The sequence below is a fragment of the Mytilus galloprovincialis genome, chromosome 13, assembly GCF_965363235.1.
Source record: "Mytilus galloprovincialis chromosome 13, xbMytGall1.hap1.1, whole genome shotgun sequence".
NCBI classification, from domain to species: domain Eukaryota; kingdom Metazoa; phylum Mollusca; class Bivalvia; order Mytilida; family Mytilidae; genus Mytilus; species Mytilus galloprovincialis.
In genome coordinates, this window is record NC_134850.1 from 47,531,743 (window position 1) to 47,603,831 (window position 72,089).

Here is a 72,089-nt window from a genome sequence, read left to right on the forward strand (position 1 = left end):
CTTCAACATTATCTTGATATACATTTAATTGTTCCTAAACTAAACAGCATGTTTACAATGAATTGACATGTGGTTATTAAATATAAATAATGGTCTTAAAATTTCTTTTATTGTTATCAATAACTAATTTGCTGATTTGGATCGGATATTTCTATTACAAATTAGACAGATGTGGATAAGTAAAAGTAAATATGAATATAAATAGTTGTGGTATGATTGCCAATGAGGCATCTCTCTACCACAGACGTTTTCCATACAAGTTCACAACTATATGTGACCATAAAACTTTCGACAATGAGAAGAACCAATTCCGCATAGTCAGCTATAAAGGACACCAAATTGACAATTGTAAAACAATTCAGACGGGAATACTATCAGCCAGATTTATGTACAAAATAATGAGATCACCCCCAGTTTTTGGTGGGGTCCCTGATGCTTAGTCTTTGGTTTTTCCATTTTGTGTCTAATGTACTATTATAAAACTGTTTGTCGTGTCAGTTTATTTTCGATCTATGAGTTTGACTGTACCTTCAGTATTTTTCGCTCCTCTTTTATGAACTGTATCAACAAACAACAACTACTGAACATCAGATTACTAGCTTAGGACTGGTACAACCAAATGCAACGGGTTTAAACGTTTCAATAGGTACCAACCTTCGTCCTTGTCTGAAACAAAAGTGTAACATCACAACATAGAAAGGCACACTATAAAATATCAATTGAAATGACTAAGCTCAATCAAAAGACACATTAACACAAGTGAACATACACTGAACAAAAAACATTGATCTATGATACAATATAAATACAAAATCAATTAAATAAGGGATGCATAAGTAAAGGCAGCAGTAGTATACCGCTGTGAGATTTTCTTTATGAAAATAAGAAAATGTTGCCTATAAGAGGAGACAATATATCAACAAAAGTTCTACTAAAATGGATGTAAGCAGTCATAGGCAGTTATTTATCATAAGCCTGGTATCTTTGGTGGTTTCACTATAGAAAATATTCATCAAAAAGTTTAACCAAGGAAACTTGTACACAAAACTTTGATAGTCAGAACGTTCTATTTACTAATCGGGTTACAAAACAACTATTTTACGGTGTGCTTTTGTCGGACATTGTTACAAACATTACTTTTACTTTTCTATGGGTTTTATCAACATCATTATCATATGAATTGAAATCATTCCATGTAATGTAACGATTCTTCTTTATTTTTTTCTTGGAAAATTTGAACATCAATAATTGTTCCTGGAACAGTGTCATTAACCTCTTGAATTATATTGAAAGCACCAGAGGATTGTCTTTATCCTTTATTGAAAATAATAATACCCTTTTTGTCTTGCTTCAACTTCGTATTTACTTTGGTGTGAAACTGTTTCATTCAAGCGCCACTATTGAGTCTTATGTAGACGAATCAGGGCTCTATCAAATTAAAAGCCTGTATTTGACGACTTTTATGCATACCATTATCTTAACGCTAGACTTATAATTTAGTACGCCATGTTTGCACTTCTTTTAGAGAACACTCATATATACATACGAGATAAATACACGCTAAAAAGCAAAACACTACAAACGATCTTTCTGGATAAAATATGAAAATAAGAAACTGCAGTATGATTGCCAATGAGACCGCTTTCCACAATAGACCAAATGACATAGAAATTAACAACTTTATATCATTGTACGGATTCAACAATGAGTAAAACTCATACCGCATAGTCTGCTTTTTGATAAGGAAATTTAATAGCAATGTTTTTAAAAATCTTCTGTGTATACTTAAATCAAAAGAAAACATGTTTCCAAGTTGTGCGCTTGTCATGTTTTAGAATTTTTGTTAGATTTTCGGAATCCTCTGGTTTAATCCATTTGAATGCCTGAAACATTTTTGCCCACTGACCTTATTTGTCTTTTTATAAATCTTTTACAGGTATAATTATAAGCCATCTGTCAAAGTTTTATCAATTTTGTATTATTTTTTAATAGTTTTTGCGAACTTATACTTGCCAATGATAAAGCTATGAAAATTCAAGAGAGAACATTTTCCTGCCAAAATGTCAATGGCGAAACACGCACATTGACCTATATATGTTTTTTTCCCTCTTTGGTTCCTTTAATAATCCCCTATCAATATATACTAGTGTTATGAAAAGCTAATTATTTTGAAACTGAGTAGCGAACTTCCTTGAATATTTCATGTAGTTGCTACTAAGTAAATCTAGATTAAAATTATAAAACTACATGTGGTACCTTACTTTCTTCAGATTTGGTTTATTAATATATATCTTAACTGTAAAATTCATTCTATGGACGAAAGTTATAGGGGTTCATGGTTGGAATAAAAAATAGAATATAATATTGCGATAAGGTTTCCTGTTAAATATTTATGGTGGTTGAGAGATTTGATTGCAAACAATTCCAAGATAATCTTTATAATTCAAAGCTTTTGGTAGAAATTAATATTTTGAAATGACATATATCATTTTCATGTCGTCAGTGTGTCCTTCGCATGAGAAATTCAAAGAAAATGTAAAACCTTAGTTCCAATGTAATATCGGCCATATGTATTTAGTTAAATGGTTCACTGATTGGAATGATTAACGCATTGTTTAGTTCACGCATCATTGTAAATATAACGGAATGTGATGCGACTGTCGTACAAAGTGAGAGGTTTAGCGCTATAAAACCAGGTTTAATCCACCATTTTCTACATTTAAAAAATTCTGTACCAAGTCAGGAATATGACAGTTGTCCATTCGTTTTTGATGTGTTTTGTAATTTGAATTTTGGGAGGATTAGGGACTTTCCAATTCGATTTTCCTCTGAGTTCAGTATTTTTGTGGTTTTACTTTTTTCTTATATTGATTACAGAATAGTTAAGGTTTGACTCTTATTTTTCTCATATTAACTATAATGGCATCACAAGTATTAGGGCATTTTATAGGGATATCATGTTATTATTCCACCATGCCTGACAACTTTAAATTTATGTTTGTTAAATGCGTTGGATAGTCTTGCAGAAACGAACCATTGCATTTGATATGCATTTGACTATTTAATATTTTAATTTTATCACTTGCAAAACAAAATGCAGAGCACTGCTGGTGTTATAAACTGTTCACTATTTCAATTGAAAAGTAATATAAATATAAATGCATTACGAAAAACGGACGTCAGTGAGATCAGGTTGGCCAATTTTGAGGTGTTCGTCATAATTGAAATGCGTGGGTAAAAAAAATAACTTACATACTAGCTATATAGTGTTCATAACATAATTGTATTATCCCCATATTTATGGCTGTAATCTTGTTAAAAGATTGTAAGTTAATTGGAATTCAAATATGACTATGAACAATATTAATATAACAAACATGAAAAAGAGGGACGAAAGATACCAGATGGACCGTCAAACTCATAAATCGAAAATAAACTGACAACGCGATGGCTAAAAATTAAAAAAAGACAAACAGACAAACAAAAGTACACATGACACAACATAAAAAACTAAAGAATAAGCAACACGAACCCCACCAAAACCTAGGGTGATCTCAGTTGCTCCGGAAGGGTAAGCAGATCCTGCTCCATAAATGAAGGGTCTGACATCGGAGGATTATAACATTTTTCGTATTCGTGAGGTTCAATTATTGCCTTATAATATTGATTGAACATTATGGCAATATAGGGTCATCTCGCATCTGATTCGTAACCTCTTCTGTATCCAAAATACAAAACACCATTTATACAAGGAATATAAATTACGGATATTTTTGTTTTACATAAAAGACATAAATAGGGTATTCAACTCAAGAACATGGACTGGCCAAGTTACTTCAAAATTTATTGGCATTATTTACTTTTCTTGGATTCAAGCGTCACTTATGAGTTTTTTGTAGACGAAGTGCGCGTCTGGCGTTAATACAAAATGTAATCCTGGTATCTACGATTAGTTTATTTACAACCACTGGGTCGATGCCACTGCTGGTAGAGTTAAAATTCCCCGAGGGTATCACCAGCCCAGTAGTCAGCACCTCTGAATTATCATTGATATGGTCATACTTATAAATCAACTGTTTGAATTTTTGAAATACTAAGGCTTTTCTACCTCAGGAATAGATTACCTTAGCTGTTTTGGGTATAACTTTTAGGAAATTTGGTCCTCAATGCTCTTCAACGTTGTAGTCAGTTGTCTGGCCTTTATAACTTTTTTTTTGGATTCGAGCGTCACTGATGAGTCTTTTCTAGACGAAACGCGCGTGGCCTTTATAACTTTTTTTTTGGATTCGAGCGTCACTGATGAGTCTTTTCTAGACGAAACGCGCGTCTGGCGTAAATACAAAATTTAAGCCTATAATGAGTTTATTTGGAATGGTGCAAGTATATTTAAAGGCGGCTGTGGTTTATATCTATGTTAAATTTGTTTAAATCTATTTAGGAAGAAACACAAGTTTACACGCCAAAAGTTAATGAATTGCATAAACTTCAGTCTGGTGCGTCAAGAGGATAAGTGTTAGTCTCATGTTCCCTTCCTTCAAAATGTCACAATCGGTAATAGGAAATAATCGTTAAAATTACAAAACAGACGACTCTACTGATATCTGAAGAATTAAGACCGAGGAAAAAATGTTGCTGGTGAATTAAGACACCGACACATTGAATCTGTCATCCAATTTGTGATTGTAAATCACCCCTAGTTTTTGGTAGGGTTCGTGTTGCCTTATTCTTTAGTTTTCTGTTTTGTCATGTGAACTATTATTTGTCTGTTTGTCTTTTTCATTTTTAGCCATGGCGTTGTCAGTTTATTTTCGATTTATGACTTTGACTGTCTCTATGGTATCTTTCGTCACTCTTTTAAACTTAAGTAGTGTCGATTTAGTCGTTCTTCCTTATAACTCTGTTAGAGCAGTTTATTTGTAATAAGCATACCGAGTCCTCTGTTAATGAAATCTGTATACATTTTGTATTTTCATTATTAATTTGTAGATATGCAATCGTTAGCGATAAGGCAGAGGGTATATTACCACTGGGAAATGGGAAGTTTACAATTGGATATTAAAAGTCATCCCATCTGTCATTTAATAATCTACATATCAACGAGTGCTCACATACCATAAATCCCAAACGAACTTAAAATTAGGGATACTACCGAAAAAAGTACGTACGTCTGCTTCATATATAATTATTATTGAAATCTAATTTTCTCGATATTGACATACACTGGTCGACTTATTCAAGCTGCAGTGTGCTGGCTGTATCTATTTAATGTTATCTGTCTGTGACTTTTTTTATAATAGTTTACATAGTTGTGATATTTGAAATAATTGAGGGTTTTTTTTACAATTTTCACAAATTTTAGACTTCTATAGTAGACCCCTATGTTCCATTTTACTCATGGCGGCAATTTCGGTTCACTGGCAGGGTCATCATGATATATATTTCTAAAGCAAGATACTCAATTGGTGCTAAGTTTAATTCTTTTTCAGCCAAAAGATTATGCAGATAACATTTTTGTAAAAGTTAAAACAAATTACGGAAAGTTGTACAAAAGTGACCTTAAAGGGCCATAACTCCTGAAAGGGCCAATTGTCAATTTTCATCAGTTGACTTATCTGAATAACTTACTTTGCTGAACATTTTTACTATTTTCAATTTCCTTAAAATTACCATTTTTTAAACTAGATACCCTAAGGATAATATAGGACAATTAGATTTAGAGGAGGAGATATTCGTAAAAGTTTACGGATGACGACGGACGTTAAGTGATGAGAAAAAATGACTTGGCCCTTTTTGGCAAGTTAAGCTAAAAAGGGAATTAGAAACCTCGCAATATAAGATCCGAGCAGGATGTCATGTATTCCGGCGTGGTCATGCTATATCCGTGTTGGTCTTTTCGTGAGAATATATTAATCTCCTCTAACGGCATGTGTAATTTGTACTACAGAAGTTTAAACCCAATCGGCCACCTCAGCAATTTGTGGTAAGAGAGAGCCATATCCCTTGCATGTAAAAGACACCCTTGTAGATTTCAAAAGAGCGGGCAAGTAATGCCGCTACAAGGCAGGGATCGCACTCGCAAAGTGAAAAGAGGTTAATATAAGTTATAATAACTTGTTTCCCAATCCACTCTTCAGCAAATATGTTTAAACTAAGTACAATTTTGTTCGATCTGCCTATTTTTCTATACATTTAGTTGCTTTAGTTCTCGCAGTTAGAATTTCTTGTTCATTTGATCACTAAAAACACCAAACAGATGTTCCACAACCTTCTTCACCATAAAATGAACTGTGGGTATATACAATTAGAACATGCATGTGAATTTGACGCTCAGTCTGGCTTTTGACAACCAATACAAATTAAATTATCGCTATCAAGGGAATGTTGATAATATTAATTTCGATGTCTTAAACGTTATCACATACTGAACCGTGAATAATTGGTTATATCTTTGAGGTCATCCTCTATGTTTAAAAGTGGAAAAAAAAACAAATAAAGATTGCATTTGTTTTATTGAAAATCCCTAAAATCATATTAGGCAATCATGTAGAATAATTATCAAAATGTTCAGTGATTATGTAAAATCACTGCATGGTCATTTTCAGGGATCATCTATAACTGCTAATGATTTACGGGATTCTACATAATCCCTGATTATATTTCTTTTTCTTTCTGAAAATATTTATTCTCAATCAAATCCTAAAAATTTCTACAAAAATTTGAATGTAAAAAAATGTTCAATATAAAAATTGCGGAGTTCACTTCACGGGACATTTCCGTCATTAATTTATCAGAATATGAGTTCAGTGCTGGTTTTCTGTATTCTTTTGAAATTTTTCTTTCTTTCTGAAAAACACGTATATTCAAATCATACAATCAAACCTTCTGCAAAAACTTGTATACTTTAAAAACTTTCAGTTTAAAAATTGTAGTTGTTTCCGGATTGTATTTCCGGACCATTTCCGTCAATATTAGAATATTAGTTTAGTACTGGTTTTCGGTCGCAAGTAATCCTTTCTCCCTTGAAGAATCAAATATTGACCGTTAACTTAGTACCAGATTCAACATCAAACGACATGATGAATTAAACTGAAAGAAGCAACTTTTGGCATCAAAAACAGATACAATTTGTCATGGTTTCAAATTTCATAAATGGAGAAAAATTGCCTGATTAATATTTCAATTGTGTCATAACTGTTTAGACCCAAATAAGATATGAATACTGAGGAATCTGATCTTGTTGGAGACGTTCTCGATAGTTGGGAAGAACTGGAAGATAACACGGTATGATGGTAATCATGAGCAATCCGATCTTGTAGTATACAGTGATCCAGATAGGCAGTTTTCACAGGTGGTCCACCTCCCTTTCCAGAGTGCAACCTGTGCCCTTTTCACAGTTTCCAGGGCGCCCTGCCTTTTTGAAGATCAATTTCATTTAGATCCGCCAATTACGAAATTTAACATGGCGACAAGTTTATTACTTTGTTTACGATCCCAAACTAATCAACAGTTACAACAGGTGTCATATTCTGTTGTTACAACTAATCCGTTAATTGGATGGGTCATTATATATAATGATCATCAACATTAATTCATTCAAATATAATCGATCAGTCGGCATTTGTCTTTGAAGAATATTTTATGTTCATACATCAATTTGGCCACAATTTGCAATGTTTACTGTACATGCTGTAGTGACTCCGTAGTTTCATGGAGAAAACGTAATTGACAAGAAAGTCGAAAATCATAATCAACTTGTTAAACAGTCAGGGGACTTACTTAAATGAGTGATTTTCTAAATCACTGATTCAAGTAACATTATTTCCATAAAGGTTGGGAGTAAAAGTTGTCTTTCTTTGATAATCACCTATTCAAGTAGTACAAAATAATCACTAGAAGAAGTGATTTAATTTAACTGTAGCTTTAAATATAGAATACTAATGATCCAGGGACTAATTACAAAATGTATGTTTCTAAACTCATCAGAACCAACATCTGTGTTGTCTAGGATGACCAGGTCAATTCAGGTGATGACCTATAGTGTACTGAATCTAGGATAATGACATAAAAATCACTTGTTTAAGTATCATACCTCAATTTTCTTTCCAAAAATCACTTCTTTAAGTATTATTATTTTAATAACTCCCACTAATTTTAACACCCCGAACAGTGAAATTTTTATCGCGAACAGTAGAATTTTATTACATAATCTGAAAGATGAAACCTTGAACTTTACAGGAAAAATACTCCCACTGCTGGGAAAAATCTGTTAAGAAAGTATCAGTTCATTATGTAAAGCCATTATTATAGCATTATTTCAACTAAAATAGAATTTGCAGCTAAATGATAGCATCAAAGGCATAAACCTTGATACTTAAATGAAGCAAAAAATTCATTTTTTTCAATTTTACTAATGAAAAGATATTTTTTAAACCTATGTGTTTAAAATTTTGGTAAAGCTACAAAATCACAATTTGTGACAAAACTTCAAATTTGCTACTCAAATAAGTGATTTAAAAATCACTTATTTCAGTAATTCCCCTGACTGATGCAGTAACCTAAATCTACTGAACTGAATATGACCTTTTTCAACATGTTAAATACATTTTGTATTTACAGGTTTTGGACAAAAAGCTGAAGGAGATAAAGACATCAGCAGAAGAGAAGTATGTATAACTTCAAACATTTCACAAATTAGGGTATATACTTCAATTAGAGAAGAAATCCTGTAGTAACACATGTACACATCTCCTTTTTAATTAACCATAATGGTGTAATATATATGCACATGTACATGTATGATATGCATGATGTGTGCTCTGAGTATAATATAGATAAGGTCAGCAGTCCTTAGTGGATGAATCATAGTCAGACACCCTACACCATAGTCGGATATACAGACACAATTCCAAATCAACAACAACAGATTTACTATAAGATAGAAAGCATTTAGTGATTAAGTTAAGACCTGCTCTAAGGTGGGTCATGACCATTCGACTGGGCATAATTTCACGCATAGATTACAATGCACACAAAACTTATGTGTTGAAAATTCGATATTATTTTTTTAAATATTTTGATTGATTAGAAATGTTAATTCATTGTAGTTATGTCACTAAAAGAATATTATCGTTATTACGTGTATCTGTATAAAGCTCAAAATGACAATTCGCCCATTTTTACCATTTTACCGCCATAATTTGGGTTTGAAGGCAAAATAATTTTTATTCCTTATTGGTGACCTATGTTTTTTATTTGCTCATTCTTTGAAGCAAGCTATATTTCAGCTTTTTATATTTCAGTTTTGGAACAAGTGTCATAGGAGGTTTTTTTGATATTCCGATAAAAATATGTCAAAACCTCTATTTTCCCTATCATTTCATTGAAAAATGGTCCCTTTAATATACCTGCTTAAAAGTAAAATTTTGAGCTTAAATGGTCTGTAACCCCCTATTTTTTTCCGACCAATTTGATTAACTTTCTGTAAAGAATGAAATAACAAAAAAATTACCTTAAAAGTTATGATGAAAGATAACTCATCTTTATATTAAAAAAAAAACCTGGAATGCCTGATACACATGATACATGTACAATGTATGCAAATCTATACCATGTATATAGCAACTATTTATTATTGTTCTTTAAAATTACCACCTTGTCTTTGAAACTCCATGCTTACATCGCAGTGGTTCTGTTATTCATGAAAGTTGAAAGAACTGTCTATTGTTATGCCCATGCTGTGGCGGGAGGTGCATTAAGTTTGTACCTCTGTCCATATGTCCCAAAATCGGTTTCAGTTCTCTAACTGAGGTATGCCTCAAACAAATGTTAAGAAACTTATACAGAATGCTTATTACCACAAAACAAAGATCAAATTTGAGTTTTGGTGTCGTAACTTTTACCATTCTAGAGTTATACCCCATTACAAATGGAAAATATGCTGAAATATTAGTTACTGTTCTCTAAATAACTTAAGTTTGCCTCAATCAGATGTTATGAAACATATGAACAATGCTAATTACCACCAAACACAGATCAAGTTTGAATTTTGGTGGTGTCACTTTTACCTTTCTAGAGTTATTCCCCTTTACAAATGGAATTTTCTGTTCTTTAACTTCAGTTTACCACAACTACAAGAGGGACAAAAGATAAGACGTGTAAGAGAGACATTCAAACTCATAATTTGAAAGAAAATCTTTTTTTAGGGTCACTGTTACAGTTCTTGGGATATATATCCCTTTATAACGTTATACATGTAAGTGGGGCTTCATCTGTGTTCAATGGCAATGCACACATTCCCGATTAATAAGTACAACAAATACAAAATCTACAACATGGATCTTGTCTCTATATCTAGCATACATGTACAATGTACCAGATGTAAAACTTTCTAATTTTAAATGCAAGTTCATCTTCTATTTCAGAAAGAGTTTTCCTGCACAAGGAATGGTGACAGATAGTAGTGATAGAACCCAATACCAACCACAAGTTAAAATAATGAAAAGACCAACTGATACACCATCTACAAATAATGATAAAAGGTTTTATATTTTACATTGATAGCTTACTGATGAAACAAAATCATGTCTCTATGGCCAAGATTTTTAATTTGTTAGATTACAGATTTTTGGTGCAAGGGATTTTGATCTGTTGGTCTGGAAAAAAATCATTTTAAATTTTAGATTTTTAGAACCGCTGTTGTCATTCCTTACATGTACATGTAATTTGTGCTAAACATTTTTCTCATACAATGTACAATGCATGTCTTATTCATATTTCTTGTATTACAGACTTCATATCCATGTTTAAATATATAATTATTTATTAATGGTTTATTTTAGAAGTGTAATGTCAATTTCAGATCAAATATACCAACAAAAACTTTAGAACAAAGGGAAGCTGAATATGCCGAAGCAAGACTACGTATTTTAGGACCAGCTTATGGTAATGAGGATGGAAATGAGGAGGAGCCTCAGGAAAAAAGTCCAGAGGAAAGGTATACAGTTCAATTAGATTTCAAGTCCGTTAGAATTTTGGAATACCATCAATGAGCTCAGAGAAATTTATATTAACATTGATTTAGCAGGTCAGATGAAAGGCCAACATATTTTCAAGTTTCTTCAGCATTAATATTGACCTTAGGGTCAGAAATAAGACTTAAAGATATCCTGAACAAACATTTAGAAAAAAATGAAGAGCCTATTTCTTTTGTTAAGTTCATTTTTGTGGAGCCTTTGACTTTTGTGGAAAAGCAAGACATAGCAATCCTACAATCTGTTGTTGTTGGCAGAGGCTTCCACAAATATTCACTCTGTAGTTAAAGGTTTAGAAATTTCAATAACTCTCTTAAACAATCCTTGATTTCTACCAAACTTAGACAGAAGCTTGTTTGTGATCATACGAGATGAAATCCAGAATTAAATTTTGTGAAAAAAATCCTGTTTATTTGTATTTTACTTATAAATGGACTAAGTTTTTCTACCAGTTAACATAACATTCAATCTGTGATTCAAGTTTTTAGAATTTTAATAACTTTCTAAAATTATCCTGGATTTCTACCAAACTTCATCTTCGCTAGCCAAGGGTTACGATCCACTCCCGCTCTCTTCACCCTTGGCAGATTGAGCCAACATTTGTGATATAAATGTCGCGCCATCTATCGCAAGATTAAAGTCACGCCCATTCCGAATACATTATTCTTGACCAATGGTAGCACTTGAACTCTTCAATTTGGAGGTAAAAACACGGTAGTGTCTAGATTCTACCCACTTGGTAAAGCCGGAAACGAAAATATACGTCAACATCCATGCATTTGTGCATGAAACATACACAGGAACTTCTATTTGTTGATTAAAAACATTCAAGTTGTCACTAAATATAGTCGTATGTTTAGTGATGTAAAGACTTGTTGCACAATAAACACGTGGCAATTGTTTACAAACACTTTCTATATTTACATGTGATCATGTTATAGGCGCTTTTTGATTGGATGCAGCGAGTTTCTACTGCAACCAATAAAAATCCTTACCTTGTGTCTCCGAAATATTATCTCAATCCGCCAAGGGTGAAGAGAGCGGGAGTGGATCGTAACCCTTGGCTAGCGAAGATGACCAAACTTGGACAGAATCTTGTTTATGATCAAAAGCTAGTGTTAGAAAGAAATTTTGTAAAAATTTATTTCCTGTTTTTCTGTATGCTACTTAATTATGTATGTAGTTTTCTTCCGATTAACTTTACATACAATATGCAGTTAAAGTTCCTAAAACACTTATTAGCTTCATAAAGTAGGAGAGACACTGGGTTTAGCGTAACACTTACAAATTTTTTGTACTCCAGAAATCTAAGAATGAAAGTATTCTTTTGAAATGTCCAGTTTCAATGGAAAATATATCACCACAATTATAAAAGTTCCTGAATTCATATTCAGCAAATCATGTATTGGTGATTGTCAATAAAATCACTTCATATTCCTGACAAAATCGTAAGCAGACAAACAGTGTTCATATTGCTATTCATCATCTGGAAGTCATTGTGAGGTTTTGATAACAGATCATGTTCAGTAAGACTTTTGCAAAAGAAAATCTTTGCTAGGTGTTGATAGCACAGATGCAGGGTATTACTACATGTATCAACTAATAACTGACTATTAATTGCAATAATATAAAACAAATATGTCAAACTTTTACCATCAATTTCATTAAAAAGACACAGAAAAATATATACATTAGGACCATGTAGACAACCTTAAAGCACATCATGAAACAAGTCTTATAATTACTTTGAAACACACAAGATAGATTATGCTGTTTTTGTAAAACATACTAGATATTTGTAGCTTTTTGAGCAGATCCAAAAAAAAAAAGGTAGAGATATAATATTGTTAATTCAATTTATCAAATTGTATATTTAATGAAATTTATTTCTCAATGCAGAGTTACACAGCTGTTCAAAGAGTTAAACACCAATAACAATTGTGTTGAGGTATTACGTCAACCTAAAGGCCCAGATGGAACTCCAGGATTTGATTTCCAGAGATAATGAAGCATGAACAAAGGGACAAGAGATAGAAGTGCCAAAATCAGTCAAAACACAAACCTCTTTGTTATATTTCATGTTTTTGAAACTTTTTTTTAAGTGTTCAAATATAATACACTTATAGCCTTGATTTTTGTAAAATGATTGAAAATTTATTTTTTGACAGCAGTACATGTTTGTACGAACATTTGCTGCATATTATAAAAAAAAGGAATGTTATTTTTTCATGTGTTGAATATGTAATTGCTGCAAATCCTAAACTTTAAAAATTCACGATGATTTAGGGAATTCAAATTGCCAGACAAAATTAAGGATTACAAAGATTGACTGATATGAGATTAACAGGGCCAAGGTTTGACATTAAGCTGAGGTCCATAAATAACATAAGGACTAACAGGGCCAAGGTTTGACATTGAGCTGAGGTCCATAATAACATATTAAGCTCAACAAAGGTTAAAAAAGAAGAAAAGAGAGAGAAAATCAATCCAGCCGTGCTGGTTCATTGATATGCACACATCAGATGTTGTACAAATATATAAATATACAATGTAGTACATTTATATCAATGAAAAACCACCCCTAATGACATTTCAATGGTAAGAGGTAGTTTTTTAAAAACAACATTTGAACATTTGACATGTCATAAATTTCCTATGTACAAAATTTGAGTGTGAAAATGCAAGGTCTATGTGTGCTAATGATACACACATTGTGCTAAGAAATGTGGGCATTGGTTCTCCAGGAAATTGTCACATGAAGTTTGTACTTAATTTTGTAAAGAGAATTTAGGCCATTCATATGTATTTTTTAGTTATCTGCCATATAGATTCTTCATTTTATTGTACTTTTAGTTGCATCAATCTGATACCAAGGATAAAAAATGAAATTCTAGATGACATAGATTGGTTGTTCATAAAGATTTAGTGTTGCCTGCAACACTGAACAACATTTGTGAAGTTATTTTGACAGCTTCTGTGTTGTCGACATTTAGATTTAGTCTGTTAATTTTTTTTACATCAATTACTTTGCCAAACATTCACAGTATTTTATGAAACTTGGACAAAAGCTTCTTTATGATCAAGAGATAATTTCTGGATGAAGATTTCAATATCGTAGATACATTAATTTGAACTTTTATAACCTCTTTGAATCTCAAGTATCCTCCAATCAGGGACTTGCTACTTTCCTTTCATCATTAAGTTCCTATAAATAGCAATGATTCTTTGTGACATAAAGCTGGAATACCTGCATTATGATGGTATATGAATAAAATACTGCTAAGTTAGTCACAGAGAAGGAAATGAAATTTATAAATCAAACCAAGTTTGCATTAAGTTAATCATGGAGGTATACTTCCCTTTGCATAGTTTTAGAATGATATCAAAATTTAACCATTGTCAAAATTTCAATGTAAAATCTGTTAGATATCTACTGTACTGTATAACCTTAATGGGTGTTTAGAACATATCAGGGGAGATAACTACTACAGTATCACGAAAGTTCAGCATTACATTGGCATGCTGGGTACTCGGTTTGCTTACAACAACATCCTAAAAATGGAATCTTTTCACAATAGATCAAATCTGATATTTGATAATTGTGCAATTTTCCCCATGGAATCAATTACTAAAAGCTTTTGTTGCTTGTTTTTTTTATTATTAAAACAGGAGTCAAATATTTGCTTTTTTATCTATACACTTTTTGTTTAACATTTAGAATTTGGCTGGAGGTGTCAATTATCCTTTCCAATTATTTGAAAGATATTTCTCTGCTTAACATGAGGGGTATTAAGTGAAAGACTAAAAGAAGTTTCTATAAAATAAGCATGGTTTTATATGAGGGAGAGTAAGCAAAACATTTTAGAAATTTCCCATAATATATACATGGTAATCTTACTTTTAATGTATTTATTTGAAAATTCAGAACAAAAGATGTAGTGTAAAAAAATACTAAAAACACTGAGAATTTCTTTGTAGTGTAAACTTGGGTTTCAAATGTACAGTGTAATTTTCTCCACTATTGGTGAGACTGTTTTAACCATGTTAACTGACCTTTCAAATTGAATATTCCTTATACATTGTGAAATTCAAAGAGGTTTTTAAAGTTTAAATATAGTAGCTTTTATCATTGTATATATGTATATTTATCATTGCAGACATGTAGATAATTTTAGCTTTGAAAACATTTATTGTAAATTCACATCAGCTTATAAGTATAATCTTAGGGTAAAAACTGGACATGAAATGAATGATCTGTATCAGGTCAAGTGTTTTAAGTGCCTTGTATTTTTATAGTAAGTTTTTGTAAGAATCATGGCAGTTTCATTTTAAAACTAAGTCACATGTAACAAAGGGCCATCAATTTAACCATGCAGTAACGATATTTCTGTAATACTAATTTGCCTTTTCAGAAACTAAAGGACTATGGGTTATTTCAATGTTGATACCCTAAAATGTATTGCCAATCACAAGGTTCTGGTGTATTCTTTAGAAAAATTACCAAAAAATGCATTAGATTCTGAAACTGTATTGTTAAAAAATAAAAAATGTTCATTTTACAAGTGCTTTGTGATAACAGACTTGTCCACTTGAGAATAACAAGTGTTTAAATTTAAGAGACAACATTAAAAAAATTTTTGTGTTGGAATCAGTTTCGTAAATATCTTTTAGAAGACATCATAAGAACTGAGAATAAGGGCATCACATATTTATTCTCAAAGAGTAAACAACTGACTTGGGAAAAGGTTTTATTTTGTCATTTTATTTAGTATGGTCAGTTTGAGATTTTTGAGTCTTTACAATTTAAAGGGAGATAATTGTTGGTGTTATGATTGACATTTAATATCCCAATCATACCACACCTATTTACAAAGATACCCTGCATCTTAAATGTCAATACAATGTGCAATTTTAGAACCTTCTAAATGTCTAGATACTAGCATCATTAAATTTGTGCTTTTAGTTAAGATAAGGAAACAAGACTGACTTTGTTCATATTTTAATTATGTCTTTCATAGCTGCTCTAAAGATTGAAAATAGTGCTAGATGATGCCTACGAGCATTAAGCTTTGGTAATGTTAAGTTCATAAACAATATTCTTTGCATAAGACAAGTTAAGCTTTCTAACAAAACATTTATTGTGTAAGAATTTAGAATTTTGTAAAAAAATAAGAAATGATAAAATATAGGTATGCCACAACGAATATTGAATTTGAAAGTAAATAAAAGGACAGGGTAAGATAAGGGCAATATTTGGATTGATTTTTCATTGAAATTTTAACACTTGATTTAAAACTAAATTGATGTTTACATTTATAACATGTATAAGTTAAAAAAAAAAAACCGAAAAAACAAGTGAGTTAGCATCCATCATGTCTTATTAAATACAGTCGTAATGTTATCTAGAATAGGCCTTTGTACGTGTTATGATGAAAAATATACAGCTATTGTCCAGTTTAAAAATTGTGGACCACCAAGAGCACAAGCAAGTATCTATTAGATAATTCACATTGTTTTTTTTTTTTTGTCTACATGATCTGCTTTCTCACATGTAGATATCTATTTGTTACTAGGTACATTTTGTACATAACACTTTTTATACATACATACATACATACATACATACATACATACATACATACATACATACATATATATATATATATACATACATACATACATACATACATATCAAATATTTTTTAAGGGAATGAAAATCACTGGATTTTTTATTACATTGTACTTAAAATTCATTAACCCAAATTGGGGCCTTTGCACACCTGCTATATTACTGAACTGTGAAAGAAATTATACACCCCTCCCCCTAAGGGAAAAAAAAGAAAGAATTTTTTTTTTTTTATTGCACAATATACTGCTAACACTGTGGAAATATAATTTATGTTAAGTAAATTTTTGAAAAGCTGTTGACATCTCTCGAATTAAATGTTGATGAGGGAACCCTTTTCATAAGTCGTATGCCAGTCATTCAAAGTTATGTTGGCTGATTTGCCTAGAATGTGTAATTCATTTGATATTGAATTATTCATTACTTTTACAAGGAGTAAATAAGCTTCTTTTTTTTATAAGGTAGTACATAACACTACAGGGAGATAACTCTGTAAAATCAGTTGAACGTTTCATTTCATTCTGTTGTTCAATCATCAAAATTTGTGTTTGTCATATCCAATGAAAATTTTCGATATAGTTTGGCTTCAAATTTGAATTTATTATATTTTTATCGAAGGGTCAAAGTAAATATTTTGTCAAAATTTAATGAAAATTAAACTAGCCAAATTAATTTTAGTCGAGGTGTTTCATACCACCTTAACATTTTAACATGTTGGGGCCTTTTATAGATGACTTTACAATATGAGTTTTGTTCATTGTTGAAGTGGGAATAGTTGCTAAATTAGTGGACTCTTGTTGATAGTTGTCTAATTAAATATCAGACCTTATTTTTACATTATTCCTTAAAAATTGAAAAATAAAATAAACTACTGTATATTGTGGATTCATTTATTTTATGTGAATTAATTATTGTGGATTGCTGAAACCTTGCATTTTCATGGATTTTTGATTTCGTAGTTTTGCCAATCCATGCATGAAAAGCTTGTTGAAAATTAATTATTCATTGAACATAAGAATTTGAGGTTCATCTGTACCAACGAAACCCAAGAAAATTGGTATCCAACAATAACAGTGAATCCACAATATATTCTTAATATTTTCTTCTGACTCATTTTCCATATGGGGAGTGGGGTTAACATGTTGAGAGGGGGGAACAAAGTTGTCTCAAAAACTGTTTTTGAGATGAGAAAATGACAGGTTGTGGTTTTTTTCCAGGTTTTCTTGCCTTTTATTATCATCAATGATCTGGGTAATAACTATTGCATTATTGGTGCACAGTAAGGTTGTTCTGTAATCATATATTTTGTGTTATGTTTTTGTACTAAATTATCCATGTTCACCTAGTTTAGAAGTTGAGCTACTGATTTGTTTCCTGTAATTGCAATATGTTACAATGGCTTGTACTTAGTGACGTTAGCGTCCACTAAATATGATTGTTAACCTCAGAATAATTTGTGTTATCAAATAAATTGTTATTGAGCCAGAAGTTTTATAGTTTGTTTATTTTTTCAGGCAGCTCATATGAGATATCAATACTTATAGATATATAAGAAGATGTAGTATGACTATGAGTGCCAATGAGACAAATCTCCATCCAATTAACAATTTATAAAAGTAGTAAACCATTATAGGTCAAAGTACGGTCTTTAACACAGAGTCTTAGCTCGCACAGAACAGCAAGATATAAAGGACCCTAAAAATGACAAGTATTAAACCATTCAAACAGGAAAACCAACGATCTAAAACAGGACATTGCATGTATGTTTTCTTCTCTGTGTTTCTGTTTGACTGTTTACAATGAAGTTTCGGTCACATCAATTTCCCAAAAAAGGTTACATACCATATTCACTACGATATAAACTTTTATAAATACATGTCAAACTGGAAATATGTAGAGCTTATTATATACTTGTACCCCAAAGTCGTACAAAAAAATAAACCGACAACACCATGGCTTAAAAAGAAAAAAACAAACAGACAAACAAACAAGCAAAAGTACAGAAAACACACATAAGACTATAGCCTAACAACACGAAACCCTACTCATGGTTTTTGGGTGCACCAGAAGGGTAAGCAGAACCTGCTCCACAGGTGGCACCCTTCGTGGTTCACATTTAGTGAAAATCCGGTAATAAGTCTAATTCAGTTGGTCACATTCATCATAAGTAAACAGGATTGTAGTTTTCTTTTCTTTCTTCCTAAGAAATTCGTGTATGAAGTCAGCTTCATAAGAATAAAGAAAAAAGTCGCAAAGAACATGCGTCCTCCACACTACACAAATATGACGCTGAACACCATTACTTAATAATAAAAAGTTGGAGATAAGGGATATTTATAACTTGCCCTTGTCTATACAGATTTAGTCTGGTTCTTGTCTTGTCTGCAATCAAAGTTCCATTACAGGAATCATTAGGACGCTAAACGTTATGTTTTTATATAAAGTTTTGTATTTCAGAACATAAAAACCTGAATGCTTTATACCTTGTTTTATTTACAGATAGCTTATGTTACTAAGTTTCTGTATTTCGTATGTGAAACTTCACTATCATAATTTTCAGAGACCTCTTTAAATAAGTACTTTTTGAAGCATGTTTTTTACCATTGAGTAATAATGATAATATATTTGGTCGGAAAGGGATCCTGGCAAGTTCTACTTCTCTTTCAGACATGGTTAACCTGCATTTGCTTCGTTTCACAGATACAACAGATCAGCTATTATTGGCGGATGGACTTATTCCAAGGTATACATGTCCGCCTGGCAGGCTTCATTTGACATTGAGCTTCATTTATTTTGTTCATTGGTCAAAGCAAAGTATTCTGTGTTTTACAATTGGCCCGTTACTCAGAAACTATAAGCAATAGATCTAGATCAGCTATAATTGTTGCAAGGAATGATTACAAGATGACTTGTATTATATATATGATCATATAGGTAATCTTATTATCATATCATATAATAAAAAGATAAGCTAAATAAAAATAAGATGTTTTACAAAGTTAATTTTACTTAACAGTCAATTTTATAGTAAACACATTTTATATACGTACCGATGGTCATTACCGATTTGTTATTACGAGTGAATGGCAATATGTCGACTAAAAAACATAAATTCCAAAATTGTTTTAATGAACTGTTACACAAGAAGTCACTGGAAAGTAACATAGTTTATATAAGTTGTCTTGAGAATATGGTGTATTGCAGTCATTTTACGATATTTGAGATCTAAAGCTTCTTAAAAACACCGTATACATCAGAATGGCAAAATACCTCGGTACCACTGTACACAGCTGCAAAAGCTAGCTTTTCACTCACAAACAAAAGGTGTAAATGATGAGGATCAAGCACAAAAAAAGCCATGATACCGTGTGGAAGTAAATGTCACCCCAAGCCTACATGTAAGAATGTAACTAGCGATGAAAACTAACTATGTCATCAATATTTTTTTGATTTAATTTTGGATTATTAAATTAATAAATTGTCATATAACCATCACTGTTCGATAAAGTTTCTGTATTATTGAAACGTTAAAAATGGAATTTGAAAAAAAAATATACCTATATGGTCCAAATACTCATATGGTCCGGCCCGTTAATAACCAAACGAGTATTATACTCATACGGTCGGACCATACGCGTATGGTCGGACCATATGAGTATACGCATATGGTCATGACCATACGCGTAAGGTCCAAATACTCATATGGTCCGGAACAGATACATTGTATAGTAGGCTATTATATAGTATCTATGGTTATAAGAATCTCAGAGTGAACACTTCTGTGAGGCAGGATTCGTCATACCTTGGTCCAACATTCATTGTTCTTTGGATATTGTACAGTATTCGCAGTTTTCGTGGTTTGCTTCGTCTCACAGATACTGTAAGCAATTATAGGCCAGATATGGTAGTTAGTATATGGAACGATTGCAAGGTGAACCTGAGAATATGTAGCAGAAAAGATCAAATAATTTATGACAAAAGGAATGCAAACGGTGGCGGATCCAGATTTTTTTTCATATGATCGGAGGAGACACCGACTGTCTAAGAGGGGTCCCGCTCCAGTCATGCTTCAGTAATTCCCTATAGTCAACCATTTAATTTCCTCAAAAAAGGGAAAAACTGTCATACTCGACCTCCCGTCTAAAATGACCTTTGACAATTGAACTTTGATTGACATGCTATGCAGACATCACTTCTAATATATCAGAAGATAAAAAACAAATAACATACAAAATAAAAATGCATCATTATTTCTTTATCCATTAGATTAAGGCCACTTTTCTCTACTCCTTATGTTTTTTACCTACTGTTCTCTTTTCTTTCAATCTTAGCACCCAACTATTCTCTAGTGTTTTTTTTTCTTTTGTGCCTAATTTTACTCTACTCTTTAATAGTTTGCCCTCCCCCTCTCCAACAGACAAAAACTAATTATGAATCTACCAAATAATGAACTTTGCAAGACCGGTGATAATTGTTTGAGCTATGATAAGGAACCTCTTGTTTTCCCTTGCCTCGCATCAGTTCACAACTACTTATACCATTGGACCTATGTATTTCTCAGACATATATATGCGTAATCGACTTAAATATAAAAGAAAAATAAATGGACCATATGAAGTTTATGAACGTAGCATAGGTTCTCCATGGGACCCTCCCATATTTGAATCGAAGTTGTTTACATATTTTATTATTTTTATATAATCTGATGTAATTTATGTTTGAAGTAAAAGCAACATAAATACTATTGTGATATATACAGTGCAAATACGTTGCTATTGGATTTTTGAAAACTTTCTATGACAAAATCGATAGATTTGATATGAATAAGAACCTTTCAAATAGAATGTGAGCATTATTTATATAAACAATGATATTGATTTTAAAATCGATCTGCAGCCACACAGGTTAACTGGTTGTAGAAATGGAAAACGCAATGAAAACGTTGGCGATATTAAGTCTGACCATATATACAGTGTCTGCTTTCGGTATTTCAAGCAATACCAGACAGGACAGTAACACATTCTTAAGTATTGCTAACATACAATCGCCTTTCGTTTGTGGAATGCTTTGTTTGCAGGCGGTAAGGTAAGGCAAATATACAGTCGCCTTTTATTTGTGGATAATGTAAGGTAAACATAGTCGCATTTCGTTTGTGAAATGCTTTGGTTACAGTCAGTAACTAAGGTAAGGCAAACATACTATCGCCTTTTGTTTGTGGGATGCTTTGGTTACAGTCAGTAATTATATATAAGGTAAGGCAAACATACGGTCCAGTGGCGGATCCAGAACTTTTCATAAAGGGGGGGGGGCATCTGACCTAAGAGGGGCCCCGCACTGGTCATGCTTCAGTGATTCCCTATATAATCAACCAAATTTTTTCCACGAAAGGGGGGGCCCAGGCCCCCCTGGATCCGCCTATGCGGTCGCCTTTTGTTTGTGGAATGTTTTGTTTACAAGCAGTAAAGGTAAGGCAAACATACAGTCGCCTTTTGTTTGTGGAATGCTTTGTTTACAGGCAGCAAGGTAAGGCAAACATACAGTCGCCTTTTGTTTGTGGAGTGTTTTGTTTACAGGCAGTATGGTAAGGCAAACATACAGTCGCCTTGTGTTTGTGGAATGATTTGTTTACAGGCAGTTAGGTAATGCAAACATACAGTCGCCTTTTGTTTGTGAAGTGCTTTGTTTACAGACAGTGAGGCAAGGCAAACATACAATTGCCTTTTGTTTGTGGAATACTTTGTTTACAGGCAGTTAGGTAAGGCAAACATACAGTCGCCTTGTGTTTGTGGAATGATTTGTTTACAGGCAGTAAGGTAAGGCAAACATATATACAGTCGCCTTTTGTTTGTGGAATGCTTTATTTACAGCCTCAGGGTGTAAAAAAAGGCAAACATACAGTCGCCTTTTGTTTGTGGAATGTTTTGTTTACAGGCAGTAAGGTTAGGCTAACATACAGTCGCCTTTTGTTTTTGAAATGCTTTGTTAATAGGCAGTTATGTAAGACAAACATACAGTCGCCTTTTTTTGAGGGATGCTTTGGTTACAGTCAGTAAGGTAAGGCAAACATACGATCGCCTTTTGTTTGTGGAATGTTTTGTTTACAAGCAGTAAGGTAAGGCAAACATATAGTTGCCTTTTGTTCGTGGATAATGTAAGGTAAACATACAGTCGCATTTCGTTTGTGAAATGCTTTGGTTACACTCAGTAACTAAGGTAAGGCAAACATACTATCGCCTTTTGTTTGTGGGATGCTTTGGTTACAGTCAGTAATTATATATAAGGTAAGGCAAACATACGGTCCAGTGGCGGATCCAGAACTTTTCATAAAGGGGGGGGGGGGGGGGGGCACTGACTGACCTACAAGGGGCCCCGCACTGGTCATGCTTCAGTGATTCCCTATATAATCAACCAAATTTTTTCCACGAAAGGGGGGGCCCGGGCCCCCCAGGGCCCCCTGGATCCGCCTATGCGGTCGCCTTTTGTTTGTGGAATGTTTTGTTTACAAGCAGTAAAGGTAAGGCAAACATACAGTCGCCTTTTGTTTGTGGAATGCTTTGTTTACAGGCAGCAAGGTAAGGCAAACATACAGTCGCCTTTTGTTTGTGGAGTGTTTTGTTTACAGGCAGTATGGTAAGGCAAACATACAGTCGCCTTGTGTTTGTGGAATGATTTGTTTACAGGCAGTTAGGTAATGCAAACATACAGTCGCCTTTTTTTTGTGAAGTGCTTTGTTTACAGACAGTGAGGCAAGGCAAACATACCATTGCCTTTTGTTTGTGGAATACTTTGTTTACAGGCAGTTAGGTAAGGCAAACATACAGTCGCCTTGTGTTTGTGGAATGATTTGTTTACAGGCAGTAAGGTAAGGCAAACATATATACAGTCGCCTTTTGTTTGTGGAATGCTTTATTTACAGCCTCAGGGAGTAAAAAAAGGCAAACATACAGTCGCCTTTTGTTTGTGGAAATGCTTTGTTAATAGGCAGTTAGGTAAGCCAAACATACAGTCGCTTTTTTTAAATGCTTTGTTTACAAGCAGAAAGGTAAGTAGAACATATAGTTGCCTTTTGTTTTTGAAATTCTTTGTTTACAGGCAGTAAGGTAAGGCAAACATACAGTCGCCTTTTGTTTTTGAAATGCTTTGTAAATAGGCAGTTAGGTAAGACAAACATACAATCGCTTTTTTTTAAATGCTTTGTTTACAATCAGTAAGGTAAGTCAAACATATAGTCGCCTTTTGTTTGTGGAATGCTTTGTTTACAAGCGGTAAAGTAAGGCAAACATACAATCACCTTTTGTTTTTGGAATGCTTTGTTTACAGAGAGTTAGGTAATGGAAATCTACAATCGTCTTTTGTTTGTTGAATGATATGTTTACAGGGAGTAAGGTTAGGCAAACATTCACTCGCTATTTGTTTGTGGAATGATTTGTTCACAGGCAGTAAGGTAAGAAAAACATACAGTCCCCTTTTGTTTTTGAAATGCTTTGTTAATAGGCAGTTATGTAAGACAAACATACAGTCGCCTTTTGTTTTTGAAATGCTTTGTTAATAGGCAGTTATGTAAGACAAACATACAGTCGCCTTTTTTTGAGGGATGCTTTGGTTACAGTCAGTAAGGTAAGGCAAACATACGACCGCCTTTTGTTTGTGGAATGTTTTGTTTACAAGCAGTAAGGTAAGGCAAACATATAGTTGCCTTTTGTTCGTGGAATGGTTTGTTTATAGGCAGTAAGGTAAGGCAAACATACACTCGACTTTTGTTTGTTGAATTCTTTGTTAATAGGTAGTTAGGTAAGACAAACATACAGTCCTCTTTTATTCTTGAAATGCTTTGTTTACAATCAGTAAGGTAAGTCAAACATATAGTCGCCTTTTGTTTGTGGAATGCATTGTTTACAAGCGGTAAAGTAAGGCAAACATACAATCACCTTTTGTTTTTGGAATGCTTTGTTTACAGAGAGTTCGGTAATGGAAATCTACAATCGCCTTTTGTTTGTGGAATGATTTGTTTACAGGGAGTAAGGTTAGGCAAGTATTCACTCGCTATTTGTTTGTGGAATGATTTGTTCACAGGCAGTAAGGTAAGAAAAACATACAGTCCCCTTTTGTTTTTGAAATGCTTTGTTAATAGGCAGTTATGTAAGACAAACATACAGTCGCCTTTTGTTTTTTAAATGCTTTGTTAATAGGCAGTTATGTAAGACAAACATACAGTCGCCTTTTTTTGAGGGATGCTTTGGTTACTTACAGTCAGTAAAGTAAGGCAAACATACGACCGCCTTTTGTTTGTGGAATGTTTTGTTTACAGGCAGTAAGGTAAGGCAAACATATAGTTGCCTTTTGTTCGTGGAATGGTTTGTTTACAGGCAGTAAGGTAAGGCAAACATACACTCTACTTTTGTTTGTTGAATTCTTTGTTAATAGGCAGTAAAGTAAGATAAACATACAGTCGCTTTTTGTTTTTGAATGCTTTGTTTACAAGCGGTAAAGTAAGGCAAACATACAATCACCTTTTTTTATGCCCCACCTACGATAGTAGAGGGGCATTATGTTTTCTGGTCTGTGCGTCCGTCCGTCTGTCCGTTCGTTCGTCCGTCCGTCTGTCCCGCTTCAGGTTAAAGTTTTTGGTCAAGGTAGTTTTTGATGAAGTTTAAGTCCAATCGACTTCAAACTTAGTACACATGTCCCCTATGATATGATCTTTCTAATTTTAATGCCAAATTAGAGTTTTTACCCCAATTTCACGGTCCACTGAACATGGAAAATGATAGTGCGAGTGGGGCATTCGTGTACTGAGGACACATTCTTGTTTGGAATGCTTTGTTTACAGAGAGTTAGGTAAGGGAAACCTACAATTACCTTTTGTTTGTGGAATGATTTGTTTACAGGGAGTAAGGTTAGGCAAACATTCACTCCCTATTTGTTTGTGGAATGATTTGTTTGCAGACAGTAAGGTATGGCAAATATACAATCGCCTTATGTTTGTGGAACGCTTTGTTTACAGGCAGTAAGGTTAGGCAAACATACACTTGCTTTTTTGTGGAATGATTTGTTTACAGGCAGTACAGTAAGGCAAACATACAATCGCCAATTGTTTCTGGAATGCTTTGTTTGTAGACAGTAAGGTAAGGCAATCATACAATCGCCTTTTGATGGTTGAATGCTTAGTTTATTTACAGACAGCTAGGTAAGGGAAACCTACAATCGCCTTTTGTTGGTGGAATGCTTTTTTACAGGCAGTAAGATAAGAGAAACATACATGTTGAATGCTTTGTTTACAGACAGCTAGGTAAGGGAAATAAAATTGAGAATGGAAATGGGGAATGTGTCAAAGAGACAACAACCCGACCAAATAAAAAACAACAGCAGAGGGTCACCAACAGGTCTTCAATGTAGCGAGAAATTCCCGCACCCGGAGGCGTCCTTCAGCTGGCCCCTAAACAAATATATACTAGTCCAGTGATAATGAACGAATGCTTTTTTACAGGCAGTAAGATAAGAGAAACCTACAATCGCCTTTTGTTGGTGGAACGCTTTGTTTACAGGCATTAAGGTAAGGTTAACCTACAATCGCCTTTTGTTGGTGGAATGCTTTATGTACAGGCATTAAGGTAAGGTTAACCTACAATCGCCTTTTGTTGGTAGAATGCTTTGTTTACAGGCATTAAGGTAAGGTTAACCTACAATCGCCTTTTGTTGGTGGAATGCTTTATTTACAGGCATTAAGGTAAGGTTAACCTACAATCGCCTTTTGTTGGTGGAATGCTTTATTTACAGGCATTAAGGTAAGGTTAACCTACAATCGCCTTTTGTTGGTGGAATGCTTTGTTTACAGGCAGTAATGCTAGGTTAACATACAATCGACTTTTGTTTGTGGAATGCTTTGTTTACAGGCAGTTAGGCAAGGCAAGGCAAACGCTTCAACATTGATATGAAGTAATTGATACTTTTTGAATGTATTTTTCTCAGTCTATGATGTACTAATGTATGAGCTTTAGCAAAAGTAAAATAGTAATATTAATTGACTATTTTTTTAAGTGTCTTGTCTCGACAAACTTTGTTATATCATGGCGCTAATTTTTATTTGGAGGAGAAAGTCGGACTTACCGGAGAAAACCATAGCCAGTAACCTATGTCAGGAAAACTGTCAATCAAGTAAAATTGGCCTGAAAAGGTTTTGGTTGTACTTATAAGTATTATAATTTATGGTTTTGTAGATTGGTCTCCTGACTTATCCCCGTTTGCTTTTACTGGGATGGCTTAGCTATCCTGAAAAAAAACCCGGTAAAAATGTGTCGATACTCACAAATGATGATGATCATAATTGTTGTTTTATGATCAGTTACAAATGCTACAATCATGCAATTACAAGTTATTATACTGAGATGGATTTTGACATGATAATTCGCAAAGTGTGCAGACAGGCATGTTACACTATATTTTAACTCTGAGTCGACCACATTTTGCTCTTGGCGGGGGTTGCAGCAACGATCTCCCACACTCGAGGCGATTTTGTAATTTATCTTTTATACATTTAAAAGAGAGGACACTTGCGCTTTAATGTTGATACTAATTGTATGTTCATAAACTTTGTTACTAAGAGTCGGAACAATTCAAACATTATTGATTTGCAAGATATTTTCATCATGTACCTTTAATTTTCAACATTTAGTACTTTTAAAAATCGGATTCTATATCTTACAATCAAATTGATGTTTCTGAACAGTAAATTAATTTCTACTTTTAATTACTATAGATGTGAGGCGGTCAATTTTAGAGCAGCCAACAACACGTGCTTTTTCTTGGACCAAACCAGTACCAGTTCGAGGCTCTCAGAGACAGGATATGTTTCATCAAACATTTCAAGTTGGAATCCGGTATGCATGCTTATGCTTGATATTAACCAAGAAATAAGATGTTATTATATAATTAGATAAATATTGATATCTCTTTTAAACAAAACGAAAAATTGCATGTTTAAATTTACATTTTAAAAGGACTTGAATACCCTAATGATGTAGCTTTAACAAATTTCTTAATCAGAGTAAATCATTGACGAAAGTTCCTTAATACTTGATAATAGTTCTAGTAACTGAATACGTATCCATATTATAAATATTAAAGTGTATCTAATTTTCTATTAACTATTAATTCTAAGTTTCTTCTCCTTGTCGATCACTGCTATATGTCCTATATTATATAGAGTGTCTAATATACATACTATAGTAGTATTTTAATCATAGTATACAGTACATGCAGATAAAAGCAAAAATAATTATCCTGTTCCCGTCGAGTACTTATGAAAATTATGTGTAAGTTAGAACCAAGGATACAAATCCTTGTTAAAACCGAGGTATAATAGTAGTGGTTCTTAATTTTACGATCTAAAAACCACGATATGGACAACAGTACTCTGATTGTCTTATTCATTTTTCATTTTTATGCCCCACCTACGATAGTAGAGGGGCATTATGTTTTCTGGTCTGTGCGTCCGTTCGTCCGTTCGTTCGTCCGTCTGTCCCGCTTCAGGTTAAAGTTTTTGGTCGAGGTAGTTTTTGATGAAGTGTAAGTCCAATCGACTTCAAACTTAGTACACATGTTCCTTATGATATGATCTTTCTAATTCAAATGCCAAATTAGAGTTTTGACCCCAATTTTACGGTTCACTGATAGAAAATGATAGTGCAAATTTCAGGTTAAAGTTTTTGGCTTCAGGTTAAAGTTTTTGGTCAAGGTAGTTTTTGATGAAGTTGAAGTCCAATCAACTTGAAACTTAGTATACATGTGCCCTATGATATGATCTTTCTAATTTAAATGCCAAATTAGAGTTTTGACCCCAATTTTACGGTTCACTGAACATAGAAAATGATAGTGCAAATTTCAGGTTAAAGTTTTTGGCTTCAGGTTAAAGTTTTTGGTCAAGGTAGTTTTTGATGAAGTTGAAGTCCAATCAACTTGAAACTTAGTATACATGTGCCCTATGATATGATCTTTCTAATTTAAATGCCAAATTAGAGTTTTGACCCCAATTTTACGGTTCACTGAACATAGAAAATGATAGTGCAAATTTCAGGTTAAAGTTTTTGGTCAAGGTAGTTTTTGATGAAGTTGAAGTCCAATCAACTTGAAACTTAGTATACATGTGCCCTATGATATGATCTTTCTAATTTAAATGCCAAATTAGAGTTTTGACCCCAATTTTACGGTTCACTGAACATAGAAAATGATAGTGCAAATTTCAGGTTAAAGTTTTTGGTCAAGGTAGTTTTTGATAAAGTAGAAGTCCAATCAACTTGAAACTTAGTATACATGTTCCCTTTGATAAGATCATTCTAATTTTAATGCCAAATTAGAGAATTTATTCCAATTTCACAGTCCTTTAAACATAGAAAATGATAGTGTGAGTGGGGCATCCGTGTACTGTGGACACATTCTTGTTATGCCCCACCTACGATAGTAGAGGGGCATTATGTTTTCTGGTCTGTGCGTCCGTTCGTCCGTTCGTTCGTCCGTCTGTCCCGCTTCAGGTTAAAGTTTTTGGTCGAGGTAGTTTTTGATGAAGTGTAAGTCCAATCGACTTCAAACTTAGTACACATGTTCCTTATGATATGATCTTTCTAATTCAAATGCCAAATTAGAGTTTTGACCCCAATTTTACGGTTCACTGATAGAAAATGATAGTGCAAATTTCAGGTTAAAGTTTTTGGCTTCAGGTTAAAGTTTTTGGTCAAGGTAGTTTTTGATGAAGTTGAAGTCCAATCAACTTGAAACTTAGTATACATGTGCCCTATGATATGATCTTTCTAATTTAAATGCCAAATTAGAGTTTTGACCCCAATTTTACGGTTCACTGAACATAGAAAATGATAGTGCAAATTTCAGGTTAAAGTTTTTGGCTTCAGGTTAAAGTTTTTGGTCAAGGTAGTTTTTGATGAAGTTGAAGTCCAATCAACTTGAAACTTAGTATACATGTGCCCTATGATATGATCTTTCTAATTTAAATGCCAAATTAGAGTTTTGACCCCAATTTTACGGTTCACTGAACATAGAAAATGATAGTGCAAATTTCAGGTTAAAGTTTTTGGTCAAGGTAGTTTTTGATGAAGTTGAAGTCCAATCAACTTGAAACTTAGTATACATGTGCCCTATGATATGATCTTTCTAATTTAAATGCCAAATTAGAGTTTTGACCCCAATTTTACGGTTCACTGAACATAGAAAATGATAGTGCAAATTTCAGGTTAAAGTTTTTGGTCAAGGTAGTTTTTGATAAAGTAGAAGTCCAATCAACTTGAAACTTAGTATACATGTTCCCTTTGATAAGATCATTCTAATTTTAATGCCAAATTAGAGAATTTATTCCAATTTCACAGTCCTTTAAACATAGAAAATGATAGTGTGAGTGGGGCATCCGTGTACTGTGGACACATTCTTGTTGTTATCTATGGTCATCTATCATACGATTGATTCACAATGTTAAAACTGGAAGTCATGTCTGACATAAAAGTCGGTCTGATGACGGAATGAATATCCATACGCCTTATTTTCGTTTTTCTCCCAAAATAACCCCAACTGAATACTAATAAGAATGGATGACAAATGCGACTATGTATGGTACTGTACCCATATGACACAGAGGTATGATGATCAATTTATTGTGGGAGGAAGAGAAGCGACACACAAAATGAGGTCTTCTCGTTTAATAGTATAGATAGATACTCAATGGAGAAAAATAATAGAAAAATTAAGAACACTGAAAAAGAAGTACCTCAATCCATACCCTCATAGAAGACATCTTTTAATTTCAGGAAGTAGCTGGACACTGCCAGTCAAAACCATGTGACAACAACTCTCTCTGTGTACCTAAAACAATTGGCTACAACTGTATCACAGCGGGTGAGGAGAAAATCTTAATTTTTTATGTAAAGTTTAGAAGTTTTGAAAAATTCTATGAGTCATTTTAATGTATAAATAAAATATCTTTCTGAACTTTGACAGCCAGGAGTCTATGAAATAAAAAGTGTTGTAAGACCATTGACTAATAAGATTTCTCGAACTGCCTATATCGAAAGAACAGCCACACACATATGTAAACCAGAACAGCCCCACACTATATGTACACAAATGCGTGTTGCTCTTTGTGAATTTTAAGTCGATCTTTACCTACTAATACTAATAAGGTGTTACATGTAACAAGAATAAATTTGAGAATATTTATAGGTTAATGTGTAAAAAGCAAATTTGGTTAAGTAATAACATGAATAACAAGATCATTTAACATTAACAAGACACACTCTAAATGTTTTTGTTAGATTCATGTTTATTAAATGTAAACTTCAAATTTTCGAACAAAGAGTATACATGTTTCGTTATCTCACTGTCTCTTTACACAAAATATTCAAACATTCGAACAATTTATTGGGGGACTTTTACTTTCTTTCTTTTTGCGTGTGCTTTATGTATCCAGATGAAAAAAGGCACGAAGATTTATATTATTTGTAATTTCTAAGTTCTCTCAATCCGAACATGATTATATTGAGATGGTAACATAGCATTAGTCAAAATTTACAACATCGCCTTATTCTTGAAAATATTTGCTACTCTGGAATTGGTTGTATGTCAGTCAGTTTTTATCGTATTATCAGTTATGTCCCAAACACAGAACGGTTTTATTTAAGTTTAAACATATTTTATTGTTCTAAAACACTGACATGGGATCAGATCAAAATAATATTATTTATTATATTGCCTCTATATTTTTCAGCATGGGCACAATAGAGTGAGACTGTCGCATGATGTGGAAAATCTCTGTAGACGTTTTTATAGTATTTTTCGTTTGAGAATAGTGATTATATCTACATAGCCGCAGTCAAATTTCAACGATTCGATATACTCGATATATTTATATACAATTAGCCGTTGTGCATTTATTTAGCTTTATATTTATTTATGAAAAGCATTTTGAAAGATAATGTCAGGATAGAACTTGTTACATTTGTATTTTTGTATATGTTATAATTGTTTAAATTCTTGATAGTTTTTTTCAACAACTGTTCAAACTTTTTTTTCAAATTAACAACTATAGGTCACCATACGGTTTTCAACAATGAGCAAAACCCATACCGCATAGTCGGCTATAAAAGGCCCCGAAATGACAATGTAAAGCAATTCAAACGAGAAAACTAACGGCCTAATTTATGTACAAAAAATGAACAAAAAAAATATGTAAAGCATAAACAAACGACAACCAGTGAATTACAGGCTCCTAACTTGGGAAGGGCACATACATACAGAATGAGGCGGGGTTAAACATGTTAGCGGTATACTTACACAGTTTGTTACTCCGCCAAAGCCACTTGACAACAACTTTCTTGTTTCAGCTACTGCTTAAACCTCTCGTATTCGTCTATTGTTTATACTTAGAAGACCTATTTGAAAGTCAACACAATAAAGATGGTTGGAGTACATGCTGGTGGCTATCCATAGATAATTACCAACTTGAAGGTTATACAATGCATAGAAAATTAATGTAATTGCAAACGATCATGGAAAGTACTTTTGTAGAGTTTTCATAAAAGCGCAAAATAGTATTTTTGGCAATATGATGTTGTGCATTTGAAAAAGCCATATAGAACAGCGGAATTGATTTTTTGTTATTCCCGCTGCTGTTTAAGTTTGATCATCTCTTCAAGCGTTTGTATTGTGTTTTGAATTTTCCAATTCTTCAGTTTAAGGCATCACCGAAGACACGAATATTGTCAAAATGCGCATCTGGTGCATTAGAATTGGCATGCGAAACATTATTCACATATCAGTGGTGATAAATCAATCTTTTTGGCATCGGTACAGTACAAACGGCGCTGCAGATAATTTTTAAATGCTAATTCTTTATTTGAACTTATTCTCACTTGACATTTTATGCATGCGAAACATTGTATCGTCCTGGCTTTAAGCTATAATAGTTTAGTTTTTTTTTGTTTTCTTGTCTTTGGATGGATAAAAATACGAATTTGTAAGTCTACACAAAACAAAACAATATTAAAGAAAATGTATAGGGATAAAAATCGTAATTGGGAATTAAATTACTTCAATTCATGACAGTTATTTTAAAACATAACACAAACACACATGAAAACTAAAAAAAAAAGCATAGGAACAGTGGGTTTATTTCTGATCTTCATCTCGCATGAAAACTAAAAAAAAAAGCATAGGAACAGTGGGTTTATTTCTGATCTTCATCTCGCATGTCTCAGAAAGTTGTGAATGATGATGTAAATATTTGTTTTTTATCAGTATAAGTGTATCTTGATCGTTCGACTTGCACTGGTAATCTAAGCCAAAAACATTACTTCTTTTAGCCTCGTTACAGTCGGTATGTCAATTAATTACGAAGCTTTCAACCGTAAACTGAAAAAATGCTTCTGTAAGCTTATCGGGTTTTGACTTCTCGATAAAAACTTTAAATTAACAGTTCGTCAGTTTTGGACATTTCATTGCTGAATTGGCCGGTCTGTTTCCACGGTGACGTTTTAATGTTTATGCAAAGTGCACATTTGATAAGATTATGCTTTTTATTTTATCAATTACTAGTAGCAATAACCTGCATATTTTTACCATATACACATGTATGTATTTGAATGGGAAAATCTTGTCAAAACCTTATGCATAGGTCTGTAAAATCAAAGTAAAAGAGAAATTAAATACTGTTTAATGAATGGAGTATTATAATGCATTATGTATTTCATAACAATAGTAAACGCTTAAAAACAAATACCCTTAGTGTAAACGCATGATAGACCGTAAAAGAAGCTTATTCATATGTAATAATGTTTATTTGTGTACACAACATATAAACAAAAGTGTGATTTAAAAGTTAATTGTGGTAATGATAATTTGTTGAAATGAAAATCTTACAAAATGGGTAGTGGAACATCTATAGATAACAAGCACGACGAGGTAAGCACTAATATCGTGTCATTTCAGATTCATTTAAAAAATCGAACTTTAGATAAATTTTTAATCCTTGTAGAGATTTCTGAAAATACCGTACACAATTAGTTTTTAATTAGAGTGACCAAAACATATTTCATAAATATAATCTGATACGGGATGTTTAGTTGTTGTCGCTTGTTGATGGTGTTCATAAGTGTTTTTAGTTTTTCGTTTTTATATACATTATACCGTTGGTTTTTCTGTTTGTGTGGTTTTACATGAGTCCGTTATAGCTTGCTGTTCGGTGTGAGCCAAGGATTCGTGTTGAAGGCCGTACTGTGACTTATAATTATTATGGTTTACTTTTAAAAATTGTGACTTGGATGGAGAGTTTTCAAAGTTGAATTGGTTTACATATAAGTTTGTAGGATTTTTATCTCGATTGATAATGCATTGTGTTATTTTTTTCCTTTTTTCATACTTACTGCGAAAAATGTTGTAGCAATTAATGCGTCAATTCCATGATGATACAGTTGCCCTTTGGTGGAGTTCTTTGTAGACCATTTTGGTTGTTGATGAGCTCAGCAAATGATAAATGTATATGTATCTCGAAACCTATTGGCCACACTCTCCACTAGAGACCATATGGCGTAGAAGGTTATCAAATATTTGTCACTGTACGGCCTTCAACACATGACACCGCATAAAATACCAGTACTTCAAAAGGCCCGGCAATGACAAATGAAAACAATAAGTTCAAGAAACGACAACCCCTGAATTGCAGGCTTCTGATTGAGCACAGATACATACAGAATGTGGGCCGGGTTAAACATGTTTACGTAGGCGCCAACATCCACCTTACCTGGGACAGTTGTATCAAATAACAGCACAACAAATAAAACAAGCTATTCTTTACTTTTTTCATAAAATTTAACTTTTAAACAGATATATCATGTTAAGGAGGGGTATTTGCGAAAAATACCAGTCGAGAGAATGTTAAATTTCACGAGCCGTAAGGCGAGGGAAATTCATTCTCAAGACTGGTATTTTTCGCAAATACCCCTCAAGAACATGATATATCTGTTTAATTACACCGAATGCTAATGTTCTAAAACGCATTGATGATCGTGACGTTACAAGCGTCCAGTCGGATAGAGTACATACGACGGCAGAGAGGGTAAAAAAGGCAAATCCTTTTTGGCAAATACACCGGCGGAGTTAAAAAATGAACGATATTCGTTTGATAACAGTGAATTGGTGAAAAATACACTGGCTATCAACAAATCAAAACACAGGATTCTTACATAAGGTGTAATTATCGTTTGATAACAGTGAATTGGTGAAAAATACACTGGCTATCAACCAATCAAAACCCAGGATTCTTACATAAGGTGTAATTAAATGAAAAATGCTCCCTGTTTGAAATATCCTTTTAACATTTGCATTTTGCCTGTTGTTTCCCTTCAAATAAATATTTATAAACTTGAATACTTCAAATCATTTATAATTTGCATTACTGATATCCGAATGAGTGCACTGCTAGCCATATAACTAAGACAAACAAAGTACCACCAATGATTGTCAACTGATCCGCTAGGCTGATTGTCTGTCGTATATACAAAAGAACTGAACGTAGAATTGAAAGGGAAATATTTATTAATTTCCTATCCACATTTTGTCGTTCTTACATGCATACAAGATACCCATGTGTATAATAGTGCTTGTTATGTGTAAATTACAATCTAAAAATGTATATAGGGCCTAAACATAGACTTATACATATTATCGCATTTGTAAACACGTTCTTATCCTAAATATGTTCTCCTCCTCAACATGTTGGGGAGAGTGTTTAAAGCTTAAAAACCTGACCTTTTAAATTGAAAAATTGACATTGCTCCTTGCTGAAGGCCGTGTGGTGACCTATAGTTGTTAATTTCTGTGTCATTTGGTCACTGGTGAAGAGTTATCTCATTGGCAATCACTCCACCTCTTCTTCTTTATATTGACAGACGAAATATGAAAAAGGTCAAGTACGCAATATTGTGAAAAGTGTGAAATATCTTTTAAACTTTCTGGAAGTAACATTTTGTGCAATTGTGCAATTTGAATATTTCTTTTTTTTTTAACTAGGAAGCTAACGTTTCAATCATTAAAGGCGATATAATCTATATAGAAATATCTATTATTCAATTTTCATAGTCTGGTTTAATTTATTTTCAAAAAACCTCAAAGAGGATTATTCATCGCATATTAATTATGTCAAATTCTTAAATCTCGTGGCAGAATTAAAATATATGACTTTCGACGTCTAGTTATTGTGTATTGGAGATTCCAAAGTAAACAAAATATATATGTAAACGTTAATCCTTTAATCTTCAGTAAATTTAAATAGTAAATGAAGTTTTGGTATATTCTCACCTGCTGTTATTCGCATATTGAAATTAAAGTTTTCAAATTTCTTTCCTTTTAAAATTGTTATGTAGTCCAGACCATATATAACTCAATGCAAATATTAATCAGATTCGAAATCAGAATTCATGATTATTATATTAGTGGTATAATTTTATACTAATAATAATATGTATATGTGCAACAGTCTAAAGGTATAAAATAGAATATAGATAAAGTATGAATTTTGAGACACTTTTAATATTAACAGATACATATTACGATACCGAAAAGAAGAACTATTTATAACACTATTGGTTGATATATATATGCTAAAAAGAACGATAGAAATTTTCACTCAAAATCTGTGCGCGTTGTCATTTGAGGTAATACAATTTTAATATGATTATACTGGTAAAACATACATGTATATAGATAATTGTGATGTCTCATCTGTGATCATGTTATTAAAACGACCTCCGCTCACACCCCAATGCAAATATGAACTTATAGAGTAAGTCCGTTGTTTAAAAAATGATATATTTTAACGGGTTTCCAGTCTAACTTCCTCCCTCAAACAAACTCCATTATTTATGACACTGTTTCATAATTGAAAGAAAAAGTGCATACCTTTTTAGGCCCCACTTTTTGCCGCTTTCAATGTATTTAGAGTTCGGATCAGTACAACTTTCATAAGAAGGGACCTTTCATATCATTTTTCTAAACAGTTCTACTTCAACATTCGTTTTTTTCCAGAACTTTCTAGAAGACGTAGAAGCACAGAAGCAGAATGGAACTGTCAAGTCTGGTTCTCAAAAGGTACAACTGTATAACAATTGGCCGTTTCAGAATCTAAAGCATCATGGGTAATTTCATTGTTCGTACCCTAAAATGAAAATAACGTCACGTCATTGGTTAAATTTCCATTGTTAATGACATTTTCAACCAATCAGGACGTTTTAGTGTGCACTTTTGAAAATATTACCCAGGATGCATTATATTCTGAAACTTGACTGATTGATTCGGAAGAGTGGTTTATCAATTCAAATACCAAACCTTATCTGCTATCATTGTGTCAGGTACAATATCAGCTGTGATCCGGTTACCTTCAAAATAGATGTTTTTTCTATATATGAATGGGTATTGCGCATTATTGGAGGCGAATAGTGATCTAAAGTGGTAATTTCTATGTCATTTTTGTCTCTTGTAGAGAATTTGTCTCATTGGCACTTAAATCATATCTTCTTATTTTTATATAAGCAAACATTTGTGTCTACCATTCCAATTCCTATATTCCAATACAACGATTTTTGCAATGAAATACAACAGATTTTGATCCGTGTTACATATACCTGTAATATATGTGGTAACGATTGTCATAACCAAGGTAGGGTATAGCTGTCTGTCTTATCCGGGCAAAATTTTATACGAAATGTCAATGGCTTACAAGCCCTTAGCCAAAGCGTTGGGTTGGGTGTTCCGAACTCTCGACGTTTATTTTGGACTGCGACTATTAAAGTTGATTGTGTGTTTGTCGCGAGAATATGTAACCCCACTTTAAAATTCCTACCTACGGGCCTTGCTAGTTAGTTCTCGCCCAGAAAATATATTAAATATTTGCTACTGGACATTAAGCACCAATCTATCTATCAGAATGCCTTTTAGCAGGAAAGGTAGTAAAATGATAATTATGTTCACAAAATGAATGCCTTTTATTACTTAGGTATTTAAATAAATCGCTAGCCTATGTATATTATGAATCAGATTGTAACCAAAATAGTTAAAGTGACGACTGGTTTTAAATTACCGATAGCCATCGAAATATTTGTATTGTTGTAAATGTCATCACGAAGCTCGCTTATGTAACGAAGAATTTGGTTGGACAATAATAGCGGAAGAAAAATAGGACTATCAGGAAGACTTATCTATATAACATAAAAATCAAAACTCCAAATGAACAAAATGAATATTTAATTCACTTGGTTTATCATAGATAATCTTCTTTGTATGACTTTATAAAGAATTGGACCTATAATGGTAAGACACTCGTGGTAAGACGGAATGTCAAGGTACTTAAGTAAACAAGTGAATATACAGAGCTATTCGTGTATTTAACTGACAGTTTATTAATTAGAATCATGTTTGTTGACTCTGTGTGTACCTAGAGATCCATGCTTTTCTTCTTTGATACTGAAATTGATGTTTTTAATGATTTATTTTAAACAATTTTATTATACCAAAAGTAATAGAAAGTTAAATGCGCATGTTTTACCTTGCAATACATTAACAAAACAAGTTCAACATTTCTACATCCTAAGGTGGTACCCAACAGTTGCACTAAAATTAATTTGGCTCGTTTAATTTTCATAAAATTTGTCAAAGTACTTACTTTGACCCTTTAACAAAAATATAAAAATTTCAAAAATTTTGAACCAACCGTTTTGTCAGAAAAATTACACTGGTTATATAGCAGTTTGACAAACACCAATTTTTATCATTGAGAAGATTTATATATTCCCTTTACAACACAACGTAATCAAAACGTTTAGCTAACTTTACAGAGTTATCTCCCTGTAGTGTTAGGTACCACCTTAATGTGTCCATAAAAAAGGAGTTGTGGTATGATTGTCAATGAAACAACTATCCATCAGAGACCAGATGACGTAGACATTTGCAACAATGAAAACAAAAGCAAGCTATAAAGGCCCCGACATGATGCAACGTGTTAAAGAATTACGACTGGCAAATGAAATTTATATATGTTATTCCTTAAAGATGTGTCTCGTGGAAACATTTTTTTTATAAACATGAATGTCCGAAAAAATGTTCTGTATATTTTATTTCGACAGAAACATTGTAATATTTCGCCGAGTGAAAAAAATATTTCAAAACATTTTTTTTAAATAAACCAACAACTTTTCTAATGTTGGGCTACATACAATGTAACTGACACATGACCAAGACACTGTTAGCCCTTAATTGTTCAGAGCCTGTTTTACCTATGTGATTCATAAACATTGATTAAAACTTGGTATGTCTTTGAAATATTAAAATTTGATTTTTAAAGTTGATGATTTCCAGATAAAGCAAATATATTTGTTAAGTGAATTCACACTTGACTGTTCATCACATATCACTTGATCTTTAAAATTACTCCTTTACACTTACAGTTTGTAAGCCTTTAAAACGGGTAAACAATGGTAAAGTAAACCCCATAAATAACATCTCTATTTTCTATAGTGTACATCGGTTAAATTACATGCATTTAAACTTTTTGATGTAGATTCTAGTTGGTTATATTCCGTTATAAAGGGGTAAAAAACGACACATTTTAAAAAAGAGAGAACGAAAATAGAAAAAAAGAAAGTGCATTTCACGATGAAGCTGGCATTGCTCGAAACTGTGTGCAGTTACTTGCAATTGACCTTGTTTGTGTGTGTGTGTGTTTTTAAAGAACATTGGTTTTTAAATAGACCAACATTTCAGGTCAACATATAGGTCAACACATTGTATTTGTTAAGAATAAATGATGTAATTACATGATATTTAAACAATTAAAATACCATGATTTGAAATATTTATTTGAAACTTCAATTATATTTTACAAATCAGAACATTTTTCTGTTTAATTTTATTCCTTTAAGAATATGAGAGCAATATAGATACAATAAATTTAAACTAAAATACCTGTTTTTAAAATCAAACAATGAGAAAAGTATTTAAAAATCAATATTTACACAAAACGCGATACCGATAAGAGGTATGAATACACATTTTGAAGTGAATTAAACATTCAAGTATTCTCTTATCAACATGAAGTTTTCTTAAATGAGAACACTGAGACTATGGCTAGGGTGACAGAATTGTGTTAATATTTGATTTAGGACTTCTCGTTTTTGACATGTCAAAGATTAATTCAAATAACATTCAATGATGAAATCAAAGGTAAGTTATTGTTACTTATATTGCATAGTAATAGTGAACATGCTGTATGTATTGCATAGTAATAGTGAACATGATGTATGTATTGCATAACCACGTCCCCTCGCTTTCAAAAACAGATTGTAACTAAAGAATCATACTTGACCGCCGATATTCTGTATACAACTACATTGGTACATATCTACGGCTGTGTTATAAGGGAGACTCACAATTTTAAAGTTCGAACTACTGCCTCATTTAGATATAAAGGATGTGGTATGAGTGCCAATGAGACAACTCTCCATTCAAGTCACAATTTATGAAGTAAACCAATATGGGTCAAGGTACATTCTTGTTTATGTTGCTTATTATTAAATTTGCATATAGCTATAGAGAAGCAAGCTTAGAGGATGACAAATATGTTAATATAATATTATGAATAAAGCTCAGTTAGTAACTTATGCTCTCCAAAATTTGATCGAACAAATTCCAGAACCGTTTTACAAAACAAATAATGTAGCACAATTCGGCATAAACGGATGGTTCATGGTGTGACAAATATGTACAAACAAATTAAATGACTATAGCTGTAGGGATTAAAATATTTGATATACTCAAAATAGTATGAAGATCTTATACATACTATATAATCCTTATTGTGCTTACTTTTACTTCGTCATTCTCATATCTGTAGTCAAAAGAGGAACATGTAGAAGCCACCCTTGAAAGGAATTGACTTTAAACTCGAATGTAATGTGCTGTTAAAATTACTGGACAATTTCATGTTTTGGTGTTGATAGTTTTTCCAGCATTCTGATGAAATCACCACTTGCTTTGAATCTTTGAACATTTTTATAAGGTTGATCCATTTAGTGGATATAAAGTGATTCCCGGTATAAATTTTTAATTGAAGTGTTTTAATTTTCGAATTCTTTTTTTGTTTTTTGGTAGTCGACCTTTCATTATGACAATTATCTCGGAATAAAGTTCAATTTTTTATTGCTATTTTTATTTTTTTATTTTTTGATTGACCTGTTGGTACGTATACGCTACTGTATGTCGAATAATCGATTGATAAATAAATTAATAGTTCCGTTTGATCGTTGTCAAATGCATGAAAGACAAACAAAATGTAGTTATGATTTCGTGTTGTTTAATGCTGATTGTACCTGTGTATTGTATATGCGAGAAAGATAAACATATTCAAGGCCAAATTCGTGTTTGGAAGAATTATATTTCAACACCTTTTTATAACAAATCAAACATTTATTCTGAACATTTACACACAAACAATCATCACATCATCAACAAAGGAAACTCAAATTGTCAATGTATTTTTACCCTCGTATCAATCGATCACTTTGATAAGTAAAAAGAACAATTTGTGTTTTATACTTAAACCTATCGCCCAGGATTTACCTTTTGACCGAATTAAACATGATCAAGAATACGAAGAAAGCACTGCTGTTTTACATTAAAGAATTAAAATCAGATTAACTGTTGTTATAAACTTTAATCTAGTTCTGTGAAAGTTTGATATACATATAGAATTTATTTAATGGCCGCAATCGTACATTGGCTTAAATGAAAATTCAAAAATGCCTGTAAGTATTTTGTTTTCTTTAATTGAAATTTATAAAAACAAGGATTTTAATAAATATTTATTCAATTTATCAAGAATGTTTTTATTAACCATTTAAACCCCAATGAAGTTTGTTTAGCTAAATACATACGAGATTCAACTATTAAATAATTGATTTTGAAATGAGAATAATTTTATGAAGTAGACATGTTATTTGCATATTTACCAATGTTAACTAACGTTAAAGTTAACTTACACACACGTCATTCCATAAAGTTTTTACACAGAAAACTTCAAAAGATTCAGTTAAATGACACCATCTACAGTGGGAGGATATGGGCAGGGGAATGGAGAAGAAGTTGTTTTCTCCATTAATGTTTCACTTATAGCGGCATCTGTTGTAACGTTATGCTATAAAGAAGTTCCTTTATAGATAAAAATTTTTCGAAATGGTAAAACTATTCTGGAATATTAATTCTACTTGAAAACATATCACAGAATTCAATTCATGACAGAATAAAGGTTATAGAATATTGTTCCAATTTTAACTGATATCACTGCATTTGTTTAAAAAAGTTTCCAGACGAACGTCTGTTCGGAGGAACTTGAAATTATACGTTGACAGTTTTACTTGTTTTCGACGATAAGGCACGGGGACCATACACTCGCGTGTTGATATTTGTATCTTTCACAATGGCATTAAAACTTCTTTGTCACGCATTTATAATTGATTATGTTAACACGAGACCTTTACTTTAAAACCTTAACTAGGATACCAGTCTTAGGATTTAGTAGTTAACACGCGTTTGGTCTATATAAAGATCATCGGTGATGATTAAACCAAAACAATTCAAAAACACAACCAATATTTTAAAGGAAGAAGTCTCTGAAGGAAAACCAAATTCCAAACATTCGTGCTAAATATGTCTATCGTACATAGGAACACCATAAGTCGGTGTAGTCGTGCTAAATATGTTTATTGTACATAGGAACACCATAAGACAGTCGTGCTAAATATGTTTATTGTACATAGGAACACCATAAGACAGTCGTGCTAAATATGTTTATTGTACATAGGAACACCATAAGACAGTCGTGCTAAATATGTTTATTGTACATAGGAACACTATAAGAAAGTCGTGCTAAATATGTTTATTGTACATAGGAACACCATAAGACAGTCGTGCTAAATGTGTTTATTGTACATAGGAACACCATTAGACGGTTGTGCTAAATATGTTAATTGTAGATAGGAACACCATAAGACAGTCGTGCTAAATATGTTTATTGTACATAGGAACACCATAAGACAGTCTTGCTAAATGTTTATTGTACATAGGAACACCATAAGACAGTCGTGCTAAATATGTTTATTGTACATAGGAACACCATAAGACAGTCGTGCTAAATATGTTTATTGTACATAGGAACACCATAAGACATTCGTGCTAAATATGTTTATTGTACATAGGAACACCATAAGACAGTCGTGCTAAATATGTTTATTGTACATAGGAACACCATAAGACAGTCGTGCTAAATATGTTTATTGTACATAGGAACACCATAAGTCGGTGTAGTCGTGCTAAATATGTCTATTGTACATAGGAACACCATAAGTCGGTGTAAAATGCATTGCTTTCACAATTAAAAGAAAACGACGTTTCATGTCAGCACAGAAGTGCTCACTGGCCTGTTAGTAACATGAGGTACGAGATATCAACAGTGGATCGATCTGATGGTTTTAAGATTTATCAACGATACCAAACTTAAAATTTTATACACGACGCGCTTTCTATCTACCCAAGTCGCTTCAACTCAATTGTATTAGTATACGACACAATTCAGATTCTTAGTAAACAAATTATTATGAATTTTAAAACATAAATATTATGAATCTTTTCATTACATTTTTCTGATTATGACGTATTAAAAAATGTAAAAGGTAAAATCTCACAGGATGTGGCATGGCTAATGAGGAGCCATTTTAGGTTACAACCTTAATTGTATACTCTTTAGCCATTAAGAAATTCCTGTAACTGCCCAGAAACATAGGCGACTTATCAGAATTAAGCCTGTCCTCAGTATTGACCGTAACTGACAAGTGAAATCTTCAAATAGGTTTAGAATAACTTATCAAAAATAAACATTACTTATCATGTATAACCAAATAGTTCAGATTACTTAATATTTATTTGATTTGAAGTTTTAAAGGACTTACTCTCATGTGGAGAGATAGAAAAGATAGATGTCATATCTCAATAACGTTTTATCCTAGGGAATGTAAGCGCTGTGATCATTATATATCAAATTTAAGTCCATAATGATCAATAATGTTTGTAATAACTAAATCCTGGTTTATGGTTATTTAGTAGAGCAAAGACACTTAGTACATATTCTTTCGATATACTTTTAATTGCTTGTTTTTTTTTATTATAAAGTCAAATACTTATATCAATATAATACTAGATTTCATTTTTCTTTTTATTGTTGTGTATATCTCAGATAGTTTTACTCTTAGTTTAAACATATGTATTTATCGTGGATTGGGAAACAAGTTATTGTAAAAACATTAACGGTACCAGTTTTCCTGCACCAGATGCGCATTTCGACAATACATGTCTCTTCAGTGATGCTCGTGGCCAAAATTTTTGAAATCCAAAGCTCATATAAAAGATGAAGAGCTATAATCCAAAAAGTCCAAAAAGTATATTAATCCCTTTCCACTTTGCGGGTGCAAGTGCTGCCTTGTAGCGGCATTAGCCTGCTCTTTTTCAAAATCTACAAGGGTGTCTTTTACGTGCAAGAGATATGGCTCTCTCTTAACACGGGTCAGCCATTTATCGTCCCCTTCCGACGGAATATCATCGTTTCCTTAAGACCATACTCGCAAATTGTATTAAGGGAAAGCCGAAAATTCAGTCCCTGGAATTTTTATCCTTGAACGGTTACAGTGTCAATAGTGGATCAAGAACTCTGTGTTATGTTTTGTTGTTACTATTTCTAATTCCGCGTTGTTCTTTATGTCCATGGTGTTGCCTCTTTTCATTTAGTGTCCTCTTTGTATCTTCTCGACTGTCTCTTTATGAAGGTTCCAGTTAATTTACACTCCGGTTTATCTTAAAGTAAAATCATGTCATTGAAGCCTTACTGCACGTTCTAATATCGGCTGATAGAAGGAAAACTTATCAAAATCTGCTAAACATGATTGCAAATCTATATATATAGCTAGTATTTTGAATGGCAATCGGGAACACAGATCCTATCGAATTTTCCATGGTAATTCTAGAAGTCGGTAACTATAGTTGTGTTCTATCACCGAAGTAAATTAATATTGATTTCTCAACCTGTCAATGTTATAATAACTGTTGATAAAATTCAAATTTATCTAATCTGTTGCACGTAAATTGTTTAGCATGATTCATGGTGTAAAATATGTAAAAACATAGTTAGTACATTATGATTATATAATATTATTTGGTCAAATAATTAATTCTTGCTTGCCCAACGTCAAATGGCAAACATTTGATGCATATTCATGTTTAATATTGAGAACATATTAACTTTGAGTATAGGTTATGCAAGGTTGGATGATCGGGATGAAGGGCGAAAAATTCGGACTGCAAAATAAAAATTAGAGTATTTCGGGTAGGGGTAAACGTTTGAATTGCAAAATGCTACCTACAAATATTTCAGCAGTTGCTACAAGACGTTGTTTAATTTGCAGAGCGTGTGGAACTCGCCCTTCACGACGTGTTGAATTTAAGGATATCAGTCCGAACGCACGTGGCTGTGTATTTTTATATCCCGTATAGCCAAAAAGTGGACACATTTATATACCAAAGTCAATCCTAAGCGTTGATAATATTATTTAGAATACTTTCATTTGCTATTCATGTAAAATAACATCTCATATTTAAAGAATGTTTAAACTTATTATGTTTGGTCTTTTGTAGGTTGCACCAGATTTAGGAAGACTGCTTGCCACCTATCAACTGGTCCCAACATTTGAAAGATCAGACCGTCACCATTGTTTTATAGATAGTCTCGAGAATATAGATAACCTTCCTGCACCATTACCCCCACCAACAACAAAACAACAAATCTTTGACGTCAGCAAGTATTCCCATGTAGACGATCGGGCACTAAAGGTAGATGCATATAAAAGGACGAATCAAATTGAATATTAAATTTTCGACTATCTTGAACAGTACACATACTAGTTAAAGATAATCTGCAGTTTATCAAATGTGAAGTTAACGTTATTGTAAAGCAACATTATACCCGGGTGAAATTTGATAATTGATAATGTGTATTTTTCTATTCTTGAACCCAAAGAAATCAGTTAGATATAAAGAAATGTATCCAGGCTTTGATTTTTGTCTCATGATTTATTCTCCATTTAATATATAAACATACATGTCGTTCTATTGTTGGAGATCGTGAACTATGTTGACCTCTTAATGTCGTTTAGACTTTATGTCATAGGGTTGCTGTCTTATTCACATATGTGATTCCTACTATTACTTGATATTGCATAAAGTAATGGTAGACATGTAACCTATGAAAAGTTACAGACATATTTGTGTTTTCACAGGCTCCAAAAGGCTTACACAAACAGCCACTGTCAGCATTGGTAGAATATCTGATTAACGGATACAACGACGATCTGTCCAAAGTCCGAGTGATTTATAGATGGATAACAGCTCAGCCAATAGACCAACTAAACATACCGAAGAGAGAACCATCACAATCACACACACTGTTCCAGTTATGGCGGATAAAACACAGAAAAGGGAATTATGCTCAATTAGTCAGTTTACTATGCCGGTAAGAGCTGACAATAACGATGTAAATAATGTTATAATAATCTGTCAAAGTTTCTTATCTTAGTTTACTTGAAAAGAATGAGAATAAAACTATGGTGAAAACAAAACTGTGACTTCTTGTCTATACATGTACTTAGTCAGTTTACCCTGTAGGTTAGAGATGATCTATCAAAGTTTATAATAATAATTTTCAAAAAATGAGAATAAAACTACCGCAAAATCACAATTTGAATGTATTTACTTAGTATATTATAAGATGACACATATGAATACAATAGGGTAAATCAATATTCTAACTTACAATTGAGCACAATTCAATATTATTTATGATATGCAGGGGCGGATCCCGCCATTTAAAAAAAGGGGGGGGGTCCCAACCCAGAGTAAAGGGGTGGGGGGGGGGGGGTGGGTTCCAGCTATATGCTCCCATTCAAATGCATTGATCGGCCAAAACAAAAGGGGGGTTCCAACCCCCGGAACCCCCCCTCTGGATCCGCGCCTGATATGTACTGAAAAGGAACGACTCATATTAGGAATATTTGTCTACTGATAATTCAATGGAATCTTATGTAGATTACGTAACAGAAACTAATGAGCATACTAGCAGGTTAAGGGTATACACCTTCAACTAACAAAACGAACATAATAGCTGATAAAAGTCTTTTTTTTTTATATATTGAAGGTTTGCACAATTACCATGCATCATTATACACGGTAAACTAAAAGGGTCCACATACGATGTAGGAGAACATCTAGACGACGACCAGCATTATGGAGAATGGAATGCTGTCTTGGTGGACGGATATTGGCGTTTCATCAATGCATACTGGGGAACGTGCGCAGAGGGAGGGTCCGATGAAACGCAATGGGAATGTGTTGATAAGGGTGACGAGGTCAAAGGTGATTCTTTAAATAAACAGCTGTTTTACGCTTGTGATGAGAATTATTTTTTGACAGAACCTGATCAGATGATCAGTACACATTTTCCAACAGAACCTGCATGGCAGCTTAAGACAGATGTTGTAACTGAGGAACAATTTCAAACACAAGCCTTTCTCAAAGACCGTTTCTATAATCTCCATATGAAATTAGAATTTCCTAAAATATGTATAGTAAAATCTGCAGGAGAAGAAATAGAATTACAATTTCAACTGCCAGAGGACCGAGCAATAAATCTGGATTTTCAGTATCTTCTGTTTAGATTGAAATCAGCATCATCCGGGAACTTACCAAGGTAAATAATAATCACAATTACGTGTATAAATATGATAGAACTTGACTCTTACAATGACATATACCATCACAACCACTTATAATAAATAGATATTATTAAGAAGTATATATAGTACATGTATATTCCATCTTTAGGTTTCATACACATATATATGCATGTTCATATATACACTTTAAATTGTATCATTTTTTACAATGTTTAATCAATGCAAAAATGCAACCATTGAGGATCATATTGCCCATCTAAGCACTCACAATGAAAACTTCGATAGCCTAATCACTATCCTACCTATGGTATATAACTACCTTGACTCCAAATGAGAGTCTTGCCTTATTCATAACCAACCATTATTCCTAAACCTTCAATAATTTATTTTACGGTTTTCTGCAACAATTATTATTTCTATATAAATGCACTTTAATAAATGTTTGTTTACAAAATAAACATCATCTAAGCAAAACGAAATCACTGTTTAGCAACATTTCAACTTAAACAGGCGACTCTTCAAATATAGTTTTTGCACATACAAATGTTCTGCTAAAGTATCAGACAAGTTCAGCAAATATCACAGGACACAATGAACACATCAGTGCTTTAAACTAAAATATAAATGAATATAATGTACTGATAATAGTCGCTTTTTCTTAAGGATGTATATTATTATAAACTGATATTTTTGTAGTGTTACCGATCTGTAAGTCTATATAGTCATAAAGGCATGATGCATGTTTTGCAACATGATATACTTATATTTTTACTATATTTTTACTTTAACTGCTAGACTTTTAATAATCTGCTTTTAATGCTTAATACTACTATAGATTTTCGATTTAAATATTAGTAGTTAGTTAATTTTACCTTAATCAATCATTGCATGGAAGACCTGTTTTCAGTCTGACAAATTTTACATTAATCAATCATTGCATGGAAGACCTGTTTTCAGTCTGACAAATGAACAGCAAGATCATTCCGATCAAGGAATTCAAACTATATTGACCCATTACCTACGGAACCGTACAATTTGTATATCCGTTATTATATGCTGATTTGAATACTATTTACAGAAATATCCATTATTTGCCATACCGTGAGTAACGAAAGAAATATAATTCGTGCTCACAAAATGCAAATTCTTGGTAATCATCTTTTTAATTGTTTTTTTTAATATCGTTCAAACAAACTGTTTATCTATACACATGCATGTATTTTTCATGTCAATAATCAAGGGAATTATCTTGAAATTATTGCACAAAATTCCTGAATCTCAGGCTAATACTTATTGAGAAAAAAACCAGAATGTTTTAAGGCATACACATTATTGTTTACGGAGCAGCTCTCATTTGTTTTCGGCATTTGTCTATTTCACGTATGGAAAAACTAACATAATTTTTACTTACACTTATATACGTTTAATTAATAGAAATTTAAACACGTGTACATTCAATATTTTACTTGCATGTTTTATTTTTTTAAATAAAGACAACACGAAAATTTTAACTCTTTACGTTCAATTATACTAAGCTGAAACTATACATTATGCTACTTGCTTTTTAATGTCTTAAATTTGCAATTTCTGCAGTGATTTTTCTTTCGAATGTCTGATTTATATTTCATATTATAAGTTTATTGGTCTATCTTCTTTTATATCGGTAATATTTTTTTAAGTACCGTTATTAGTCTAGACCCGCCATGTTCTTTATCAAAGATATGCAATTTAACTTTTTGTTTTTAGCGAAATTATGTTGAGAAAAGTGCGACTAACACAGCATATATATACAAACATACAACAATCCATAAGTTAGGGAAATTAAAACCAACTGGTAATAGTTTTAACGCCATAACATCAAATAAAGGAATAGAAAGAATTTTCTCTGCAATTATTCAAGCAAGTCTTAGATATTATAATTCAAACATCAAACTGAATGTTTGAGTACAAATGGTTAACAAAACATTGACTCTGAAAACAAACGTTTTAGAAAGACAATTCTCAAAGCTGGTACATGCATTTTGGTTTTAAATTTACAATGGAATACCGTAGAATGATTTTCCCTATTAGTTAGTACACCAGTATAAATACTGGTCGCGATATAGTGCAGAGCAACAGTGAACAGTAAATATATATATATATAAAAAACCCAAGAGTTACAGTAACTTTAATTTACAAACACATTATAGCTTTATAACTAAGTATATTGGAAGAGAACATACCATTAATAATATCTTTATTTATATAAACAAAGTATACTAATCTTTAAATCAACAGGGATTAGAAATCGCAAAATCGTTGACCCTTAATTCAGCTTCGATGCCTCAAACTTACATAATGAAAATAACCTTTTTCAATTTTTTGATTGACAATGATCTGGATACATATACTCGTTTGTTTATGTGTTACAAATTAGTTTTTCGTTCATTTTTTTTTTTTTTTTTTTTTTTATAAATAAGGCCATTAGTTTTCTCGTTTGTATTGTTTTACATTGTTATTTCGGGGTCATTTATAGCCGACTATGCGGTACGGGCTTTGCTAATTGTTGAAGGCCGTACGGTGACCTATAGATGTTAATTTCTGTGTCACGTTGGTCTCTTGTGGAGAGTTGTCTTATTGGCAATCATACCACATCTTCTTTTTATTTTTATTTTTCATATTGTGCTCTCACCATATACACCAGCGTATAAATTTCACAAATACAACACGCTATATAATACATGAGAGACTGTATGTACGCAGTTCTTGAAATACATACATTCAGATTTTGTCAATTTTAATCATAACAATGGGTTATAACTGTGTCTTATTATTACAAAAATACAGCTTTTTACCTGTTATCTTGTGGATAGGTGTATATTATATAATTGCTGTTAGAGATAGCTAGTTGTTCTTCAAGGTTGTGGGTTAGAGGTATTCTTAGACTAGGCATATCACAAAATAGCTATATCTTCATGTAAAAAAAGTTATAGGTAAAGTGTATTAACTTTCACATATTGTGACTTGGATGGAGAGTTGTCTCATTGGCACTCATACCACATCTTCTTACATGTATATCATATAGTGCAATTTTATCCAATTTATGAACATAAGGAAAACGTATTTGCAAACGTTTCTGCTACCACAGATAGTTGGGTTTATTTTGCAATCAGCAAGAAAGACTTCAAGAGAATAAAGTTACTGCATCTAACTTAGGAATATTATTCGCACATTACAATATCGTTATGAAGACCTTACTCTGACCTATAATGGATTACTTTTACAAATTGTGATTTGGATGAGAGAATAACAGTTGTGTTTGCACTCATACCACATCTTCTTGTATCTATACACAGTATATTATTTTGTCATAATCAACCATTTACTTACAGGTATGATCGGTATGTCTTTTTACAAAGAAAGAAACCTCACATCCTACACATTCGAGTACGATCTCCTGTGAAAGACATATTTCGATTTGAACTGGTAGGAAAAGATGTAACAATAACCGACCCTGGTTATGATTACGACTGGGTAGCAGTCTATAAATTTGATTTCACAGGAAGTACTACTACAGATGTTGATGCGTTCCCAGAATGTCCTGTGATTGGTTGGGGTCCAGGTCGTGCTGCAGTGGAGTGTGGAATGGCTCCTATGAGTCATTTTGGCGGGGAAATTATACCCGCAAATGATGGAAAGTTAGAAATTAAATTCAGTACAGTTAATGATAAGGATTGGAATAAAATGGATATAAAGGGACAATTAATCCGCGGTGGTAGCGCACCCGAAGAAGTTTCAGACCACATCGTTCATAGAGTGGAAAACGGAGACATAATATTTAACTTGACGACACCAAAGAAGGGAGAATATGCATTTAAAGTGTACGCAAACGAAGAAGGTGATAGAGAACCGAAAAACGTTTGCAATTATTTAATTACTTCAAATCAAAAGCAAGAAAATACTCCTTTCCCAAGAAATTTCTCGGAATGTCTTGGAGAAAAAGAAGCATTCCGTGCTATGGGACTTAAAGCATTAACCCATCAATCAGGGTACATAGAAACTGGAGATGAAGAGCTAGAAATAGCTTTCCAGAAGATAGGTGACATTGACTTATCTCTTAATTTATCAGGGAGTTTGATACATGCCGAAATGGCCAAACGACTGATTTCCGAAGAGGTAAATGGGGATAAAATAACATATAAAATTCGATTCCCAGGTAATGGAAATTATGGCCTGCGACTTATGGGTAACAGAGGCCAAGGAAATGAAGTTATGTACGAATATGTTGTTAATTATAAACAGAAAAAACAAAAACATAAACCGAGAGAAGAAAAACCACCACCTGAACCAGAACCTACACAACAACCTGAAATCAGTAGTAAATTTAAAGGTATGCTACTTATAACACTAATTTCGAATTATTTTTTTTTAGTTCTTTTCGTTTTGCAGCTTACAAAAAGTCGGTAGCATGGCTGTTGCAACATATTTTATTCCGGCCTCTCTGCAAACTTTGACCTACCGGTTCATTGTCAATGTTTTGTGATCCTAAATAAGAATGAAATATTTGTCACTGGATGTTAAGCAAATAACAATCAATCAATCCTCAATCAAAATTTACAAAATCTTTGGAAGCACTTAGAGCCAAATATCTTACAATGGTTCTAGTCTCTAGAACGTATGTATTCAATTTACAAACTCCTTTGTTTCTACCCGTCTATTTTCTAGTACTCAAATTGAACGTACTGAATTTTGTTAATTTTTAAACTACATTCTGCTCCTATTTTATTCAGTTTTTCGTTCGATTTTATAAAATGAGTGTACCTGAGTACCTATGATATACGGTTAATTAATATGGAAAGGCCGCAAGAACAGAAACATGCTGAGGGCGAAATTGGAGATTTTCATATCAATAGGCACAGTTATCAAAACTATTACAGGCGACAAATCCTCGCCCAAAAGAACAAAACAAAACAAAAAACAACCAAACATAAAATAAACGAAACATTTTCTCTGTTTTCATATTCTAGCATATCATAAGAACAGAAGCGTAGGAGTTGTCTGCACAATTTTGGTTTGAGGACGTTTAAAAGCGACCTGCAAAAAAAAATAGTTTGCATGTCCTCTGCATTTTTGAAATTACCTCAAACTCCCGACACTTACATCCCCGTAGAAACGGACAAACATCAGAAAAACACGTTCAGATTTTTCTATCATCTGTTTCCAGATGTTCCAAATGACCTAAGGAAAAAAATAAAGCGGGCTATTGAGGATCAGAACGACGTTGAGCTTGAAATGGCAATAGAAGATTTAAAAAGCCTTGGTCTTCCGACAGCACAAAAAGACATTGAAACAGCAGAAATAGAATTAGGAGTTATGAAAACAAGAAGAGGTATAATATATTTATTTGTTCTGTTTTAATTATTTACTACTTCTACGCTATGAAACAGATCGTTTTTTAAGTTGATAGTGTCTCTCTTTGATTAAGTTTATCTGCTAATTTGTTGGATATCTATTTTTAAAAATAGTGTTTCTGAATTACCAAATTTATAAAGTGAGTATCTTTTTTTTAATGTTCTCTTTAAATGGATTTAAAGATAACTGGAATAAAATTTCAGTGTACCTTTAGTGTGTCAAATTACCAGATGTCACTAATAAATTGGAAATGATACAACCAACCGAGAATTCAAGACTTGAACAGTAGAAGCTTGTGATCGGACAGACTAGTCATGTGGCTCGTAAAAAATGCAAAGAAATTATTATAGCCACGAGCAACAAAAAGACATACAAATCATTTTGTTCATGTTTGAAGTTAGCAACAACCCTTAACTAGTTCGATACCGTGATTATAATGTGTACTAACACGAGAGAATATTCCCATCTAAAAAACAAGTATTGTGGATAAAAGTTAAGAGTTGGAGATACCATTTCGTAGTTTTTTACCCGTAAACTTCAGCGCACCGCCATGCAATTTTAAGATTATTACAGAATAGAATTTTGAAGTGATGCAATATCGAAATTAGATTTTGTTTGTATTTTCAAACAGAAAATGGTGTTACCCATGTTTGAAAAAATCCTCAAACTAAACAAAATCATTTCAAAATACAATGTCATATACTAAAGTTTCACACAAACACAGTATGCTAATAATTCTGTTGTCCTTTATTTACCTATCCAATGATATGTCTTTATATCACAGAACTGAATGAGGCCACAGAAGTGAGAGATATGTCCCTCATTAAGGAAGCAATATCAAAAGCAAAGCGAGGTTCCTATGACAAAAGACTACCTACAGAAATGGCACTAGCTAAAGCAATGCTGGAAAGACTCAGAAATATAACAAAACTCATGCATGCTGTTCTTTCCCTTGACCAAAAGACCATTGCAGAAATTAAAGGATACCAAAATCCTCCACCTGCAGTTCATAGAGTTATGATGGCTACACTGCTAATTCTGGGTCACTGGGAAGAGGAAACCGAGGTAATGTAGAAATAAATCAAATTACATCTGGACCTGTATATGAAGGCCTCACTTTAGAGAGTTGTCCTCTAAATTAAAGTTGAAAATGCATAGTATTATATGTATTGATACACATAGAGAAGAAGTGACATTATAGGTGTAATACCACCAATGAGTTTCCCCTATTTGTTATAGGAGTAGGTCAAGTAAGACCCTTTTTTGGCCCCAAAATATATCAGTTTTTCAAAATTGTTAAAGTGTAAACTTTTATTTATTTATTGGAAATTATAATGCTTCTCCTACATAAATATGGGCTGTTTTTGACAATACAATGATTGTACATATATCGGAACCATTAAGTCATGCTAAATTACTGAAATTTTCAAAATTTTTGCATTTTTGTTAAATTTTAAATGGTTTCCGTCTTAAATGAAAGTGGCCGCATTTGTGTTCATTCTTAATATTGAAATGTAAGTTGTATTTGATAATAATACATAACATATATAAAGGTTGAGGATGAACACGGATGTGGCCTCTTTCATTTTTGACAAAAAACATCTGAAAAGGGACATTTTCTTGCAGATTTGATAGATTTTTCATATTTAAGCTGAAATCGGAGTGTTTTTTATGAGTTAATCAGTGAAAATTTTTCACGTAAACAAATTGAATCAATTGAAATGGACACTTAAGTGTTTAAAAAGTGTCTAAATTCTTTCGTCAGCTGAACCTAAAATTTGAGGCCAAAATTGACCCTTACCTGACCTACTCCTTTGCACTTTTCAAAAAATTATGCAGAGTTTATTTTAGTTTCAAATAGAAAAATACTTGGAATGAGTATTAGTTTTATCCTGTCCAGTATTATTGAAAAAAAAATTCACATAACATTTCATTGCATATAAGAAAATAAACATCACTAGAAGTTAACCAATCAAATGTTACCCCTTATTTAACCTGTGTACAAGCTTTAGTAACCATGTAAGCTCAAGTTTTCAAAATATTCCATAGAAATGTTGTGTAATTGTGTAGTTAAAATATATTATATATTCTTTATTGGATGCGACCGTTATTTATAGAGATCATACCTCAATATGCATGGTATACTCTTCTCGATAACCTTACCCTGAACATTGACAACAACACATTTGTAACAATAACTATCAAAACAAAGGGCAGACAAAAGACAAATCATCTTAGATATGTGTCCAAATAGAAAACGCATGTATACAATGAACTGTTTTTGGTGATATTTATGTTTATAATGTGTTTTGGCATATACTATATTTGTATGCTTTCACATTTCCCCTCGCTGATACAGTCACATAATTAATATGGCTTCAATTAACGAAAGCTCCAATTTTATCTCATGTGTTTAGAGACCTCTTATGTCAGTTATCCATTATGAATTACCAAATGACTTAAAACTTTAGTTAAAGATGCTTTTACTTGGAATGCATGTTAAGGATCCCAGTGATGCAGTTTTAAATCTTTTTGAAAGAAAAGCGAAATTTTCTAAAAAATAATCATTATGTTTTGATGCTTTCATATGTAAAAATGCTATGATTCCGCAGACTTGTGCTTATTTTTTCAATAGATAATGAAAGGCTAACGTATCTTGTATTTATAATGTGCTGCCCTTTGACATACCGAATGTAATACATGTATTATGTTTCTCTCTCCAACTCGTGCGTATTCAATTTGAACGTCCTTTTGTTTCTTTCGCCATTTAAACCTTTTCTAAAAAAGTGATTAATATCTGATTACAGGAATGGAGGAACGTCCAAATTGCTCTCGGAAAAATGGGAAAAGATGCAATCAAAAGAAAGATACAAGAACTTAAAATAGACGAAATTCCTGTTGACGTTGCCCTTGGTGCACGAGACCTAATACGAGACTTTACATTGGACCAAGTTAGAATGGTCAGCGCTGGTGGTGCTACATTTTATGTTTGGGTAAGTTTCATAGCAGTAACTTATATACAATGATGTACGTTCAAAACATGTTATTGTTGTGGCGAGGTCGGCGAACTTTAGCTGTAAAAAAAATGTTACCTGGAAGATTTTTATATTTTCTCTACATGTTGATATAAAACATGTCAAGTACTTGAATAATATAATTCAGTTACCTACCGACAGCCATAAACAATATTTTCCAGCAGAAAATTAAGAGTCATATGTGGCTCTCAATTTTGAAATTTGTGGTGCTTTATAAACAAAAATCTAAAGAAAATTCGTTTGCATTTCTATCCAGAAGATTATAATTATACATATTCAAGTATGTTCAGCAAATTATGAACTTTAAATGTGCATGTTGAACATTCAAGATATTATAATCATTGTGCATGTTGAACATTCAAGATATTATAATCATTGTGCATGTTGAACATTCAAGATATTATAATCATTGTGCATGTTGAACATTCAAGATATTATAATCATTAACATTCTTCTATTCATATTTCAACTTTAAATACTTTCTTCCAGTTCATTGACACTTGAATGTGGATAAGTTTTTATTATAAATGTTTATTATTTGTATTAAGAATCAGTTGAATACAATAATGTGTTTTTCTTTTGAATGATATTGTAGATCAGAGAGTATACAAAAGAAATTTTGAAATGGAGAAAAATTGGAGTTTCTCATGCATAGTAATTGCAAATTTGTTTTCAAGCTAGATTGTAATGTTTCGAGTACTTAGAATAGCTAGACATTTTCATTTAGATTTCTTGCACAAAATTTAAACGTTCACGGATTATTCTTGACATAATGCCGTTGTGTACCTCATATTTATTTTATTACCTTCAATCATATTCCTCTCCAGCGAATGGATATCTTTTCCATATATTCCTTTTTACAATATATTGAACTTTTTAGCATTAACCATAACCATATATTGTTACTGTGCACCTCCTACTTTATTTTCATTACAATATCTTTCGGGCATTCACTCACCAATAAGGGTCGTAGCAAGATATTTGTTTATCATTTGTTAAGCTGTTGTCAAAGTACATCCAGTTAACTTTTCATTTTTCTTGTCTTTAATAGGGTTTAGCTGCCAATTTCATGTTCCCCGATCTGACTCAGATTCTCATATTTGATTTATAACATACATTAAAATAAACAATTTACCATTCATTAACCTCGATCAAATATATAAGCATTCAAGTTTATTATAGTCTAGTGGTTGTCGTTTGTTTATGTGTTACATATTTGTTTTTCGTTCATTTTTTTTTACATAATAAGGCCGTTAGTTTTCTCTTTGAATTGTTTTACATTGTCTTATCGGGGCCTTTTATAGCTGACTTTGCGGTATGGGCTTTGCTCATTGTTGAAGGCCGTACGGTGACCTATAGTTGTTAATGTCTGTGTCCTTTTGGTCTTTTGTGGATAGTTGTCTCATTGGCAACCATACCACATCTTCTTTTCTATATTAGCAGCTATATTATTAACCATCAAAGTGACATTCGAAGACTGCTGACGGTCATGTTACCCAATATAAACATAACTATAGATATACATATTGAACAAATAAATTCATTTTTTTAATTTTTTTTATATTTAATGAAGATTTAAAATTCATTAAGCTCTAAAAGTAAACCTCATGTTTTATTTTCATTTGTAAATATTTTGCCCTAAAAACCTGACATTTTGTAAAATCTGTTTTGTCAACTCATTCCCTACTCAACACATTTTATTTGTCAGAGAACTAAATGTCCAGAATATCATACATAAAAAAACAAACACAAATGACATTGTTCAGATTATGCCCCAGTGTGTATTGTATATTTTGTTCCTGTTTCATACCATATTGTATGCTTCTTATTTTAGGATTTTTGCTAGCATTTTAGAAAATTCAGTTGTTTAAAATAATGTTCAATTAAAACAAAAATGTTTATAGAATATTTATTTCGAAGTATAACATAGTTAAAATGATATGAGATAAATGATCAGGAATACTGATTAATTCAATTGAGAGTTTTTGTTTCCTAATTGTGTAGACCTATTGTTTTAGAAATAAAAGGCATGTTTGTGAATTTTAGATACAGAGTAATCAAAGATACCAGTCTTACAATGAAGGTCGTGTCATCGTTTCGTCTAAACATGAAATACACATGAAGTACAGGATATATTTGATTTTTTTTAATTCACTTTCATCAAAGAGTGGCTAAAGATACAAGAGGGACATTCAAACTAAATAAATTATAAATAATGTCTGTTAATAATCAAAATTATGTTGTTCTAGGTGAAGGGATTAACAGAAGAAATATGCCAAAGGAACAGTGAAATTATTAAAGACATCAGACCAAGAACAAGTCGTCGACGAAGAAGTACAATGATGTCGGAAAAATCTTTCTATTCTGAAAGAACGATGTCATTCAATTAATTCTACACATCAATGTATTAGTACATAACTATTTCTCTTTTAATTCAAAATCAAAACAATTGCATAAAATTATACTGAATATCAACTGTGATGTGATACAAAGATGTCCGAATTATATTTTACCTAACTAACTTGACTTATATTCCGTCCTACATCAATTTACGTATTTATTTCATGTAAACAAGTATTATGATTAAATTGTCAAAAGTATTGGTAATATCTATTTAGTTTAATGCCTCTATTGCGTTGGTTTATAAAAATTAATATATGGTATAATTGCCAACGAAAGAACAATCGACCGGAGTCCAAAGATTGTGATGAATGTACAAAAGGCTCAATGCATGGCCTTCAGCAATAAGTAAAAACTTTACCATGCAATCGACTTTAAAATACCACGCAATATCAAAATGCGAAACATTTCAAATGGGAAATCCGAAGACCCGATAAATGAAGAAAAAACAATTAACAAAAAACAAATATTACAGCAACAAACGACAATGTATATCATGGGCTCCTGATAAAGGAAAGGTGTTGATAGTCCAAAATATTAATCTTGCATCATCGTAGCCTATCTATCAGGGATACCGTTTATGTGTTCTTGTCCTGAATATGCATGAAATAATTGACACTGACGTTAAGCATATAATAATTAACTTTTCATTACTTCATTAATACGTAAAAATGTATACACGACGGGTGTCGCATGTGGAGCAGGATTTTACAAAAATCGTCCCCATTTTATGCGGTTCGTGATTTGTTCAATCTGTTTCTATGTTTTGTTTTTTAAACACCGAATCTCTAAAAATGACAATTAGTTATTAAGATGGTCTAATTTGTTCATTCTTATTAGGATAGAACAAATTTATATTTAGTTTTAAAGAGACGATTTGAAACTGACCAATAATGGTGTTACAAAATAATAAACCTCAACGATAAACATTTATAACAGGTATAATATAAACAAAACTTTCTAATGTAGTTTTTTGCTTCAATTACTTGTGTTATGAAAATCATACATTCACACAAAAATGAGTCATAAAAAAGGACAGTCCGTTGTGTAAATATTGCTGAGAAATAACATATACTGATTACAGTTCACAGTTTTATTACACATTGAAATATGAAATATCTGTATGATCGTATGTAATGAGCATAATCGTATACAAATTGGGTATGTCACTCTATGAATATACAAAAATTAAAACATGTTTAACCCCGCCTCAATTTTGCGCCTGTCCCAAGTCAGGATCCTCTGGCCTTTGTTAGTCTTGGATGATTTTTATTTTTAGTTTCTTGTGTAAAATTCGGAGTTAAGTATGACGTCCATTATCACTGAACTAGGATACATATTAGTTTAGGGGCCAGCTAAAGTACGCCTCCTGGTACGAGAGTTTCTCGCTGCATTGAAGACTCATAAGTGGCCTTCGGCTGTTGTCTGCCTTATGGTCGGGTTGTTGTCTCTTTGACACATGCCCCATTTCTATCTCAATTTTATTATTTCTGCATTAAAGTTATTTGTTTCGATAATAATGACTATTTATTTTTTTTTTAATAAAAAGTATGCTGTAAAAAAATCCTCAACAAAATTTTAATTATTAGTTCATGTAACACATTGTATTTCAGAGCAAGCCTTGTTTACACATGCTGTTTGTATAAGCAAAAATGTTTACATTTGGAATTCTTCATAATTTGTATAGAAATTTGAAAGGTTACAATAAACTGCCCTTGATAAATTCTATTATGTTCAATCAGTTTTTTTTCCATTAGTTAAACCAAAAACGTTACAATAATTAGGGAATAAATTAGAAACGTTAGGATTATACTTGGCTATCTGCAAATTGACTACAGCTCTGTGACTTCCTGTAAAGACATATTATATACCATAATTATCAAATTATTGTTCATAGAAATTTCAAATTATTTTCCTGCTTGTAAAGTGTGTTTTAACTTTCTCATTGAATACTTTAGGAACACAATTATTATTCTTCACTGGTCTTCAACCCTTTTTGGAAAAAAAGTAAAAAAGAAATCATTTAAGTTGTGTCTTCCGATGTTCAGCTGATTGTTTTATGTAACTGTACATGTACATGTAATATAGAATTTACAAATAAATTCATCATAGACACCAAGTGATTTTAACGGTCGTAGCATTTGATCTATTGTATCACTGCCTTCAGGTTAAAATGATGTTATAATGATAGTGTGTTCACCCATTATGTTGATACTTGTTGACTAATTTCAATATAAAAAACATACTGCCAAACAACGAAAACGAGATCAAAATACTATAACTGTTGTTCTTTTGAAAATTTTACTAAACATATAGATACTTCAATATATGCCTTGAACTGTTTCCTTGAATTGAAGGTGTAAAATTAATGAGATCACGTTTCTTTAAAAACCTCATGTATTTTGGGTTTAATTTGTAAAAGCGAAATGTAATGATGTAAAATCCATTCAACAAATGACGTGATGTTATTTCGATTCTGAGGTAAGAACAATGACTAAATAAAATATACCTCAAGCCGTTAAGATTGCTGAAGCGACAATTTAAACTTCTGTCAAAAGTGCTGTATTAAGAAGATAATTGATTTTTTTTATATAATTTGCCACGGGTTCGAACATTCATATTGTACTGAAATAATTTTTTTTCGATGATATTTTGTCGGCTGTTGCTACTTGAACGGCTAGCCGGACGAAGAGTACCAGGACTATTTGTCCGACCAATACATGCGCATGTCACTATTTGTGTGTGCGTGTAATATTATCTTTAGCAGCACCAGGGGGTTGCAAATGTTTGTAATCTTTATTGCTAGGGCCCCATCTTGTTACTGGTAATTAAAATTGTTGTTTTCTTTATATTAGTGTATAGTCCAATGTGGATAATGATAATTAGAAAAAAAAATCATATATATTTCCAATTTAAGAAGAGAGAAAAAATTACTTGTAAAACAAACTCGGGTTGTGTTTGATTCATGCATTTTAAGTTAACATAAAGGACTTTGTCTAGCTAAGAAAGGTTGTCTGTAGCTGTCAAAGAGAATTATAGACACCTTGACATAAAGTTATCCATATTTTAAGTGAGAGGTTGAAGATTTTTCTATAATCCTCCCCCATGAAATAAGGAAACAGCACCATTAAAATCTTATTCAGAAATTCCAGGTGGGATTTTATTTAATTTACGTTGGGGTCGGGTGACACGGTGTACTCCTTTTCCCAAATTCCTCTTTTCTTTTTTTCCAGATCACACCTTTGTTGTCCGCCATATTTCATTACCCCACTTTTTATAATTCTATATCCAACTTCCCCACTTTTGGTAACCCCATCCCACTATATCCAATTTCGATACTTGCAAGATTCATTTGCCAAATATAAACAAATTTAATTAGTCAGACATGCAATTGAAAAGACCTTTCTCAACTACTCTTGCATTGAAAATCTTTTCCAACATTTATACAGCTGTAGCAAGTATTGTATCATTCTTTGAAGTTCATTCTATAGTATTCCTTTTGAAATTCCGAAAACGTCAAAATATATCACAAATATTGATATCGCCGTTTTCAGCCATGATCATAAAATTGAAAATCAGTGATCGGATTACACGCGACCTCCTGGTGCTACAGAAGATAATATTACACGCACTTCCGAACGCACATGACATGCGCATTGCAATGACCGGAAACCTAGCTCTGGCACTATTCGTCCGGCTAGCCGAACAAATAGCCACTCCGTATTTTGTCTTTTATCACTAAACCAGATATTCCTTAATTGTGTAACCAAATAAGTACCTATCATGCTTATATAATGCGATTACTAGAAAAATAAATCACAGAGTAAAATCTAGTTTCTTCTTATTTCTTAAGGATGAACTAAGGTGAGGTCTTCGAATGTAAGTCAGACGTTGAAACTCATTGGCTTTTACCCAATAACACCCATTTCGCATTTCATATACGACTTTATCGCTCATAAAAGGTATTTGCCAAAATGTATGCAGATTCTTGATTGTATTCCCCTTTAATTTGAGACTCAAATATTGAATACCAATGCAAATATAAGGTATAAAAATAGATATAGGAAGATGTGGTGTGAGTGCCAATGAGACAACTCTCCATACAAATAACAATTTAAAAAGTAAACCATTATAGGTTAAAGTACGGCCTTCAACACGGAGCTGAGTCAGCCTTTTCCCGCCATATTTTAAATCAAATATCTCGAAAAGGAGCTTCATGACTAATCAATATTTTTAGCTTATTTTGTTCCTTAACTAATGCTCTTCCAACTTACAGTTTCAATTTTAGATTCTTGATTTTTTCAATTTCACCTAAGTACATCCTTAAATGGCAAAACATCTACCTCTTTATTCTTATGTTGACAATGACATTAACATAAAATCAAACATCAAAACATCATAACTTCCCGTCGCTTTTCATTGGTCATAGATCGGGTATAGTCCCTTAAAGACACATTTAAAAAAACCCAGCAAATGCTCTACAGTATTGTATCACAGTTGACATTTTTTCCGGGATTACCACCATGTTTGAATGTGAGTGTAGTTAAATCTCTTTAACTACATTTTTCACAACATGACTTGCTTAAGATTACCCACTATGATGAAATATGATTGTAATCAAACCTCTTTCACTGCCTCGGATAACACCTTTTTAATTTCCCCCTCTATTGTCATTGGTAAGGTGTTTTCATCCCTAGCAACAGCTGAGATTACAATCGTCGAGTGTTGAGGAATATCATAATGGCACACTTGCCTAAATCTTGGTTTCACTTCTCCACCTTATAAATATAACAATTGACTTTAAAACAAAAATTGCGCTATTTCATGCATTTACATCTTAAAATTGCATACATATACATGTATGCTCTATCGGTATGGTGGTTGCAAATACAAAATGGACGACGTTTGATGTTCTTACACAGTACATGTTATCCCTTTCTGGACAATATATAAACATTTGAATTTTTTCCTGAAACGTCGAATACTATTGTAAAATAGTGTTGCAAACATCCCCTTCCATTCACTGTTATTAGTTTCGCAGTTATAATGGAAAAACTGAGGTTTAAACCAAACTAATTATACAAGACAATAAAACAAAAATGTTCCAGCAATATATGCAACGCTTCCCATTTATATGTCTAATAATGATAGCGAGCTATGTTACATGCTGTTCTGTGAACATCTCGATTCAGAGGTCGAATATAAAATATTTAAGCAAAACTTTAAAATACTTACCAAAGAAAGAAAATCGTTTAGTCACTTCTTTATTTCCTTCATTTTCCACTAACAGTGTGTCGTATGCAGATCTTTTAAGAATGACCAATTGGATGTATTGTAAATAGCGACATCTATCGCCTTCACAAGTAGTGTCCCTGATTAGTCTTGCTTGCCTCATATATGACAAAGAATCTAGGAGTAAAACGTACAGAAAAAAGGTTAGACTTTATTCACGCCAAGAAACACTTTTTAAAGATTTTTTATTTTGAATATAATTTTCCTTTGAAAAATGCTTTGTTAATGGAATATTAAGACAACAGAGTTGCTGTCGAATTTTGAGTTCACAAGCAATTTAAGTATTACAAGTCAAAGTGTAATCATGCGATAACTTTGTTCCCATTGAAGCATTGGTGTAACATGTCATTCACAATACGAATTTCACTGTTCAAAATATGTATAAAGCGCATGATAACCTCAATCTACTATTGTTAAACTTAGTGTGCTATTGAAATATGGACTTCTCACTATTAGTTCATTTTATCATAGCAAATTCATTATTACGTTTTTGGAACCACAACACATTATGATTGTTATATTCTGTTGATCTGATAAAGGGAAAACATTAAAGGAATATATTTTGATTATTAAGAACACGTATATTTTCGCTAATCTGTCCGATTTAACAGTCATGTTTTACCTATTTCGTCCATCAGCCTTATAGCAAGAGATGATAATCTTTCAAAGACTGTCATATCTAGTGCCTTCTTCACTGCTTTCTTGAAATGGTTCTCGCTGCCATCAGAAAATAACCTGAACCGCTTTACACGACATTCAGTATAACTATTTCTTCTGTTATCAGGAACTAATGACCCAAGATTTTCTGAAAATAAAACAAATACATCAAACACATTGATAGATCTTGCATCTTTGGTTTGAATTTTTGTTGATTTAATTCAGTCTGGAGAGTCACTTTTTGTGCTTTGATTTCTACACATAAAGTATAATGTGACTAATTTTTCTATCATAGTGTTTCTTTTCTATACACTTACATTAATGTTAGCTCATCATTGTATAACATTTCAAAACTTCGTTTTCAAAGTAATGCTCGTATATATTTACCTCTGCTTGCATTACATATTTCCACACAACATTCACAATTGTGGAATCGCATTTCAGACAAAGGCATCAATGAAATGATAACAGTTTTACATCTGGCTTCAAAGATAAACCTTGGCGGCTCAACAGGCTCTATGAATAAACAGATGTGTCGTGTAAATTCGACAATGAACAATATACAATATTTATTAGCACTAACACATTGATATTAAATGGTCCTAACATATTTATTTTAAATTGAAATGACAAACTAACAATAATAAGATTAAAGTGACACCTAGTGGTAATAACACAAAAAAAAAATGACAGAGAGATCTACAGTTTTTGTTGGAGTTCGTGTTGTTTAGTCTTTTTTGTCTATGTTGTGTTTTGAGAACTATTGTTTGTCTGTTTGGTTTTTTTTTAACAATAACTAATTATACTATTTCGCGCACATATGATGCATTTGTAGTAATGTTGATTCAATTTTTTTTCAATACGAGATTTTTTTCTTATTAATATCACTGTGTATCATCGCCACCGGAAATTGGGTACTAACGAAGCGGAGAGAAATAGAAAAAAAAGTAAACAAGTTAAGAATTCATTCAATTTAAAGCATTTCCACTCATGTGATGAGGGTGCCGCTTAAGAAATGATTTTCTGATATATAATTCTTTAAATTATTAGGCCGAAAAGTACAAAATTGATACAAGATTTTGAGTGATACTCCAAAACTTGCCACTTAGTACCGGAAAATTTCGAGGTCGATCATCCTCTGTCGCCCCATTCTCAAGATATTGAACTGTTTTTCATTATTTTTCCAGACATGTTTTTAGATTATTATAGAGTGGCATCATATTTACTGAAATTTGTTGTCAAAAACATGTTTTTTAAAGAATATGGACAAAAAAATTGTTTGTTTGTTGTACGGCGAATTGAAGAACGTTGTACGGCGAATTGCAAAATAACAACTTTTGTCTGTACGGCGTCTTGCAATATTTTATAATTTTAAGAGGAAATTAATCGCTGTTTAGATAATATCAAGTGACGATATTTTGTTGATATCAAAGCTTTACAGGCTTACAAATATACCAAATGTCTTACTTATCAAATATTATTAAATATATGCCGTTAATTCAGTTCAGAAGGCCTCGTTGCGTACCGCTTTTTGATTTTGTACAAAAAGGTTTTTTCAACCATATTATCCTAAATGCATTTATATATCGTTATACTAATAACGACTGTTGTCTTATTTGTTGTTAGGTTGAAATTGTGTAAGTTCAATTAAATAAACCGTCCGTTCATCTTTTGTTGGTGCTGGCTTTTTTTTTATAGATAAAAACAGTGGAGATGTGGTATGATAGCAAATAAGATAACTATCCATCAGGATAAAATAAAGTGTATGCAAGCAATTATATGCTATCGTACGGCCTTCAACAACGAAAACTCGTACCTTATAGTCGGCTATAAAAAGCACCGACAGAAAAATGTGGAAGGACTCAACAAGAAAACTAACGGCCTAACTCATATACAGTGTAACAAAACAATTTATGAAAACAACAAATCAGATGGAGATGAAGCAACGACAACCATCGAACCACAGGATCGAGAATTCGGACAGACAAAATTAAGAAAAGACTTTGTTTTCATCGGAAGTAAGGAGAAACAAATCATGAATTGCATTTCGAATTAATTTTCTTGTCAGTTTCTTTTTGAAAAATTTCATTTGTATACATCTTAAATGCTGTCAAGCAAATGGTGTTTCTATCTAATGCATTTTATCTTATGCATAATAAGATAGGAGGAGGGGTCCGTTAACATGTTAACAACACCCCAATTTTGGCAAAACAGTTAACAACAAATTTTAAATGCTGATAAGAGTAAACAGCAACTTTAATTTACCCTTTTTTCCAAACGAACCCAAAAGCAATGAAAAGGGCAAGTGCATATCTTCAATGTATTCAAAAGTTTGAAAACCACTGTATAAAGTCGCAGAAATGCCAAGCTCCATAAGGAATCTTTTATAAAGCTGATTAATTTTCAGAAGACACACGCAAGTACCATATTTTTTTTATTGACACATGGTCAGACAATTGAACGGATGGAAAAGCAGACGGAGTGATTGACTCCAAGAAAAAGGACTATGTCATGAATAATCGAAAATGCTTCAAACAGCAAAAGGGAGGCTTCTTCTGGTTATGTATATTGTTTAGTAAATGTTTTATGTCATCAGTCGTAGCAAACTTGGGTTATCGTCATGACGTAGGAAAGTGTAACACCCAGATAGAATGAGTGAATACTGTAGGGCGCGAACATTATTTTTTTTTATGGCGGGGGCTCTTATAAATTATGGTTACATCTCAGTCAGGGTATTCATGCGACTCATTGCTTACATGATTTTATTAAAAGGAATTACGAAGGTTTACTGATTTTTATTTTAAATCATCAAAACCAGTGTATAAATCAGAAAAAAAACATGTAAGGTGTCACAAGTTGAAGCGCTCTTTCATCTCCAAGTCCCAATTGAGAACTCTGATCTGATATAAAAAAAAAGAGCCTTGGTCCATCTTTACATTTCTGAAGTCTTAGACTAGAAAATTTGACATCAATTTGAGAACTTTATAGTCTTCATTTTTCGGTCTCGTCTACCAGGCCACACTGTTTAGTTATTTTACGAATTGCAAATTGAAAAGGTAATTTATTTTTCACAATTCCGTCCAGGTACTCTGGGTCAATATAACTTATCAAACATTCCATATACATGTACATCTGAATTATTTTCATCATAGGACTGACCAGAGTTTTAGCTGGATAAGAAGTGGCCTTTCCTTTTAACGTTTTGGGTACATTACAAATAGAAGGCAGATATAACTACATTGGTTAGACGTATAAAGAGGGGCATGAGATATCCCTAAACATGTTTAACACTGCCACATTTGTTGCACCTGCATGACCCAACTTGAGTCCGTAATCTTTGCTACATTTGTATAATAGTCTTGTATTTATTTCATTTTTTAAATTTTGGTTCATTTATATGTTTCAAGAAACAAACATTGAACTTTTACCCCCTTTTTGTAGTTAAATGATTGCTCACTTTGGAGACAGCTTCAGGTATATCAATACACAGTTACAAGTGTAGTTTCGCATTATAGCCATGGCGAATTTTCTAAATATGAAAGTTTTTGTACACTTGAATTGATTTTTAGATAGTTGAATAATAATATAGCCTTCCTAGTGGGTTTATATGAACACTCAGATTGTTTTTAGCATGTTTTATAAGACATTTTTCGGTTTGAACGTCCATACCGTCATAGATTTAGAAATTTTGTATTGTTTTTCAACAAAGATTTGACGCTCGATCTTTTCAATTTTATGGAAAAAACAGCAGAAATGCATATGATTTTTTTTTACCTTTTGATAGATATATGTCTATGGTTTCAGGAAAGGTATCACTCTTATTGATTGAAATTTTCCTTTGGATTGTGACATATTCAACCCCCTATTTTGCAATATTTGGTATCAAATAAATGCTGATTGTTGCCATGGTTAAACAAACAAAAAAAGATTATATTTCACCATTATTACTATGGGAAATCAAATCTATGGACGATTCTCTTTCCATAAATATACACATGTAAGCCTTATTTATTAGGAAGAAAGGGAAAGAGGGGGTTTAAAAATTATGAGTGTCATTTCTAAGTTTTTTTCCTATCTGTGAATTGACACCCACCCTAGTGCATAATTTTCTCGTTGCGTTGGGTTTTTTCTTCTATTTGTTCGGGCTTCTGTTTCTTTGACATTTTCCTCATTTCCATTCTCAATTTTATCAAGGATTTACTATACTCAAAGATTTTTTAAAGACATGTACAGTTACATATATGCTGTTTATGTCACTCCTTTGCGGAAGCAACGTACAGAAAGAGATGGACAGGAGATTTTAATGTGATTCTTGTAAATAACAGTTAAGATCAGTTAACAGAGAAAATAATGTCAAAAACAGTGAACACTTTAAGTATTAAGTAACAGATAACAGGAATTTCAATTTTAAATAAACAGTTAACAAAACGATTACAGACAGTGGATCGAAAACAGTTAACAGTTTTTAAAATTTATCAGTCAAATAACAGTTTTAAACAAATTAAATCCTTGAAAAGGACAAAAAACAGTTTAATATAAAAGGGTAACCCCCCCCCACCTTAGATATTTGAACTTAATACTTTATTTTCTTTGAAAGGACGGTAAATAACTATTCTAAAATTAGCAAGTTGCCGTACAGCTGAAAACAAGTTGCCATACAGTAAATTTTTCAACACGAGCAAGTTGCCGTACCCTAGACTTTATTTTCTATGGTCTATATTCTTTAAAATACATCTTTTTGACAACAAATTTCAGTAAATATGATGCCACACTTTAATAATCTAAAAACGTGTCTGGAAAAATAATGAAAAACAGTTCAGTATCTTGAGAATGGGGCGACAGAGGACGATCGACCTCGAAATTTTCCGGTACTAAGTGGCAAGTTTTGGAGTATTACACAAAATCTTGTATTAATTTTGTACTATCGGCCTAATAATTTAAAGAATTATATACCAGAAAATCATTTCGTAAGCGGCACCCTCATCAAATGAGTGGAAAAGCTTTAAATTGAATGAATTCTTAACTTGTTTACTTTTTTTTCTATTTCTCTCCGCTTCGTTAGTACCCAATTTCCGGTTGCGATGATACACAGTGAATATGATACCTATAGATAGGAGATTACATTTATCTACTTTTTACGATATCATTTCGAGCTATGTTCAAATGCTGTCTACAAAGGCATTATCATATCTACTGACTATTATTCAATTTATTTAATAGTTTTAATGTACACGTTATATAGCTTCAACACTAAATTTGTCTGATAAAATAAATATAAATGAACATATTTATTTACCAATATCCTAAACTATTGTGCCATAGTTGCATATTATCATTTTAAGAAACTGTACACGACTTGAATGTAGTTACCTTGAGGAATTAATTCTGTTTTATCTGGTACAATTAAATAGTCTTCAAACATCTGAAAAATGAAAAAAATAAATAATTCTAATTAATAAAAACAACAACCCGACCATAGAGAAGACAACAGCAGAAGGTCACCAACAGGTCTTCAATGCAGCGAGAAATTCCCGCACCCGGAGGCGTCCTTCAGTTGGCCCCATAACAAATATATATACTAGTTCAGTGATAATGAACGCCATACTAAACTCCAAATTGTACACAAGAAACTAAAATTAAAAATAATAAAAAAAATAATTGAGTCTACAAAGATTGTTTTGTATGTACATATGTGTGTTTGGTTATTCTTCGTTGGCTAGAGGAGGTAAAGGGGGGAGGATCGGAGTCCACAAAACATATGATACCTGTATCGTGTTTACCCCTCTCCGAGGTCAGGATCAATAGCCTTTGTTAGTCTGGGTTTTTAATTCATTCATATGTTTCGGAGTTATATAAGGCGTTCATTTGTTTATTGTCTGACATAATGCTTACATGTATATGATTGCTTCATTATGAAACATTTTGTATAACGAAAATGAAAATTTTCAGGTTATTACAAATCGTCAAATATGCTATTTTATACACGTAACCTTAAACTAGCTTAAGGTGGTACCCAACACTTTCACTTAAATTAATTTGGCTCGTTTAATTTTCATAAAATTTTGACAAAGTATCTACTTTGACCCTTTAACAAAAATATAAAAGATTCAAAAATTTTGAACCAACCATTTTATCAGAAAAATTACACTGGTTATATAGCAGTTTGACAAACACCAATTTTGATCACTGTGAAGCTTAATACTCCCTTTACAACACAACGTAATTAAAACGTTAAGTTGACTTTACAGAGTTATCTCCCTGTAGTGTTAGGTACCACCTTAAGATACGGAAACTATGATTCTTGTCAAAACGTAACACAAAGAACACCTGATTTAACATGAAAAAGGAAATCAGAACAACCAAAATACACACTAACATGTTTAACCCCGCCACATTCTGTATTAATGTGACTGTCCCAAGTCAGGAACCTGTAATACATAGGTTGTCGTTTGCTTTTTATGCTACATGTTTGTTTTTCGTTCATTTTTTGTACATAAATTAGGTTGTTAGTATTCTCGTTTGAATGTTTTACATTGTTGTCATTTCGGGGCCTTTTATAGCTGAATATGCGGTATGGGCTTTGCTCATTATCGAAGGCCGTACGGTGAATTATAGTTGTTAATTTCTGTATCATTTGGTCTCTTGTGATGAGTTGTCTCATTGGCAAATATACCACATCTTCTTTTTTATATGAAGGATCATTTAGAGTTAATGGTTCATGTCTGATTGTTCCTTTGTAGATTTACAACACCTTTACACTTCATACATCTGTTATACAAACAAGCAAGAAAATACACGTTTGAACCGATCAAATATATCAGCAAAGCCTGGGAACTCGAGCTTGCAAAAAAAGAACCTGCAAATGATAACAGATACTTTTCATTGAGCTAAAAGTAAAACCAGCATAATGAATTAAACGATCAAACTTCATATTCATACACCAGCTTACCTGAATTGATTTTGTATTGTCTGGAAATAATACAACCTGAACTACTTCGAGACTGGTATCATGACACATTCTCCCGAACTTTCTTATTGTATCAACCATTGCATGACATACACCCTTCCAAGGATAGTGCAAGGTTCCAGTACCAAGAACCGGAAAAGCTATTGTTTTGTACTTTGAGTTTGAAGCTAATGTCAGGCAATCAAAAACTGCTTTTGCTAGTATCTGAAAAATGTGAATGAGAGTTTTTTAATTTTAATTCAAATGTCATATGCTGGTTTCTTTCTTTTATCAAAGAGTTTTTCCCAATCAAACTTAAATTTTCATAATTTGACCACACTCGTATATATATTAAATCAACCCAATAGTAAACATTATTGCAGTGTTATTAATGAAATTGTTTATTGTATTTTTAAAACTATACATGAAATTGTTTGTATTTATTATTGATAGATTTCACCTGTAATGAAAAATTTGCATTTTTTGTCCAGGGAGGAACTGAAAAGTGGTAAATAGCTTTGCATTGTAATTTTCCAGGTGTAGTTTGTACAATCTCTCCGTAATCAACACCAGTAGGGTGTTGCCGTCTACAGTCAGACATAATTTCCTCTCCGCCCTCCTGTAGCATGTATATAGATACAGCACCTCTTGTTAGGTCGAGGTCTCTTCCTACACTGTTTACCAGAACATCGGTCTGAAATGGAATTGCATTTACGTTTAAACGATAAGTGTAATTTAAACCAAAAATGTACTTAAAATTCTAATACATGTAACTGTTGAGAATAGACCAAAAAGGCACCATTATTTTCTAAAATTGTATTTTTATATTGCTTTTTTTGA

At 32.5% G+C, this 72,089-nt stretch overlaps 3 protein-coding genes and 1 long non-coding RNA gene across 10 annotated transcripts in view; 3 read left to right on the forward strand and 1 right to left on the reverse strand.

The window, feature by feature from the left end:
* The first annotated feature begins 7,049 nt into the window (after positions 1 to 7,049).
* Positions 7,050 to 13,251, forward strand: LOC143057201 (SUZ RNA-binding domain-containing-like). The gene is made up of 5 exons (XM_076230460.1): positions 7,050 to 7,281; positions 8,617 to 8,663; positions 10,422 to 10,538; positions 10,859 to 10,993; positions 12,930 to 13,251. Exons 1-5 carry the CDS (start codon positions 7,213 to 7,215, stop codon positions 13,033 to 13,035), a joined length of 474 nt encoding a protein of 157 aa, XP_076086575.1. The 5' UTR covers positions 7,050 to 7,212; the 3' UTR covers positions 13,036 to 13,251.
* An 8,276-nt stretch (positions 13,252 to 21,527) lies between these two features.
* Positions 21,528 to 31,645, forward strand: LOC143055972 (uncharacterized). Of its 2 annotated transcripts, none has more exons than XR_012972183.1 (4): positions 21,528 to 21,741; positions 27,413 to 27,533; positions 30,465 to 30,552; positions 31,421 to 31,645. It is a non-coding gene; the product is annotated as an uncharacterized LOC143055972 (long non-coding RNA). The 2 variants fall into 2 exon arrangements; XR_012972184.1 differs by lacking the exon at positions 21,528 to 21,741 and adding an exon at positions 25,612 to 25,668.
* A 1,820-nt stretch (positions 31,646 to 33,465) lies between these two features.
* Positions 33,466 to 58,554, forward strand: LOC143056904 (uncharacterized). Of its 6 annotated transcripts, XM_076230085.1 has the most exons (12): positions 33,466 to 33,612; positions 36,733 to 36,795; positions 45,436 to 45,630; positions 46,077 to 46,309; positions 46,991 to 47,542; positions 48,225 to 48,236; positions 50,900 to 51,897; positions 52,732 to 52,896; positions 53,704 to 53,984; positions 55,727 to 55,912; positions 56,550 to 56,608; positions 58,204 to 58,299. In XM_076230085.1, coding segments are annotated over exons 1-12 (2,784 nt in total). In that variant the 5' UTR covers positions 33,466 to 33,573; the 3' UTR covers positions 58,205 to 58,299. The 6 variants fall into 6 exon arrangements, with proteins under 6 accessions (XP_076086200.1, XP_076086198.1, XP_076086199.1 ...); XM_076230083.1 differs by lacking the exon at positions 56,550 to 56,608 and having other exon boundaries at positions 33,467 to 33,612; positions 58,204 to 58,554; XM_076230084.1 differs by lacking the exons at positions 48,225 to 48,236; positions 56,550 to 56,608 and having other exon boundaries at positions 33,467 to 33,612; positions 58,204 to 58,554.
* A 1,320-nt stretch (positions 58,555 to 59,874) lies between these two features.
* Positions 59,875 to 72,089, reverse strand: part of LOC143056903 (uncharacterized) — a 19,732-nt gene continuing 7,517 nt past the window's right edge. Inside the window, exons 6-13 of the mRNA XM_076230082.1 lie at positions 71,710 to 71,943; positions 71,253 to 71,474; positions 69,674 to 69,725; positions 64,691 to 64,819; positions 64,269 to 64,451; positions 63,590 to 63,763; positions 62,978 to 63,132; positions 59,875 to 60,204 (exon numbers count right to left, since the gene is read on the reverse strand). Coding sequence (XP_076086197.1) covers positions 60,187 to 60,204; positions 62,978 to 63,132; positions 63,590 to 63,763; positions 64,269 to 64,451; positions 64,691 to 64,819; positions 69,674 to 69,725; positions 71,253 to 71,474; positions 71,710 to 71,943 — 1,167 coding nt within the window. The 3' untranslated portion in view covers positions 59,875 to 60,186. The remainder of the gene's footprint in view (positions 60,205 to 62,977; positions 63,133 to 63,589; positions 63,764 to 64,268; positions 64,452 to 64,690; positions 64,820 to 69,673; positions 69,726 to 71,252; positions 71,475 to 71,709; positions 71,944 to 72,089) is intronic.

Excerpts from the sequence above, each read along its gene's own strand:
- LOC143057201 (XM_076230460.1), top strand. The coding sequence starts at position 7,213 with ATGAATACTGAGGAATCTGATCTTGTTGGAGACGTTCTCGATAGTTGG. Across the intron at positions 8,664-10,421 it reads AAGACATCAGCAGAAGAGAA|AAAGAGTTTTCCTGCACAAG; the intron begins GTATGTATAACT and ends CTTCTATTTCAG. Across the intron at positions 10,994-12,929 it reads GAAAAAAGTCCAGAGGAAAG|AGTTACACAGCTGTTCAAAG; the intron begins GTATACAGTTCA and ends TTCTCAATGCAG.
- LOC143056904 (XM_076230083.1), top strand. The coding sequence starts at position 33,574 with ATGGGTAGTGGAACATCTATAGATAACAAGCACGACGAG. Across the intron at positions 36,796-45,435 it reads TCAAGTCTGGTTCTCAAAAG|GTTGCACCAGATTTAGGAAG; the intron begins GTACAACTGTAT and ends GGTCTTTTGTAG. Across the intron at positions 46,310-46,990 it reads TTAGTCAGTTTACTATGCCG|GTTTGCACAATTACCATGCA; the intron begins GTAAGAGCTGAC and ends TATATATTGAAG.